General features: G+C 46.6%; 1 protein-coding gene and 1 pseudogene across 3 annotated transcripts; one reads left to right on the plus strand and one right to left on the minus strand.

Annotated features, from left to right (window-relative positions):
- The first annotated feature begins 10,087 nt into the window (after positions 1-10,087).
- Positions 10,088-57,778, plus strand: ERGIC3 (ERGIC and golgi 3). Of its 3 annotated transcripts, XR_007207171.1 has the most exons (14): positions 10,088-10,216; positions 10,335-10,405; positions 10,907-10,994; positions 11,113-11,232; positions 12,471-12,564; positions 13,725-13,890; positions 15,512-15,569; positions 25,997-26,028; positions 26,672-26,768; positions 28,420-28,484; positions 29,249-29,385; positions 30,238-30,293; positions 32,697-32,804; positions 32,883-33,789. XR_007207171.1 is itself a non-coding variant. In XM_048321527.1 (13 exons), the coding sequence occupies exons 1-13, from the start codon at positions 10,129-10,131 to the stop codon at positions 55,981-55,983; spliced, it is 1,179 nt and encodes a 392-aa protein (XP_048177484.1). In that variant the 5' UTR covers positions 10,088-10,128; the 3' UTR covers positions 55,984-57,778. The 3 variants fall into 3 exon arrangements, 2 of the variants coding, with proteins under 2 accessions (XP_048177484.1, XP_048177485.1); XM_048321527.1 differs by lacking the exons at positions 32,697-32,804; positions 32,883-33,789 and adding an exon at positions 55,877-57,778; XM_048321528.1 differs by lacking the exon at positions 32,697-32,804.
- On the minus strand, positions 35,918-38,656 carry LOC125334565 (annotated as a pseudogene).
- Positions 57,779-71,195: the final 13,417 nt, after the last annotated feature.

Raw genomic sequence — 71,195 nt, forward strand, 5'->3', positions numbered from 1 at the left:
AGAATTGCATTGTTGACGCAAGCATTCTGCCACCACAAGGCCCTTTGCTTCTGAGGGCAAAGCAGAGGAATCGACTGCTGCCTGGAGGCGGTCCACAAACTGTGTGAAACTTTTGCTCTCGCTCTGCTTTATTGTGGACCATGGCGATGGTCTGGCAATAACTCTGGAAGCAGAGCGGATAGCTTCTCTAGCGGCGCGGGTAGTTGCCATGACTTCGTGGGTCCGTAGGCCCTCGGCCTGCGCCTGGAGTGTGATCATGGTTGGGTCTGTGCCCATTAGCCGCTGTAGGCTGGAGCCGTGTAGCGGATGGTCTGCCCCAGTTACTAGGGCTAGTTGCTTTGTGCAATTGTCTTCCCACTCTTGTTTGAAAACAATCATCCCCGCCCCATCAAAAATTAATCTGCAGGTTTGTTTAATGTCAAATGGGAGCATGTCATCCCCTCCAAAAAGGCTGTCGATGAGGGTGGAAACCATAGCCGAATTAATCCCTCTGTCTGCAATTGCTTTAACAATTGCTTGTATATCTTTAGGATTTATCGGTGAGTAAGTCCTCTGGTTTCCGCCTTGCCCTCCTACCCGGACTGGGAAAGCTAGCGTGGCTGAAGGGGCCCATTCAGCACAGGCTGTTTTTATCTTTCTCCAGTCTGTAAGTGGAGTACGTTCTTTTTCGAATTTCCCCTTGGCCCAAGTAGGAGCGCGGTGGTTATAGCTTTTATCTATTCTTAAATAATCTTGGTCGGAGTCGGAGTCGGTTACGGACCATTCATCAGGCCACTCGCTCCAGCTACAGTCCGACTCGGAGCCGGAAGCTGACTGACTGGATACTTCCGGGCTCCGGAGCTTTTTCACCGGGCTCCTACCCCGCCCCTTTCTCTTAGGATTGGGCCGTTCCTTCCCCCTGGGCTCGCCCTGCCTCCTGCTGAGGGAGGCTCTTGCTATATATGGGCATGTTTCCGGGCGAGCGCTCTGGTTGGCCCTGGTTCCCCCTCCGGGATTCCCCCCCCTTCTCCATTCACGCGCGTCTGCGTTATCTGGCGGCCCTTCTTTGATCCTGCCGGCTGCGTCTGTGTTACCTGGCGCACCACTCCCACTTCCGCCAGCCGCATCTGTGTTATCTGGCGCACCTCCCCCGCTCCCGCTGGCTGCGTCTGTGTTATCTGGCGCACCTCTCCCGCTCCCGCCAGCCGCATCTGTGTTATCTGGCGCACCTCTCCCGCTCCCGCCAGCCGTGTTTGTGTTATCTGGCGCACCTCTCCCGCTCCCGCCGGCCGTGTTTGTGTTATCTGGCGCGCCTCTCCGGCTCCCGCCAGCCGCGTCTGTGTTATCTGGTGCACCTCCCCCGCTGCCGCCAGCCGCGTGTGTGCCTCCCGGCGCACCGCCCCCGCTTCTGCCGGCCGCGTCTGTGTTATCTGGCGCACCTCCCCCACTTGTGCCAGCCACGTGTGTGCCTCCCAGCGCACCTCCCCCACTTCTGCCAGCCGCGTGTGCGCCCCCCCCATCCCCTCCGGGGTCGGCGCCATTCTGCAGGGCATAGGGCGGGGGTCTCGCCCACACCGCTTCGGACTCCGCTTTAATGGCAGCCCCCCTGGCCTCCTCCACCAGCCCGCCCCAGAATGACTGCGCCCGCTCCTTTCCCTCTGTAGGTAGGGTTGGGCTGGGGGGCCGTGGAGAGGGTGGTTGTTCCTGCGAGTCTGTGAGCTCGGCAGGGCTGCTTTCATCTGTAGTTTGCGTAGTTGCCCCAACTCCCAACCGGGGTGTGGCCAGCAAACAGTTCCATGCGGCTTTCCAGGTCTCCTGCTCTTGCAGGGCCTTACACAAAGCCTGCACGACTTTTCCCCATAATTTAAGGTATTTCCCCGAACCCGAGGACATTGTTTCATCAGCTAGAACCTTGGAACATTTGTCCCATACTTCTGGGTGGAGTATATCCACTGGTCAGTCTATGACCCTAATTTCTAAAAGCCTCGCTACAGCAAGAGTAAAATCTTTTGGCTTGCAATCAATACCCTATTGCTTATGAATCTGAGATACGACCTTCGCGAGAGCTTCCATCCTCCTTGCTGGTCCGGGAGCGTCCCCCCCACCAGGCTGGTCCCGCCGTGCCGGCCACCGTTCACCCGTCCAGGCGAATTCCCAATCCCGATTCCGATTCCGGATCCCAGGTTTCGGCACCACTTGTTGCCTCTCAGAGGCGTAGCGACCTGGTTCAGGAACGGCACGACAACCACCTCAGGTCGTTCGGGCCATCAGCTCACAGACACCAATTTGGTGGACGGCAAATGGCGTTTATTCATGGGTTACATAGGGTTAAATAACCTGGGTTTACCGCATCACTTCCTTCTGGTCACGTATTACCTGTAGAGGGGAGGGGTTCTACCTGTCCCGCACAACGCGATATCTTCCGAACACCTGTCCCTAATCATCTACAAAAGGGGTTTACTAAATTCAAAGGGGAAGGAACTGGTACATGAAGGCCTGATTTCAGAAGTTTTGGAGGCATTAAAACTGCCTGAAGAAATAGCCGTAGTGCATATCAAAGGACACGAAAAAGGGATGACCCCAGAAATAAGAGGGAATAATCTGGCAGATCAAGAAGCCAAAAATGCAGCAGAAAATGGGACTAAATGAATTATGTTAATCTTGGCCCCAGAGAGGGAAGAATTGGAAATCCCTAAATTTAGTGAAGAAGAAGAAAAGGAATTATCTAAGATAGAGGGAGAACAAGATCAATCTGGAAAATGAAAACTCCCTGATGGGAGACAGTTACTTAATAAGCCACTCACTAGGAGAATATTAGAAGATATGCATCAAAAAACTCATTGGGGCACTCAAGCTTTGTGTGATCACTTTTTAAGAAATTATGGGTGTATTGGAATCTTTGGAGTAGCAAAACAAATAACTGAGAACTGTATAACTTGCCAAAAAGTGAATAGGAAAATAATGAGAAAAACAACATTAGGAAGCTGTGAGTTAGCTCTGCGACCATTCCAAAGTATCCAAGCAGATTTTACTGAACTTCCCCAAGTACAGAGATGGAAGTTCCTATTGGTAATAGTGGACCATTTAACTCATTGGGTGGAAGCAGTTCCTGCCACTAGAGCTACAGCTAACGTAGTATGCAAAACCCTTCTGGAACAAATTATTCCCAGATATGGAATGGTTAATAAAATAGACTCAGATAGAGGAACACATTTTACATCCAAAGTCTTACAACAAATAACTCAAGCCTTAGGAATAAAATGGGAATTACATACCCCCTGGCACCCACAAAGTTCAGGCCAAGTAGAAAGAATGAACCAGACTTTGAAAAAAACTTTAACAAAATTAATGATTGAAACTCAAATGTCGTGGGTAAAGTGCTTACCTTTGGCTCTGTTGAGAGTCCGAACACAGCCCAGGTCAGACCTGGGAGTATCACCTTATGAGATGATGTTCGGATTACCCTTCCTTACCACTCAACATGAAACAGCCACTTATGAAGTAGGAGAAGTAAGTGTCAGAAAATATGTCACCACAATTGCCAGAACACTTGAAAATTTGCAGCTGAAAGGAATGATCCCTCAAACCACAACCTTGGAGTTCAAAATTCGTAATATCCACCCAGGGGAATGGGTACTAGTAAAAATATGGAAAGAACAATCTTTGACTCCACAATGGGAGGGTCCTTTTCAGGTACTGCTGACGACTGAGGCCGCAATCCGGACCAAGGAACGAGGGTGGATCCATGCCAGCAGAATCAAAGGACCTGTAAAAGAACCTGAAGAGTGGACTGTAATACCCAAACCAGGTGATACCAAATTGACTCTTAAATGGAGACCAGGTGGCAATGAACTGGAACAATCTAAATAATCCAAGGGATGTGCAAAGAATCACACCTAACTGAGAAGTAAAGCCAAGTGCCCCCTGGACAAATCCTGAGACATCTTGGGGAGGAATATTCCCACTTCAAACGGGAGGGTTGGGACTGTATCAAACAGGGGATTCTCATGTTCTGATTCTAGCCTGTGACTTGTATTAAGAAGGGGGAGAATCACAACTTCCATCAGTGCCACATCATATACCCTGTTTGAATCATTCTAACACGGGGCATGCCAGCTAGGTCAAATGTAAGTGTTTAATCTGTGGGAAAATTGGCATTTCACACCATCGACGCTCTAGTTGTAAGGAGTGACAAGCACAAAATCGACCCTTTATCCAGGCAGAGTTACAAGCAACAGAAATAATAACTTTGCTCTGCAGGTGGGAATTACTAGTGCCTGTTGAATGGGAAATACCTGAGATACAATGGGATACTACAGTTAAAAAGTGCCAAAAGAGATTAATCTAAAAGCTACAAAAAGGGAAGTGACAAGGAAATAGAGGGCAAGACCGGGTTGGCCACTGTACTCGCCACCGAGAAGATCCAATACACCTACTATGGGTTGCAACCCCATAGGCAAGGGAGGTGGGAGTATAAGCCATGCCGGACCTCTGTTATTCCTTCTTTTGTCACTTATCCTGGTCCCTTTTGGGACACCGGCAAGACCATGTTACAAATGCTACCGAAAGCTCTACATGGAAAGACACCGGGGCTTCTTTCTTATTACTCATACCCATGTCAACAGTCACTGTTAAGACTCGTCCAAATTAGGTATTTGTATGCATAAAGGGGAAAAATATTGGATTACAGAAAATTTAGGAACAAGTGGAAACAGACTAGGAAGTAATTGTCCAAAAGAAGAAAAATGGATTTGTTTCACAGCTGCCACCAGGGGAACAGTCCAAGATTTGGTAAAAGAACAAGTGGTAAGTAAAAATACAAAGCCAGCACAGCAACCTCGCCCTATATTCACCTCACGTCAGGACCTGTATGTAAAGTTTAAACAACAGTTAAAAGAGGAAAGAGATACCCCAAGGTTGGGAAAGAACCTGTTTGTGGAATTGGGGGAGAGGATAGGTAAAGAACTTAACATAACCAACTGTTGGGTCTGTGGAGGAGCTTTGATGACAGAAGAATGGCCATGGAAAGGTAGCAGCGTAGGCCCGGTAGAACTCCTTAAATGGAACCGGACAAATATAAGAGGGGGGAACCGACCTTTAGGTGGGTTTTAAGTTCAACAGTGATAGGGGAAGAATGCCTCTGGCGAACTGGGAAAAACTTTCTTAATGGAGTAGGAAACACTCCCTGTAAAAGGCATAAAGTGAGCAACAAAACTTCAACGTGGTGGGTCCCAGAAAAACCAACTGGGTATTGGGCTCAGAAAAAAAGAAAGGACTGTGTATATGATAATGAAATTGGACTCTTTCAACGTAATGACACAGGAAAAAATCCTTATTTTGGGATCCCAGAAATATCCAAATTTTGGGAGAATATAAATCAACAAGAAGACAATTATTGGAAAGCACCAGATGGCTTATTTTGGATATGTGGGAGAAGGGCATACCCGAGACTCCCTTCACATTGGAAAGGGAGTTGTACACTAGGAATCATTCAACCAGGGCTTTTCCTTTTACCAGAACCAGAGGGAGATCAATTAGGAATACCCGTCTATGAGGACTTCAAAAGAAATAAAAGGGATTTGATTGGAGGATTTCAAAAATGGAAAGATGAGGAATGGCCCCCTGAACGAATATTAGAAACATATGGGCCAGCTACCTGGGCACAAGATGGAAGTTGGGATATCGAACCCCAATTTACATGCTGAATCGTATCATCAGACTCCAAGCCCTTGTAGAAATCATAACCAATGAAACAGCTGGGGCTATGGAATTAATAGCAGCCAGCAACGCCAAACCAGAGCTGCAATATATCAAAATAGGCTGGCTTTAGACTATTTACTGGCTGAAGAAGGGGGTGTGTGCGGGAAGTTCAATACATCGGAATGTTGTTTAAAAATTGATGACAATGGGGATGCTGTTCTAGATATCGCCAACAATATCAGAAAAATAGCCCATGTACCGGTCCAAAAATGGGAATCAATGATGACTGCTAACTGGTGGGATGGCATATTGGGGAAAGAATGGTGGAAGAAGCTAGGTTTCTTCCTCTTATGTGCTACAGCTGGTCTAATATTTCTCCCTTGCTTGATCCCCTGTTTTATTTGGCTAATCACCAGCATAGTTCAAGGCATGCAAGTTGTTGGCAATGCCTAATGACCCAAAGTTGACTATGTCTGGAACAGCACAAAAAATTATGGTATTAAAAAGACAAAGTGATATAAAAGACCCTCTCGAAGAAGCCAAATTGATCTGTGAAAAGAGCGAACGGACATTACAAGCCAAGAAAAAAGAAATATTGCTCAAGCCAAATGATTTATAAAATAGAAAAAGGGGGGATTGTTATAAACATATAATATTGGCTTCTTGCAAGTATTAAGGTAGATATTATATAATGTTAGAAATGCTTTTGCTGTGTGGATGTAGTTTTCTTTCTTTTTAGCAAGAATTTAGCAAGTGTGAACGAGTAAGATAACTTCCAAGTGAACAGAGGATGAGGCCCAAGAGCGGCTAATCAACACTGCCCAGAGAACAAAGGGGCCCAAAGCGGCTAATCACCACTCTGCCCCAGGGACAAAGAGGCCCAAAAACTGCTATCAACCCTGACTGTCTGGGGAATTAAGAGGCCCACTCAACTATCAACTCTCACCTAGCGAGCCCAGGCCCAAGAATCAAAAGAAATAAAACCGCAAGGCAGAAGACTACACATGCTCTAAAAAGGCGGAACCAAGGAGTGGCCATGCAGAACAGCTCTGGGAAAAGTTTGAATATGCATAAAGAACAGACAGTAAAAATGGTATAAAAAGGACTATCCTCAAGCATCAGGTGTGCTCTTGGCAGAGCGCCAAGGCACCTGGCCGTTACCTCTTTGCTTTATTTTATGTGTCTTTTATTGTCTTTATATTAAACTTTTTAATTCTCACAGGAGAGTGAACCTCATTTTTCACAAGGTCTATTACAGAATACATCTGGGGATTGCTCCAAGACAAAAGGTGCCAAGACAGAAATGGTTTGGTGGCCTTTACCCTCCCTGGTCAGCCTATCCTCTGCACCAGAAATGTAGTGGCTAGATGATTTATTTCCTATGTAAAACCACTGTAATCCTCTTTCAGGAGCCAACCACCAAAAATGGACCCAACCAGTGATATTTAATATGTCCAAAGATTGCTCCCACACAGTAGGTGTGAGGACAGAAAGATCTTGCTGGCCTTTACCTCCACTTGCCACATGATAATCTGGAGCACCAACAGTAGGAATTGGTGTTTTCCTTCCCGAGAAAAGTTGCTTTGATTCACTTGCTGGGCCCAACTTCTGAAATTTGGTTTCGAGCTCCAAAATTAACTATGTCTGGGGGTCATTCCCACACAAAAGCTACCAGATCAGAAAGATATTGCTGGCCTTTGCCTCCCATGGGCAGCCTAACATCTGCACTTTAAACACTGGAGCTATATGCTTTCCCTCCCATGGAAAGGCAGTTGAAATCTCTTTCAAGAACTCACCACCACAGTTTGGATGCTACCTCCTATAATGACTATGACCAAGAATTGCTGAAAAATTGCTTTGTCTGGTGTGTGGACCCACATTGTCCCAATTCTATTTAACAGCTACCCCAAACCAAGTTCTCTGATAGAAGTGTGTCAGAACTTCGCTCCTCCCCACCTCAACACCTCACTAAGTACTGGCAGGAGCTTTATAAATACATTTAGACAAACATGAGATTTTTTTACAGCAAACCCAAGAATGTAATGAACTTTTATAGTTACTAGGAAAGGACTTATGAAAGTGGCATTAGATGTCCCATAAAAAATCCAAACCAACCCAACCTACAGTTAGTTCTGTGAGAAGGTGACATTAACTGGCTTTTGCCTGGGACTGTAACCCCCAGGGATGCTGTTTCCCAGTCTGCCCTCAGGGGCAGACACATTTGTTCCCCTAATGGGGATTCTTCCATTACCACTCTTTTTGGGAAAGAACAGAACAGCTGCCAACTTCTACCAGTTATAAAAGTTATTTTACTTAAAAGTTACACGAAACTTGAAGGGGTGGATTTTTTCCTTTTCCTGTGAGTTACTGTGGCAGTCAGTGATGTAATGCCAAGGGCAAAGAATGACCTCTTACCCTGCTTTTTTTAAGTGTGTCAAGGCCAAATGAGTAAAGAATTTAAAGAGATTTCAGCTATTCTGGAAGTGAATTGCGCGGGACAGCCCCAGTTTTGTAACTAAAGCAATTAGTTTTAATTAAAGTTATGTTTATCACAAACTTGAACCTAGGTGCTGGTAAACTGCCCCAAAAGTCTGTAAAACAATGTAATCTGAATTAATATATAAATTCTTGTTGACTCCGGCGAGGGAAGACATGCAGACAATCAATGTGACTGATAATGCAAGCTTCAGTTTATTGGAATTAGGATTCTGCTTTTATACACTCAAACATGCATACTTGTCACTTCTCTATTGTCTGTTGATGCTGGGTAAAAAGCTACATTTTACACGTATTGCTAATGTTGCGATTCAGGGTTCCTCCTCATTTTTCATGGTCAGTACATCTTGTCAGCACATCCTGTTGTTTATCTATAACAGGATTGTCAAGAGCACTGCGTTTGTGTCCTTGCCTTCTTTCTTTATTCTCATTATTTCTGTTCTCACGATTTCCTTATTCTGCAGCTAGCAAGAGGCTTACAAAGGCCTGCTGATTTCTGCAGTTAGCAAGAGGCCTACTTATGTCAAGCTAAAAAGGTGTTTGCTTGTACAGCTCTTCCAGGGACCCGTGTCCCTGATCCTCTAACCATTCCTCAACAATAAATCTCTTGACTCTCAGATGCATTATCTTTTTTGAAACCAAGATGATCACAGTTGCTTCCTTGTGAAATTAGACATTGCACAGCTGGAAAAGAGTGATTTGTTTATAAAAGAAACTAAGTTTTATACTTTAAAAATGTTAAAATTCCTAGCTCAGAACTGTTGACATAGGAATTACTTTAACAGTTCCCCATATCTGCTTCTGTTCTACAGGAGCTCAAGTGCCTGAGGCCAGGGCTTGAGCAAATCTGTGTGCTGCAGTGATGTCACACAGCCTTGCTCCTGAACACATTCCAGGGTTCACAAGTCTGTGAGTTTCCATCACTCTGAAAATAAGTGTTTATAGTGTATTTCAGTGTAATTTGAATATTTATGTATCAAGTACTGAGTTGCTTGTCTGAAAGGTCTATAAAACTAAGATTGGAAAACAAATCCATTCACTTACTGATTATATAATTTATTCTAAAAACATCCTTCTATTCTTGCCATTATAAGTGATTTGGGTATGGAAAAAAGCAGTATATTTAAATATATTACATATAAGGTAGTGTTCATAAAATAGGGAAAAAGAATGGTGAAGTCCCTTATGACAGGTGATTTAATGTATTTCTTTTATAGACAAATGGCGTCATATTAGTATGCAGTGCAAACCTGTTTCAGATACAATTATTTTATTGTTTTTATCTTAAACAGAGCACCCTGGTTGTTTGGTCAGAAGAAGAGAACTATGATTTAGCATAGTTCTCTTGAGTTTTCAAGAAAAAGCTGGTTGTGCTGAAATTTGGGGAAAAATTTGCCAGGTACACTTCATCTCATACATTCTGCTTCTTCCAGATGTTTTAGTACTTTCTGTAACTTTGTGCATCCTTCTTAAACCTGCTTGTAAAATAAACAAATATTCACTGTTATTTTCTGTGGCTTTTCTGTGATGAGTTACTGGTGCCGCCAGTGATATTTTTTGGTGTTGGTTATATAAAAAGGCAGACCTGGCTTAGTATCTTCAAAGACACATCTGTCCCTTTGAAGTAAAACTTGACAGATACGCTGCTAAACTGACCTGGAAGCATATGAATGGCAGTCAACTTCTTTACGCCATAAAAGTCCAGCATACTTTCCATACAGTTAGACTCTTTCTTTCCGTCCCTTTCCCTTCCCTTTTTCTCCCAACGCACTGGTACTCTGCCGAGACGCTTTCCTTTCCGCAGAGTTGCCGCCACAGCCGGCCCGACGGACAGCTCGCCCGCTCTCGGAGGCTGTCCCGGGCTGGGAGAGCGGCGCTCCGCCGGGGGCGGGCCCGGCAGCGGGGGCGAGGCCGGCGCCGGAAGGAGGGTTCGGTTCCGGGCCGCTCGGCGTCATGGAGTCTCTGTGGCGGCTGAAGCGGTTCGACGCCTTTCCTAAAACCCTGGAAGATTTTCGGGTGAAGACGTGCGGAGGAGCGCTAGGTGAGCGCGGGGGCTGCGGGTGGCCGGGGGACCCTAGCGGGCCGGCGGTCGTCAGTGGCTCGGGGCGGCGGTAGGCGGGTTGCTGTGGGGCTGATAGTGGTTCTCGTCTCCCCGGCAGTGACGGCTGTCAGCGGGCTCATCATGGTGCTGCTTTTCTTCTCGGAGCTGCAGTACTACCTCACAAAGGAGGTAAGTACCGCCGACGGGGCGGGCCCAGTCCCCGGTGCCACCTCCCGCTCGCGGCGGGCGACCCTTCTGGGCGCCCGGTCGGCCCTCGCCCCTGCCCCCGGCGGGCCGCGCCCCTGGGCTGCCCAGGCAGCAGCTTCGCCCCTCATAGACCCGCGATTCGCGGTATTTTTCTGTGCCCTGGCCGCGGCGGTGGGAGGGAGCTGCCCTCCCCCGCCTGTGGCGTCCCGCCGGCACAGCGCAGCGTCTCGCCGCCTGCGAGCAGCCATGCCATGCCAGCAAGCGCTGAAGCTCTGTCGTCCCCACCCCCACACGTTCCGAGATTCCCCCAGTGATTTAACACCATTGCAAATTGCGTGTGCTGGGCTGGGCATGGCAGCGGCTCAGGTGCCTGGCAGATCTCTTCTGTCTTAAAAATCAGCTCCTGTGCCACAGCACCGAGGGAGAGGGACCTTTTGATTTTCTTCCAAGTTAAATGGAACTCTGTTTTTCCTTTATTCTCAGGTTCATCCAGAATTGTACGTTGACAAATCAAGGGGAGATAAACTGAAGATCAATCTAGATGTTATTTTTCCACATATGCCTTGTGCTTGTGAGTAGGACTTCTGAATGCTGATGATAATTTTTGTCCTTGGCAAGGACTCAAGAGGCTCAGTGTGCCCATAACAAATGAATGTTTATAGATCACTTTCCTTGCACACTGGTTTCAGATTTGAGCATTGATGCAATGGACGTAGCAGGAGAGCAGCAGCTAGATGTAGAACACAATCTGTTTAAACAACGTTTGGATAAAGCTGGCAATCGTGTAACTCCAGAGGCTGAGAGACACGGTAAGATGCTGTTTTGCCTGTCCAGGATGGATGCTCTGGTAGTCTTTCCACTGTATGCCTGTTTTGAGATTCATGGAGACAAGTGACAGCTGTAGAGTGTTTAAATGCCACAAAGTCTTGAAGACCTTGTAGCATGCAGATCTATTAAACTATTCTTACACTCAGTACTTTTGCAAGGAAATCTTTGCCTGGTCCCTCTGAAATTACAACAAAAGAACCATGGATGCATTTGAGGAATAAAGTTGCGCAGTTAGTGGTCCTTTGGGATTAGAAATCAAGCAGCTGTTCTGGCAAAACTTAGCTTTGGTTGTATGTTTAAATACAGTGGGTGAACAAATGGGACTATGTGGTTCAAGGAAAGAGCCTCTCTCCAGGGAAGGCTCCAGTGACTTAACCCTTTAGCCTAAACTTGCACCTTACTCCATTAACTTTGTGTGTGTTAATGCACACCTGATAAATATATATGCAAAAATACTATTTGCAAGTTGTAATAAGTGATCCTTGGCTACATAAACCTCTCCTCTACATTTTTTACGTGTTATGACTCATCCTTTTTCTTTGATACAAACCAGAAATGATTCTGACAAAGCATTTCAATCTCACAGTAATACTGTTCTGACTTTTCCTTTCCAAAACATGAGTTACTTACTCCCTTTTCTGGGAGTCAGTGTAGTTCTGTGTATCAACATGCCAAATGTGTAGCTTTGTATCACTTTAGATTTAACATTTCTGTTGTTGACATTGAAAGGCTAAACTAAGCCAAGAGCTGAACAATTGGCAGGCACAAGGATTTCTCTGGTTGTCGTGGGAATGTGGTGATAGTGTTGTTACTACTGTGTCACTTAGCAGCCACCACAGGTTGTGGATTACAAATTTGTCTGGGGACAAAAACTATTCTACGTGTTGTGAAGCAGGTCTTGTGTCACTCGTAATGTTCTGATTGGGTCTACTTAAGACATGTTTTAGCAAAGCCTTTATGCAAGTAATGTCTGATGTTCCAACAAGGCTTACAGATAGCCAATTCTTTGCATGGAGGCTGTTCTTGAGATGACAAATGCTATGCTCCTTGTTGGTCTTACTTCACATGTCAGCGGGCTACATACATACCATTTCAGGTGGGCATCAGGTGTAGGGTGTGCAGCTGCATGTTGTGTGTGGAACAGTCATTATGCATAGAGCAGAACACAAGACAGAATTTCTAGATGTGTCTCATCACTTTGAATCCTCTTTTGTCTTAGAGCTGGGAAAAGAAGAAGAAAAAGTGTTTGATCCAAATTCTTTGGATGCTGATCGCTGCGAGAGCTGTTACGGGGCAGAGTCAGAGGACATTCGGTAACCTTTACACCTTTTTCCTATCTTCTTAGCACTTGAATCCAGGTATGTTTTATGCATATTTTTTTTCCAAATGTCTGTGAAAGTCTGTGCAATGAAATCCTCCTCTTAGGCATATGTTCAGAGATACAAGTTGTTGTGGTTTGGCTATGCCTTTGGAAGCTGCACTTAAGATTGTTGAGAAGGTACATCTATAGGTTGTTTGGATTGTCTACATGCCTGTTTAAGCAGTACAAAAGTAGTATCTCAGCAGACAAGAGATTTTCTGCATTTGTTTGGTGTCCAGAGAGGAGGTGTTTAAATGATTTCACTGTTACGTGAGCTATCTTGACATAAAACCTGGTTATGTCCTGGCCTTGCCTTCTTGCTTCTGCTGCTGGCATTGCATCCTTACAGGAGCAAAGACCAGACATCTATGGCTCACACAAACAATAGGTGTCTTTTTGTATTTCTCATTCCTCCTAACAGCAAGTTACTGTAAAAATGGATCCATGATAGTCCATATAGGTTCTGGACTAATCTTGGCTATTTTTGGCTCGGTGGTAACTTGATTTGTCCCATATGTCAGGTTGTGCCGTTTCCCAGAGATGTTTTCATCTTGAGGGATTCATAGTTGCTGCCTTCAACAGCAGGAATTCCTTCAACATGTCCAACAAAACATGAAACCAAGGAAGAAACCTGGAGTTTTTTTCTGGTAACCAAGGTGTTATCCACAGGTAGAAAAGTACATAGAAAATTTGTTGTTAAACCCCCCTTTAGCCCAATGTCTTGGCCTAAAAACAAAGGAAAAGAGGAATAGAAACAGGCAGATGCTTTGTTCACATGAGGAAGTTCCAAACTGCTCGTAACTGTGGGACACTGATGTTGTTTTTGTGGCATATTACTTTGCCAAGGGCTGCCTTGGCTGTGTAAGGCCAGGCAGAGCCCTCTTCAGACTCCAGTCCTGCACTCAAATAGTGTGCCTTCAAACCTTCAAATCTCAAAAGGCACATCAAGAAGCTAATGCTCATTCAGGGGCATTAGGCCACTTTTCAAGGTCCAGTCCCCAATGTTTGTGTTGTTGCTTTGTTGAAGAAGAATCCATCAAGGATTCAAGTCCTGCGCTGGAGCATTTGTTCTTAATGGTAAAGATGGTAAGATGGTGCTTGTGCTTTTTGCAGGTGTTGTAATACTTGTGATGATGTCAGAGAAGCATACAGGCGGCGAGGCTGGGCCTTCAAGAACCCAGATAGCATAGAGCAGTGCAAGAGGGAAGGGTTTAGCCAGAAAATGCAAGAGCAGAAGAATGAGGGCTGCCAAGTGTATGGTTTCCTAGAGGTCAACAAGGTGAGAGAGAGCTTTTGCTGTGAACCTGCTGCATGATGGTGAGGACTGTGAAAATGCAGAGTCAAGGCATTCCTCTCCTTTTCCAGTTTTAAGTGCTCACAAGACTTTCATAGAATAACCTCTGGGATCAGCAAGGTCTTTGTACTTGTCATGGGGTCCAAGAGGACAGTCAGGAAGAGCAGTGGGAAGAGGCTAATTCTGGTTTGTATTCTTGTAGGCTGGTAGGAAGTCATGGCAAAAGTTTTGCCTTTTCCTCCCACCTGGGTACTGAGTCTTTTTGCTGAGATTTTTGAAGGAGGAGAGGCAGCTTCTTTGAGCTTGAATTGTTCCACCTGCCCTTCTGGAGGCCACAGGTGGATGCTGGATATAGCAGTAACCAACAACTCACCTGCAGAGGTGTTGGAGAGAGGGAAGTGTTATCTTCTTTAGAAAAAAAGTGGAAGCAAGGCTATTGGTGTTGATTGTCACGGCTGAAAATGCTCAGAGAGGTGGTTTTTGCAAGTGATGTATGAAAATATATAAGGTGCACCAGGTAACTATATAACCTGTCATTTTGCAGGTTACCCCCACAAACACACAGTTTACATACCCAAGTACCTTCTAGAAGTCAGACCCAGGCTTTTTTTTTTTTTTTTTTTTTTACTTCAAACTCTGTTCTTTTCTTTTGGTTTTTTTTTAATCCTTGTGTATTTTTCCTGGAGACCACAATCTTTATTTATAGAAAGTAGATCTTGTACTCACAAATCCAGACATTGTGATTTGAGTATCATAATAGGTAGCGATCTGTTACGGGACCCTCTCTCACAATGTATGATGAGCAGGAAGATTCCAAGGGGAATACTGGATGTAGGAGCGGTCCAAGTGTGAGTGTCACTGGGGAAGTTTCTGGGGCCTGTTTTTAGGCACTTGGAATTTTGCCCATCCTCATTCTCAACAGATTTGCAGTTAACATAAGGCATACGTTTGCCATGGCATTGAAGATGTAATACAGTATGTGAGCTTGGAACATTCACATCTTCCAGGGCAGAGTTTATATGATTGCTAGTAAGTGTCAGAGAGGATTGGCACTTAATATCCATATCCCTTTCAGAGTCCCAGATGAAATTTTACCAGTTTGTCTTTTGCAGATTTTTTGGGGGTTGGGTTGTTTCGGGAGGGGGGTTTGGTAGGTTTAGTGCTTTATTTTTGCATTCTCTTTTTTTTTTCTTGTGTGTATACATTGGATCACTCCTGATTATTGTATTAAGTGTTTTCTTACCTTGTTCACTCTCACTTTCTCCACTCCTTTTCTTTGATACTGTTTTGTATTTTCTGAAGGGCTAGTCAGTTCCCTCCTTGGAGTTAATTCCTGCTTCTCCTCATTTTTATGTTTACTAAATAATCTGCATAGAACAGCTATTATCCACATCAGTATTTAATTATGGCTTTCAGCATCACTGCCTGTAAGAAACATGGGAAATTCATACCTCTCTTAGGCTAATGTCTGCTACTACTATCACCTGTGAAAATGAGTTGGTTGGTATCTGTCTTGTGTAAACAGAATCTTAAAAATCCAAACACCAGTAACTTCTTTACTTACATAGATTCAGTCTGTTTAATAAAAGGTTACTCTCTCCTGCAGGTAGCTGGAAATTTCCACTTTGCACCAGGAAAAAGTTTCCAACAGTCTCATGTACATGGTAAAGTATTTTCTTTTCCTGCTTATTTGACCTTTTCCTTTCAAGTGTGTCTGACCATTTTCTGTTAATATCTTTGCATTACTGTCTATAGTAACAACATCACTGCTTCAGTGGGGAGGACATTGTTGAAGTTATTTTACAATGCTTTAGAGCTATCATGGACAAACAGAAAAGTGGTTTCTAGGGGTGCTGCCACATGGGTGTGGAAGAACTTGGGAGAGAATGTTTCTGGGCAGTCTCTCAGTTCTGCAAAACTTTGCTGCTCTGCAGTCAAACAACCTCAGTTAAGGTGTTTGGTCCAGAACCTGACTACCAGTACCTCTGGAAGGGATATTTTCCTCCATTCATGAGTTTCAGAGTAAAATTTAAGTTGTGAAGGACTTCCTTGAGTATCTATATAAATATAGCGTGGCCAGAAAAATAGTGGTAGTTTACAAAATCATGTAATGGTTTGAGTTGGAAGGGACCTTTAAAGGCCATGTAATCCAACCCCCCTGCAATGAGCAAGGACACCTTCCACTAGAGCAGGTTGCTAAGAGCGCCATCCAGCCTGGCCTTGAATGTTCCCAGGGACTGGGCACCCACCAGCTCTCTGGGCAACCTGTGCCAGGGCCTTATCACCTTCAACATATACAATTTCTTATATCTAGTCTGAATCTGCACTCTTTTAGTTTAAAAGCATTGCCCTTTGTACTATCACAACAGACCTTATTAAAATGTCTGTTTCCATCTTTCTAATAGTTGTCTTTAGGTATTGGAAGGGACTCTCAGGTCTGCCCAGAACCTTCTCTTCTTCAGGCTCTCCCAGCCTCTCTCCATAGCAGAAGTGCTCCAGCCCTTGGAGCGTCTTTGTGGGCTCCTCTGGACTCCTTCCAGCAGGTCCACATTTTTCCTGTGCTGGGGATCCCAGAGCTGGAGGCATCTCTGCAGGTGGGGTCTCACCTGAGTGCAATAGAGGGAAAGAATCCTCACCTGCTACCCATGCTGCTGGGAATGAACCCAAGATGCAAGTGGTTTCTGGACTGCCACTGCACATGGCCAGGTCATGTTGAGCTTCTTGTCCACCAACACCCTCAACTCCATCTCCCCCGGGCTGCTCTTGACTTGCTCATCCCCAGCCTGCATTGGTACTGGGGGTTGCCCTGACCCAGGTGCAGCACCTTGCACTTGGTCGTGTTAAATCTCATGCAGTTCACTGGCCCCACTTCTCAAGCTTGTACAGGTTCCTCTGGATGGCATCCTGTCCCTCAAGCATGTCAACTTCAATACTCGGCTTGCTATTATCTGCAAACAGGCGGAGGAGGCACTCAATCCCACTGTCAGTGTCATTGATGAAGATATTAAGCAGTATTGGTCCCAGTATGGACCCTGCTTGTTACTGGTCTTCATCTGTATATTGAGCCATTGAACACTACCCTTTGGACGTGATCATCCAACCAATTCCTTATCCAGTGAAGAGTGCACACATCAAATCTGTATTTTTTACTTATATCACTCACTCCAATTTAATCTGTACCACTGAGGTAAAGGTCAGGGGAGAATGCGAATGTGCTTGGTGAGAGTAACTGGTGTATTTGGAGAAAAACAAACTCTTGAGCACAGAAGAAGCACTTTTGTACAAACAACAATAATGAGAAAAGCCTGGTTTTCCCCACAATACTGATTGTTCGTAATAAAAAAAAAATCTCACTTTATTGTAGCAAAACCTGCTTTGTGTGCTTAAACTAGCATGACAACAGCAACCTTACTACAGCCAGGATCAACAATGTCACAGCATATATAAGGAGAAGCATCTCTGCATTACATCTCTCTAACAGTCAGGAATGCAGGCTGGCTGCCTCAGAGCAAGTACTTGGTGTATAGAGAGGAGGGGATGGAAGTCAGGATAGCTCTCTAATTGCATGTCCTCCAGAAGTGCTGTACAGCTGAATTAAAAATTCAGTCAGAAAATCCAGATAAAACCCAAAAGGGCTGTGTAGTCACTGCCAACCTCATCCACTCATTTTCTTGTTCCCACTGGCTGTATCTGAGGGCCTCCTCTTTATCTATGGAAAAAGAGTGTGTGGTTGCTTCCCACTCTCTCCCTGTCCCTCATCATGTCATAGGCCTTTCCTGTGTGGGGCTCACGGCATATCTTTCCCTGCTGAAGAGTCACAGCTTATGAAGCTGGTCATTTGTGGAAGCCATTTGACCTCTGAGCTTCCTTGCAGGATTTCTGTGAACCTGTTTCAGTTCAGCTCTGTCTGAAGGTACCAGACTGCATGCAGAATTAAGGTCCAGGCTAAGCATGAGATGCAGTGGCCTAATGATTTTATTCCTTTTGTTCTCTCTTGCTTTCCTAATTATTCGTAACATGTGATTTTCCTTTTTTCCCAGCCTTTTTCTTGCCAGTGTTTTCATGGCACTAGCCAACAAACAAGGAGTTTTTCCTGACCCATAAGGAAAATGGACTGCTCAGAGCATGGTTGTTTTCTTGTACATGCCTCACTGTAACCTTTCTTTGTAATCCTTTGGTTTTTTCTCCCTTTAATCACAGATAAAGAATTTGACTAGCATTAGAGGACAGGGTTCTGTGAGATATTTCCAGAACTCTTACCTCATTTGAGTCATATTTCCAGACAAGAACTTATGTGTTTGTGGTGTTTGATTCCTTCAGTAAGGTCTGCATTAACATGCAGTCCTGTTAATACACTTAACAGAATGTAACACAGGATGAAGTTGAATGTCGAAGAGAAGTCTGAATATTCCAAACGGTTGTTGAAAGTCGTGTTAACAATTCACTAAATAATTTTACTAGACTTATTTGATGCAGAACTGTAATGACTGACAGTATTTTTGCTTTTTCTTCTATTTCCTATTGATATGAAACAGTAGAGAATATGGGAGTGGAGAATATCAGTACTGTGGAAAGTTCAGTCCACTGCACCATTCTTCTTGGCTCCCATTGGAATATGTACCACGTTTGTACGGCTGATGGTTGGAGTTTTATTTTGTGGTGGCACTGAAATACTGAAGCTTGCATATCAGCTTTTCATTTTCTTGCATTGTTCCTCTCTTCTTATGTTGAGGGTTCCTGTTGTTTCATAGATCTCCACTCAGGGAATGGGTATGGGCATCACTGTGACAGTGCCAAGGGTCCTATTAAGCAGCACTTCGTAGATCTGACTGCAAATGTAATCCTGATCTGAGCTTCTGAACTTTTGTCCTGTGCTTGGTGTTAACATCTTAAAACTGTAACTTCTTTTCTGGGGAGAAGCAAGTTGAAATGGCTTTATTTCAGAGAGTAGAGTAAGAGGAGCTGACACTCATGACAGCACTGTATAAGGTGCAATTTTATTTCTGTTTAGTTATTTAACTTCAGTTATATATCACTTTATTTGCATAAGGTCTGTGTTCTCAGCTCTCCATTAGAGGCTGAGCACTTTACTACTAGAGGTAGTATTTTAGCTTAGTTTTCACGATTACTATATGTTTTAGTGTGTATTTCTACTCATTCCTAATCTCAGGTCATCAGAATTGTCCTGTCTAGGATGATTCACACAACTGATCTTATGCCTTCATGCCAAAAAATTATTAATTACCTATTAGCTAGTGCATAAATACAATGCTTGAACTTCTTGGACGGGTACTCCATCTCTGTCCTTCACATCCCGTGTTCCCTGAGAACCCGAGCTGAACCTTAGGAAATGTGTTGCCTTTGAAGCAAGCAGTGATGCTGCTTTTCATTCCAAGTTATTGGAAGCATTTTAAATTGGTCACTTTAGGCTTGCACCATGATGTGGCATCATCAGTATCAGAGAAGACCCCCCAACTCTGGAATGTCATACTGGCTGCAAATGGTTGTTTGTTGTTCAGTTGCACTGAGAAATCCCAGATCATTAGGAGGAGGATTGAAAGAGATTGTAAGGAGGACTTCCATCAGAATTCTTAACACTGAAACTAGTAGTTCTGCCTCTCCTGCATTAAGGGAGGCCAGAGTCAAACATTACCGATACTTAGAGTCTTCTGTTTTAAGCAGCACAGCCTCAAACCCTGCTTATTCATTTGGTTCTTGCTGAGATTGGAGTTCCTTCACTGTCATCTGTTTAGGCTTTGAATTCTAAACTGAGATTTTATGTTTGGGTTATGTGATGTGCTGCAGGTTTTGGTGAAGTTCTCTCTTTCACTTATGCATCTGCAAGTACAGCCTCCAGCATCAGCTGTGCCTGTTTATGACTCTGAATATCCTATCTGTTTTCTTTTGCAGCAGTTCACACCTTCTGTATTTCCGTCCTGTCTCAGAGGAAATAGGAATGATTGGGTGATTTAGCTGTTTAACCTCTGAGGTTTGTGGTTCATGGGCTGCTGCCATGTCTGTCCATGCCTGTACAGTAGCAGCCATCTCCTGCTTCATCTGCAGCAGTTGACAGTGAGTTTCCTGCATGCAGAAACTTCACCTGTGTATTGGTAGGCTCTTCAAGAGAGTGATGTTACCTATATAATTTCCATCTTTCTTGCTCTATTTCTTATAGTCGTGGGGAAGCTGAGGGTTCTCATTCCTCCTTTAGATTGTCTTTGGACCATTCTGTTGCTGAGGTGCCATCATCTTGCCACCATGACTCTTGCCACCATGTCTTTTTAAGAGAAGACATTGAGCATCATGCTTTTTTACAGCCAGAGAGCTTTTTAGGATTATTTAAAAATGTCTCATTGGATTCCTTCAATTCCTTAGAAAAAAAGCTGGTGTTGATGGCATCATTCAGGACATTCTGTCCTGAAGACACGCTCACAATGTCTGTGACAATTTCTGTGGATGGAGCAGTCTGTATGTGGTCCAAATATTGTGGTTTTCTTACACCCTACATGTCAGCTGGAGGAACAAAGTTATCTTTGAAGATGCTGTTTTTGAGAGATTACTATTTGTTTTCATCCTCTTTTGTGGTGATGACTGTGGAAGGGAAAAACACAGGTAAGCTGATCTTTGAGATGATGATAGTCTTGGAAGAGGAGCTGCCTACTTGGAGCCACCAAGCTTTGCCTAAAAAGGCAAAGCTTTGTTAGCTCTCTAGGAGTCAGATCCACTGGTCAGTTGTACATCTTCATTAGTGTTCTGCTTATGTATTTAAGGAAGGGCTTGTTTCTTTCTCTGCTGGAGATTGTTTGACAGCCAGAACTATTCGAACTCCTACTTGGACACTGTGGATGACCCCAAAAAGCCACTCTTATTTTGCATCCTTTTTTGTGTTTTGATTACTGAGTTGTGGAAAGATACCAAGTGTTTGACTGCAGACTGGTTGTCATTTTTCAAGTCCCTTGGCACCTTCTCAGTGTCAGCCAAGAGCAAGTGACACTAACTCCTTTTTCTGCAGAGACTGCAGCCTCATTCTCTGTTCCTTTCCTACAGACCCAGTAGTAGTGGGCCTGTTACTATTGCCCAGGCCTCTACAGATAGCAGTTGCTTATCTGAATTCTTCTCCTGCCCAACAACATACTTGAAAAAAAATGATGTGGGACTCAGTCTCCATCAGGACACCAGCTGAGTGTGAAGGAGATCCAAATTGTCTGATCACCTGTACACTATTCCTTCCATAGAGGAAGTGTGTATGAGCTCATTCTAACTTCTATCCCAAAGTAATGTCTGTTAGGGAACTGCTTTTATCCCCATACTGAATACTGAATGCTGAGAGTCTTACTTCATCCTCAGCATTGCTAAGGACTTTTCTTTTTACGCCAGTGACATCTTATCAGAGTTTGGTTGTCTTGGTGGTGAAAGACGTGAGGTTTCACCCATTTATGGTAGACAAACTGTTTTCAAGTTATATCAAGTCTGTTTTGGAGACAACAAAAATGACGTTTTCATTTACCACTTCACTATCATCCTCAAGTTGTACCAGTTGTTGGGAATGCTTAGCATTTGTCAAGCAGCCCTCTGGAGCGGCCTTACCTTCTCCATACCAAAAATCATGGTATTGTAGAAGCACCACCAGAGGTGGATCAGGGGGGTAGAGGGGATCAGAATTGCTCTGGGAAGGATTCAGAGGCCCATAAGTCTATAAGGCCCTATAAGCTTATGACAGTTACTGACTAGTGTTAAATATATATATTGCACAGTGTTGAATACACATGAACAAGCTTTTGAAACAAACAAAAAATGGAATTTACGTAACCTCCTTTGAGATATGCTGTTCAAACATACATTTCCCCTGTCCCCCATCCTTCCTGTATTCACCTTTGTCTGGATCTTGCAACAGAATTAACAAAACCAGCCTCATGGTTTGTTATTTGCTCTGTGCATCAGGTGAAATGAAAGTAGCACAGAACTGATTAAGAATAAAAACCTCTTACCCAGCTTTGAATGTTAATATGTTGTAGATATAAACCTTGAGTGCATTTCTGAATAGCTTTGCTCCTAAAATGACCTCTCTTACCTCTTATGACTGGAAAAGAATCTAAATATAACCAGCATTGTTGTCTGGCGTGCTGGTTTGGAGTTCACTTAACATATTTGCACATCCCACTGTGTTTTTCCTTTTGGTGATTAATTCCTGCATTTTGGGTTCTCTGTTACACTTTAAATGATTGCTTCACCAAATATCAGTCCTTTAGCTATCTAGGGGGTCATTTTATATGGCCTAGAAAGCACACTAGCACAGATGTTACTCTTCCCCTTTTTGGTATGAACTTTAAATGCTAGTCTACCTGAATCTCTTTATCTTTTCTTTGTAAGGATCTGAACATTTCTCTTTTCTCTCCTACTCTGCTTGTTTTCCCAGTGCACCTCTTGAGATTAAGTGTTGCTGTATCCTTTTTTTTTCCTCAGAACTGCAGAACTAACATAATTTTTGTTACTTGCTGAGCCCATAAATCTCCTTTGGAAGGAGCTGTTGATCTAGGCTGGGATTTGAGAAGACTTCTAGGAAGCTAAAAGGCAAGCTATTCCAAGACGTTCTTCCATGGTAAACAAGGTGGAAAAGGTTAAGAATCTTTGTCCTAAATGATTTTAATATCTCCATGTTGGAGAGAATGTGTTGGCAAATGTTTAGCTGCATTGTGCAGCTAATGTGCTTGACATGTTGGAGTGACTTCTGCCTTTTCAAGTCAGATGAGACAATTATCTCACTTAATCTCATTTGTACAATACATTAGAGAATATCTCCTGAGAATTCATGTACCAAGCCAGCTAATCTGTGAGTAGTTTGTAGGAACTTTTACAAGGGTTAGTAAACCATTGGATTTTTCTAAGGGTAATCTTGGCAGTTGCAGGTTGAAATGCGGTGTTTCGATTCAGTAACATCTGGCAGAGGACTCATTCTCAGCTTTGCTCACTCCTTCTTTTAGCTGCCACATTTTCTGTGTTGCTCCCTGCCTCATTACCCTCTTCACAACACATCCTTATGCCACTTCCATCTTCCTGCCACTGTGCTCCTGTAAGGTATTTTCCTCCATAAAATTCATCCCCAGTTTGAAAAGTGGTGTCCTAGCTCACCTTGGAGTAATGTGTTTGGGTGGCTGTCTTTGGTTTCTTGGAACCTTCACATGTTTATTGACGTAGTCCTGAATGGCTGTAAGTGCTGTTAATCCTCTTTTAGGGGTTAAGGACTGAATTTTGAAGTCTAAGGAGGCCTTGTGATTGTTCAGGTCAGAAATGCAGGATTGGGAGAATTCTTCAGATAGACAGCAATTGTTAAAACTGTGTACTAAAACAGTGAACAAATCTTGGTTCTATAAAGCAGACAGAGCTCTTGAGAAACTTAAGATGTTTCACAGGTATCTTTGACTATTAGCTGTGGTTAAGGAAATGAAGAAATGTATTTGTTTCTTCAGAAATAAGAGCCTTTGGTCCTAGCAGACAGTCTCATAAAGATCTTCTGTTCTCTTTCCTTGTCCTGTTCCTTCTCTTAGCAGGTTAAACAGCCTGCTGATTTCTGTTAAACTAACTATGGTTAGCTAAAAATGTATCTGCAACATAGAGTATGTACACATGTGCTTAGCATAATCATCAGTGATCAAAGAGAAGTAAACCTGTGGTCTATTGGAAGACTGATTTAGGAACCAAACTGCTCTATTGCTGAGTTGTAAATCACTTATTGGAGAGGAGTTTTATAAAAAGTACTTAATTGTGGAAAGCGTAGCAGAGCACTCTGAGGACATTTTGTTTTGGATAGCCGTAACTAATAATAGGGGTCACACACAATGTAAATCTGGTGTAACATGTTAGTTAATGTCTGGTCCTTCTCAAGTGGTGCCCTGGGATTTCTCTGGTACTGTGCTATTCCTGTAAGTTTTGTCACCGTCACTAGTCCTCAGTACAACGTCACATGTGACTACCCAGGTGATAAAGCTGATAAACGCCATAATCCTGCGAAGGGTTCTAGGAGCACCGCTACCTGGAGGATCATCCTTCTGCCTGTCTGTGCATCACTGTGCCAGTGCAAGTTTTGATGCACCTGTGGGATTCACCTTACTTTGGAGCTGTTCTGGCTGGAAAAATAGCGTCACATAAAGCAAGACTTGCATTTCAACCTTTTACAGACTGATGTGGCTCATGACTGAAAGGTGGGTGAGATAGGAATGAGCTGTGGGACCGAAAGCTGGCAGGACAAAGCAAGTTTTATTCCTTTGGTGGTATGAAATCAGAGAATACCCTGAGTTAGAAGAGACCCACAAGGGTCATCATGTATGTGCAGTTTAAGTGCAGACCCACCAGAGCCAGGATCTTTGTGGAACTTTGTAATAATTGAAGGTTAGCCTGCTAGTGTCTGTACAAAAGGCAGCAAAACTTGACACTTCACTGGCAGCCAAGCCATGGAACTCTTGACTTAAGTGCAAATAATAGTGCACCATGAAACAGCCTGGTGTTGCTGGTAACCGTTAAGAAAAACAGTATAGCATAATGCCAAGGCCACTTCTCCTGTCTTTCCTTCCTCTGCCCACCATCACATATACTTCCAAATTTTTACTAGGAATTTCTTTTATAAAGTTCATTGATACAGTTGTCAGCATAGGCACACAAATCTGTGTGCTGTCACTGTGCTAGTGGCAGTGACAGGTCTGTGCTCCAGTCAGAGACAGCAAAAGGATTATCTGAAGCCAGTGCAGCTCTGAGCTCTTTGTAATGCAGAACCATTGCCTTAATTCCAAGTACTGCAGCCTTAGTCTCTGGGCGTTTAGCTGTGAAATGCAAGGACCTCTCCCTACATCTGAGCCTTAGGAGGAGGGTACTTTAAGGTTAACATTTCCTTTTCTTATTGTACATTCTGTGTTTTGCATGCATATCTCTTTGGTTTTAGTAAGGGTTTTATATAAATACAAGTACAGCTTCTGGTGGTTTACTGAAAAATGTTAATAGAAAGAAGTCCAGAGTGCACTCATGCTAAGTAAATGTTTTAAAGGAGAGACTAGTTCAAATCAGATCTTTAGCTTTGCAGCTTGTCTTGTGCTAGACTCTCAAGGGAGCAGCATTCCTAATCTTCCTTAATGTAGCAACACTTGGTAATCTGACTCCATTAGCTCCTAAAGTAATAGCCCACGATTATTGATGTGTGTTTCATTTTGCTAAGGTGAAAGGTGAGGTCTGCCTTCCTGAGCACATGAATTTACCTGTTAAAATGGCCACAGCCTCTGGCTTCTTTGAGATGATTGTGTGACTTTGGATAAACCTGGTAGAAGCGATACTGAAACGGAGTTGCAATTTATATTTTCATCCTGAGACTGATGCTTCTGGTATTGCATAAAGTCATTTAAATAGCAAACTAAAAGATATCCATTGCCTCCCACTGCCTATATCTGTGCCAGATCCCTTCTAGGGGTGTGTGGTGCTGCCAGCATTGTCATATTGCTGTATGTGGGAAGGGCAGAGATCCAGCACTGGTGACAGTCACCTCAACCCTACCAGTGGTTTGCAAATACCCTGCTCAGGCCATCCCTGCAAAGACTTTTCCTTTCCTACTCTGTTCTCTCGGCAGCAGTAGCAAGGCTGATAGGCAGAGTGCTGAGACTTACTAAGACTATGACTATTTTTTTAGGGCACTTGCATGTGATATTAAAGCATGTGCTCTGCTCAGCTGTTAGTTTAGATCTGTTGTGCCTCTGTGTTTTACAGCAGTGAGAGGAGTTATGTGTGGCTAACAGCAAAGCTTTCCTTTCTTGCCTCTGGGATCTTGTTTTTGCCCTAGATGAAGAATACATGCAGGTGAGGACTGAATTACCTAATCTGAAGTAACCCTAAATTAAAGTTACTTTCCTTCTTTCTAGCAGTAGCTCTGTGTCAGGAGGGGCATTAAAGCAGTTTTATCTGTCACACACCCTACTATGCAAGCAAGAGAGAAACCCAGGCAATTTTAGATTGTGATGGAAATGAGAGGAGCTTCTTTATTGCTAGAATATGGTAGACATGTATTATTGTTATGACAATGTGAGCTATATTGTTAACTGTTTTTCTATTACAGTTCACGATCTGCAGAGCTTCGGACTTGATAATGTAAGTGTTCCTAAGGCAGTGGTCTAGTTCTCTTAGTCTGTTTTCCTTCTGGATTTCCCTCCCATTGCCACATTGACATCCTAGATTGCAGCAGATTTGGCTTTATGAGTCTAAGCAGAACCTGGGACCTGCTTTCACAGAGGGTTCTGAAATACATTCTGGGACATTTGCATGCTGCGTGGTGAGCCTGTGCCTCTCTTCCTGAGCCTGCCTTAATCTATGCTTCACAGTTTCTTAAGGTTGATATTGTCACAACTGCTTCTGGATCTGTTGGAGTTTACCTTGTGCTCTGAGGTCAGCAGATGATGCTCATACCTGTGCCTCCAAGGCAGCTGATAGCATGTGCTCCTATGGCAGCGAGAGGAGCGGGTGGGAGAGCCTGCTCTGTAGATGGGAGGAAAGGGCGCCAGGATCTGAGGATTTCCAGCAAGAGAAGGAGAAATTCTGCGTCTTGAAATCTCCTATGAATAAAAAAGAAGAGCAAATGTTTTGGAGTTTACTGTTAGGATGCACAGAGAAAGGGAGCACCTGTTTCCATTCTAGAGCCACACTCAGAAAAATATACAAACAATGAACTTCAGGCCCCTTACCTTCCCCCTTGTGTGCTGTGCAGCTGTTTGAGTTATTAGCATTTCCATTTCAGATCAATATGACGCACTATATCAAACATCTCTCATTTGGAAGGGACTATCCAGGCATTGTGAACCCTCTGGATGGGACAGCCGTCACTGCACAGCAAGGTAAAAGCCAGCTGAGAGAAGTCTCTTTTTAAATGTCTGTATTAATAAGTGTTAGAACAGAACAGGAGCAGAGTTCCCAGTTTTAACAAGAACCCTGACAGAGTTATGTGAAATGTGACTCCTCCACCTTGTGCTCTTTCTGGAGCATCTGTCTCCATTCACCTGGAAGAAATCTGCAACCATGTTTGGATTCTGTGACTTTTCTGAAAGATATCTCTGTTCTGTGTTCGTGGATGCACAACAGCAGGTACAGCACATCATTATTAGAGGCCTTCCTCAGATGTTGTTCAACATCTGTTAGACACCTGAAGTAAGAGAGAACCAGAAGATGCAGGGTAGAGAAAAAAGGCCTTATTGGTAGCTGCTGGAGAGCTGTGGTGTCTGCCTTACCTTGACATACCCAACAGTAAGAGCTTGAAAAGCTGCAGTGAAGTTGAAACATTGCTGATCTTTTCCGGATAGCTCCAGATTTGCTGGCTTGAGAATGAAAGACAGTTTTCTCCTCATGTTGTTGCTGTGCATGTGTTTATTTATACAAGCCTGCTTTTCTGTCAAAGGTCCTTTACATGCCACTGCAGAGTTTTGGTATTTTTAGGTCCACTGAAGTCTGAAAAGTTTGTCTTTGCAGGTACTTGGAGCTGTATGTAGTAAAGCTTGGAGAAGGAAGTGATTTGCTTTGAAGTGGTGATAGGATTGTTAGTCCTATCTGAATTTGTTCTTTTAAGTTTTCTACCACTGATTTTGATCTTTGTACCCAAATCAGAGGACAGCATTAAAAAAAAAAATACAGAAAAATTAAAAGGTGTCATAATGTTCAGTACGATTATGATGCTGTAGTTAGCCTGTGGAGTAACAAACTATCTGAGAGGGAGGGCCTGTAGCTGACTGGTAAAGCCACAGCTAGCCCATAGTATGAGCTCAAGCTTTTTCATCCTGAGCCTTAGGGAACCAGTTGGTAAATTCTTGAAGACATGATCCAGTAAAGAAGTAGGAGAAGTAGATTGCAGGTCAGATTTATGTTTATTGCAGCTAAAGATACCATATGCAAGAATTACTTCTGCTGTAGAAATGGATGAATAATCTTCTCTAGGGAATTTCATAGAAAAAAGTTTTTTTCTTGCATTCTGTTATCCTTAAGAGAATTGAAGGAACAGACTGGTCTGAGGCAAGAGTAGGGGTTCTTCTATTTTTTTCTTCACTGGTCCAGATCTTCCTTTTCATCTTCTGATACAATAAATGCCATGCTTCTACAGGAATAAACTGCAATGTTAATTGTAGTTGATATAAGATACCCATGTAGACCTGAGTATGTTTTCTTAAGGCTATGTTGTTAAAAATAATAAATTTTCCTGGGCTAGAATTGAATTTTCAAGAAGTTTTATTGGTAAAGCTATAGCAAGTTTGTAGGTTTTCCATTTAGTCAAGGCCAAAATGCCATTAGTTTTGGTTTTGGTTGGAGCAGAAACAAGATTCACTTTGGTGAAAGGAAGACTCATTTCAGACTTTAACTTTTCTGTCCTTGAAAACCTCCAGTAGCTGTTGTGCAAAAAGATGTTCCCTGACAAGTTGAACAAAACTAGTCTGTGTCTACACAAAAGCTTCCAGCTTATTGCCAGATATTAATTGTGTCTCTCCCTGTCTTTGCTTATAGCTTCCATGATGTTTCAATATTTTGTCAAAGTGGTCCCCACTGTGTATAGGAAAGTAGATGGTGAAGTAAGTACCTTTTTCCCTGTTACTTTGACAAGTGAAAGCCTTCACTTTCTCCTCATATTCTTGATGCTGACAGTAACTGGGGATCCAGGTGTGTTGCCAGGTGTATACCAGGGGCTGTGTTGTACATTCAGTACTTGGAACCCCCAAGTATGGAATTTGGTAAAGAAACCGGGATAGTATCTTTCTCAGCTTGGATTGTAATTTGTGTCAGATAACTTAGTAAGGAGGACAGAACATAATTTCATTTTACAGAAAGCCAGTTTAATTGCTCTAAGAATAGGACTAGTATGAACAACATGTAGAAGAATGGCAGGGCACACAAGAATGCTGGAGAGTGATCTTCATTTATGTGAAGATAGGCTATCTCTGTCTTTCTCCACTCTCCTGCTTTTATGTATTGTTTCCTTTATGCTCACTCTTGATTATTTATCAGTGCTGTCTCCTGAAGCATTCTTAGCAGGACTGCATGTTGGTAGAGGATGACATAGGGTTGAGAGGGACAGCTTAAGCCATTAAGTCCAGCCTGGGTGTGATGCATCTCTCATACTATGGGCTAGCTGCGGCTTTAACTGGTAGCCTATAGTAAAAATAGACCTCATGGCAAATACCTGATCCTGATAGAGCTCTTCATGACTCTTTCTAACCAATGTCAGGCTGCCCACATGGGCAGGGCTACACTGATGTGGTTCACTGAACTCGTGTTTTAGTAGCCTTTCCTATTCCCTGTTAGCAAAACAGCATTTGCTTTGTTTGTTTCCTGGTAGGTGGTAAGGACTAACCAGTTCTCAGTTACACGACATGAGAAAATAGCAAACGGGCTACTGGGAGACCAGGGTCTGCCTGGTGTCTTTGTGCTGTATGAACTTTCGCCCATGATGGTGAAGCTGACAGAGAAACACAGGTAAGAGACATTTCATTTTATTTCATTCATCCTTCATTGATTTTGTCATTTTGTGTAGCTTGAAACTTCATCCTCACTTAGACATGACAGTGCAAATGCCTGAAATTCATCCAAGCCCCTTCCCAGCCGATGGAGAGGAAGAGATGCTCACTGATGTCCTTCCTCTCCATGTGAACCCTGGTTAGGGACTTGGTTTTTTCTGTTATTATGTGAAGCATTGTAATCCAGTATCAAGATGAAAAAGGAAAGTGGTGCGAGGAGCAGACGTGTGATATAATGGTTCTTGGTTCGGACTTCTAATGGGAAGACTAGATTTACAGAGCATACCCATCTTACCAGCAGTACCCACACAGTCCAACTGGTTCCTTACTCTGCATTTTCCATAGCTTTTCTACATCTTGTAGCCAGTGTGGAACCTCTTCTCTCTGGATTAATGGCCGGCATGTAACTGCAGGGGAGGGGAAGCTGTCCAGTCTTTGAGGTTCACAATGGGGGATAGACAATGTATCTTAAAATGTATTAACATGTGCTTAGTGATTTAGTTACTGTGTTACACGAGCCTGATATGCCTTCTGACTGAGTAGGAATGAATAATGTCTTAGGGATTAAAAGTCCATATTTTAGGTTTATAAATTCAGTTCTTCCTCTTAGTGCTGCTGACTAAAAGTAGCAGTGACAAACTCCATTCTGTAGCCAATAGGGGTTAATTAATTCTTTAATCTGAGAATTGTCAGCTATGAATATTTAGGTAATGCATACTTATATGGTGTGATGAACATTATTATAATTATTAGTTAATTGTTACGTACCTGACATTGGTATCTGAGCTCATGCTGGTTGTTCAAATTCTAGGTCCTTTACTCACTTTCTCACTGGAGTTTGTGCCATTGTTGGAGGCATATTTACAGGTATTGCACCTTTCAATCATTTTGCTTTCTAAAGTGTAAGCATTTACTGTCTTGCTCTTTCTAAAGTTTGCATGTCTGATAATAAATCCCCATTTGACGAAGAGAGATGATTTCAGCCTTTGGGAGGCAGTACAGCATGTTCTGCAGAGCCACAGGAATGGCATCAGACTGTAGTTAGCACTGGAGACTTACAAGATGCTGTAGATGATGTAGATCTATTACAGCATTTCATTTCATTAGATCTGTAGACCTGTCATAGTATTTCATTCTGATGCTCTACAGGATATTTTGTTTTGAAAGGAAGCTGTTCTTCACTGACTAGATGAAAGCGTCTTTACTTGCGTTCTTGGTCAGCTTGGGTCAGATAGTTGCTTTCATGTGGAACCAAAGCTGGTAAAATCTGTGAATCCAGGTTGCCATGAGCATAATATATATCTCAGAGATATCAAACTGTGTTCCCAGACATAGGAGCTCTGGCTACTGTTCTGCAGGGACTGGATGGGGTCTTGTGAGGAGAGGCTGTTCCTGCAGATCTGTCTGAGTATCTGCACTTCACTCTTGGTGCTGGCTTCTGGAGTAGCTAATCAGTATCTGCTCAGGTCTGTGCATGGGAACAGCCTTGGTCTAGCCTTGCTCTCCAGGTAGTAATCCAGGGTGCTCATAGTGAGAGATGTGGGTGTTAAGGGCCAGCCCAAAGATGTGGTCAGGGACCTGAGAAGCCAGTTACTGTGTCACATAACATCTGTATCACATACCTATAACATCATACCTTTATCTGCAAGGTTTTCCCATCATCTGAGGTGTCACAGTGCTCAATTAACCTGATAATGTTAAACAGAATTTCTGTCTGCAATGAATTTTATCCTGTTCATCTCTGTGGTTTGAAAAGGCTTTCAAAAATTACTTTCATGACAAATTCAAGTGCCCTTTAGCACTGACTGAGTTTCACAGCCAATTCATGTTTGCTGCCATACACTGCGCTCAGACTCTGTATTCTAGAGATAAAATCAGCTGGTGGCCAGTTATGCCAATTACTTGTACCAGCAATAGTGTAGCCAGCAGGACCAGGGTGGTGACTGTCCCTGGCTGCACACTGGTGATGCACCTTGAATCCTGGGTTCAGTTCTGGACCCTTCATGACAAGAAAGACATTGAGGTGCTGCAGTGAGTCCAGAGAAGGGATTGGAGCTGGGGAAGGGGCTGGAGCATAGGTCTGATGAGGAGCAGGTGGGGTTACTCAGCCTGCAGAAAAAGAAGCTCAAGGGAGACCTTTTCACTCTCTACAATTACGTAAAAGGAGGTTGGAGCCAGGTGAGGGTCAGTCTCGTCTTCTAAAAGGGACAGGATGAAAGCAAATGGCCTCAAGTTGCACCAGGAGAGGTTTAGATTGGGTACTAGGGAAAATTTCGTCATGGAAAAGGTTGTCCAGCTGTGGCACAGGCCGCCCAGGGCAGTGGTAGAGTCACCCTCCGTGGAGGTATTTAAAAGACATGTAGGGACATGTAGACACTTAGGGACATGGTTTAGCAGTGGGCTTGGCAGTGCCGGGGACAATTGGATGCAATGACCTTAGAGGTCTTTTCCAACCTAGATGATTCTATGCTCTTCTAAAGTCATCTCTGTAACAGTGTTCGAGTAATAATGTCAAATTGATTCCACAAGTAGAGATAATTTCAGTGCAAAACAACCACACAAGTGTCATCTGAAGCATTACTCAAAGACCAAGTATTAAGTCCAATAATTCCATATTATATAGTAATAAACAGAAGATTCAATTCCCATTTTAGCTGCAACTCTTTGTATAATATTGAAATGTACGTCTTTGTGTACGGCCAAGTAATCATTTACTTATTGCTTAGATTAGATTGAGGTTTTGAATAGAAGAAGACTACGAAGCTTTATAAAATCCTGTCATTGAAAAAAGGCTCCCTAGCAGCCTTTGTGTTCCCTCCCTGGCAGGAGCTCAAGGTTCCTGTCCTGTGAAAACCTTGATTGTCTGGGGTTTGTGGTACGTTAGACCCATTCTGAGTTTTTCTGTGGTCACAAACAAGCGCTGAATTAATACGCTGCTTCAGGGCCAGAGAGGTTTGGGGAAAATACTGCAGAAAGAATTAAAGGCAGTGGTTTGTATTGCTTTGTGTCTGGTGGGTGTACATTGCAGTCTCCAATAAAGGGCATCCATCAAGGGCAGCATATGGTACTTGGAAGGTAAAAATGAGCAAGAAATGGGAAACATGCCCTTGGCAAGCTGAGTCAAGGCAACAGTGTGGCATAAAGCTCTCCACTTCAGCTTCCTCTCCAAATTCTTCTCAATCATCAGTAAACACATATGACTCAGCCTGTCTCTTTTACTTCTGAAAAAGAGATCTTTTCTAGAGAAGCATGATCACCTCTGCCCTGCAGGCTGGGTCTTTTCTGTCCTGAGGAGATGAGGACTTTACTCTTCTGAGCAGCAGCAGCAGAACCTTTTTCTGTCTGGTGGACCTGGGATTCCTTTCCTCTGACAGCAGGGTTTGTGCTTTCTTTCCTTGAGAGTTGTTCTCTCTTTGAGGCATGTCTGACTTCATCCATTTGGTTTTCTCCTTTTAGTTGCAGGTTTCATTGACTCCTTGATCTATCACTCAGCACGTGCCATCCAGAAGAAAATTGAACTTGGGAAGACAACATAAAAAATAAGCAATGACCTCGCTCCATTTACAAACAAACAAACAAAAACCCCCAAAAAACCTCCAAGCCTCCAAGGAGAACTGAACGGTCTCTTTGAAACGCAAGTGATCTTCTGAGTGCACAGGAGAAGAGGTTTGGAATTTCCAGACGGCCCTAACCACTCACGTGTTACTGTGCCCTCATTCTTTGGCCTTAGTTTGTGGATGGAACGACTTGAACCTTACTGCTGTAAAGATTAGCTGTCATATCTGGCTGTGCAGACCCTGCTGTCAAACTCCTTTTGTGTCAGTCCATGTTCCTCCAGTTCTGTTCCCCTTCCCAACAGAGATGCTGGAGATACTGCATCCTGTTTGCCTCAGAAATAACGTACTTTATTATCAAGAGACCTGTAATGGATTGAAGTTGCCATCAAATAAGCTTTCTAGCAACACCATCAGGGATTTTCAATTTTTCTTTAAAATATTTCTGGGTGTGCTGATGCTGTATGTCAGACTTCTGTGAAAATGTGCTGAATCCCATCTGTTGCCTTCCAGCCATCCTGGGCTGCATGGGGAGCCTAAGCATTTGGGATGTGCTTTCTGTGCTGGGGGAGCTCCCAATTGTTCTTCTTATGAAAGATGCAAGTTGATATTTCAGAAAAAAAAAGTCTCTGGAATTTTAATTGATTTTTAAATTTTTTTTTTCATTTCCCCTTGGTGTATATTTTGAAATAATGTCCATCCTCTGTTTGTTCTGGTAAGGCATATGGAGGAATAATTAAATTATTTGAACTAATCCTGGTACTGAATTGGAAATTAGAATTAAAAGACACCTGCATTGTGGCAAAGTACGTAGCGATTGTGATGATGATGGTGCTTTTTTTCTGTTAAATCATCTCCACAAGTGAGTAAAGTGCTTGGTATGTGGAACTATATTGGTAGAAATTTCAAAATAATGAAGAAAAAAAAAAGTGAATTCTTGCCTTATTTGAGGTAAAACAGAGTGATTACTCTTAAATTTCATATCTGGATTTGCTTTGGTATGACTCTAATCTTGGTCCAAGCAATTGGACAGGCACAGGATCAAATACTGCAGAGAGAAAGCTGTTTCGTAATTCATTTTAAAGCAGGTTTTGCTAGGCAGTTGGTTCTTTTAGTTAGTTGAACTTACCTATTGTTGCACCGGGGATTCTTGCAACACGTGTATCAGACAACAAGGCCCGGGAGGAAAAGAATATATGGACCAATTCTTGGTAGATATTTTCAGAGATGTTTATTTTTCCAGCCACCTGGTCAGCGACTTGGCCAAGAACTGAGCAATCAAGGGACCAGAGGGTCCTTCCCAGGCAGGGGAACACAACCAACCAAGGGGGAATGAGGTTGACCAGGGAGCAGGGAAACCCCGTAGGCCCTGCCTCTACCCCGGGGCCCCTCTCCCAGGACCACATGGCAGGGGGGAGGAACCCCAACAACCTATAAACTAGGGAATCTGAAAAACTGCTGTTTTTTCAACTGGGGAGAGGAGCAATTTGTGGTGTGGGTAAGGAGAATGATTATCTTCAAGCAAGAATATTGAAAAACAGGTTTGTTTTAAATGTATTTTTTACAAGAATATTTAATAAATCCAGTGGGTCAGGATCACACAGTACTACTACAGCATGAGGAGGGGAACACAGTATCTGTATGTTTCATCAGGAGCAAAAAGTGACCTGAACAGCTTCAATTGGTCATCAGAGCACCCAGCTTTGTAACTAAATTTGTAAGAATAGTCAGGAGAGAGAAGATGAATGGAAGTAATGCAGCAAGAGTTTAACCCACAGTGAAACAGTTATCACTGTTTCCTCTCAAGGACTGGCTTGTCCTTGATAGGAAAGCCAATTGCCTGTAAACTTTAGAAAAGCATTGGACATCATTGCTCAGAGCACTCCTGAGCACCTAAAGAAAGGTGAAGGGAAGGTGAAAGTGCAATACTTGTACTCATCATGAGAAACAGAAATAGTGGAGAGAAGAAATCGAAGACACAGAAATGGAGATTCTACCTGGAGAGGCAGAAAATAATGAAGCTAATAGTTAAGTAATACAGGCTTCTGCTATCAATAGGAAGGATATGAGTATGAGATTTCTGGTGATTTTAATAGACTGAAAGCCCATGTGACTAAGAACCATGATAAAGCTGAGTCTGGATCAAGGATGTTAGTGATTGAAAGTGATAAAAGACATCCTGCTAACCCTGCTCTGGAGGAGAAAAATCTTCTTTGGGGAGCTCAGTCCCCAGGGTCTGCAGTCTTGTTCTGCAGGCGTGCCCTTTTCAAAGTTGTAAGGGGTCAAAAAGCAAAGGAAGTGGTGGGTCACATGTGTTTTCAAAGTTTATTCGACATAAGATCATTTCAAATTTGATTCTGTTGTCTTCTGTCGGCCTGTTTGATTTTTCCCTTCTTACTCTTCCTTGATACAATTTAAAAAATAGTTTCTTAGCTAAAGACTATAAGAATAAAAGTTGTAGTAAAAGACTGCGCAGGGTGAGGGGGGCATCTTCGTTTCCTGAGAACAACTCTAAGCCTCCCCCAAAAGCCATCTGTGGGTGGAAATGTCAGCTCTGTCATGCAGCCAGCCATGTCTGAGCAACTGCTCTCCACTACTGGCACCCAGTGGCTTCACAGCCCTGCAGGGCCACACACAGCAGCTCAGACTCCATGCCCACCTACAGCCCCACCATCTCCCATTCCTCCCTCCCAACCAGCATGGGCAGAATCATGCCCACCCTATGTCCAGCTAAATGCAAAATGCCTGGTGCCGTGGGAGAATGGCACCCACAGTACCCAGCTGGTAGGACCAGCATAAGCAGTACTGAAACCTTGTGAATTGCAGGGTCTGTGAGCCCAGGTGATGGGGAGGAGCAGCAGGCTAAAGAGCTAGGAGAGTCACTGGCAGTGCACTTTGGCCCATTCCTGGCCAAACCACCTGGCTCTTGGAAATGCATCACTTGTAGAATACAATCCTGCCTTTATGTGCCAGTCTCTTGGTGAGGCTGAATTCAACATCAGCATCATGGACTCTCGTCCTGCAAAAGGCTCCGGACCAGCAGTTTTTTTCTCGGTAGTGGTGCCAGTTCCCTTCACTGTCTGCTCCAAAGCCGAACATGGAGACCTGTACGTACGCCAGCAAGAGCCGTTGCTGTGTGGATGCTGGGGTGTCCTGCAAGCATATGGACAAGCAGTGCAGGGGAGATACAGTGGCAGTGCCTGGTCTCACTGGCTGTGGTCACCTGCTGGCAGGTGTGCAAGGCAAAGAGCAGGGCTGTGAAGCCAGTGGAGGGGTACCTACGCCCATGATGCTGTGTCCAGTTGTCATGGATGTACTTGAGGAAAGCTGGGCTCAGGATCAACACCTGAGTGAAGTGATTGGGTGTTCCCCATGCTGCAACAGGACAGCCAGCCCAGCACAGTGCAGCCATTGTCCTTCTGCCCGGCAGAGTTCTGCCTGCTCCTGAGGAGCTGGAGCCCACAGAGCCATTACCTTGTTTCTGTCAGCTTTGATGAACTGTTTAACTCTTACATACGTGCTGCAAAAGCAGAGGCAAGCAGTGATCATGTAGTACACCCGCTGCTGAGGAGGCCTCTTTCTTTGCAGAGGATGTCCACTGTCTGCCAGCACCCAGCCCAGTGGCATCCCCCGCCCCTTGGGCTGGCCCAGCAGCATGCCCTGGCCTGGCTGTAGGAAGGGACATATCAAGCCCATGGCCCTGCTATGGGGACAGCTGCCATCCCAATCATAGGGGCATGGTACTGTGGTTGCCTGAGCCCTGTGGGGACAGGCCAATGCCCAACTACCCCAAAGTGCAGAGCAGAGGTGATGCCTTTTCCTGGTCTTAAAATCAAGAGGCATACACGGTTAGAAGAGGAAAAGGGATTTTACCTTGGTATTTATTCTTAAGGATCCTTAGGTGTACACGTCCAGGTCATATGCATCGAGATGTACCCCACCGAGTCTTTCCCTGTGTCTCTGTGTCTCTCTTCTTCCGTGTGTCCCCCCCAACATTGGCTTTACTAATTACCTAATTACCTAATTACTAATTACCTTTACAGCATAGGCTTTGCTAATTAGCACATCTATCAAAGATTCCCCAATGAGAGGTTCAAGTGAGCCCCCCCTCCCCAGGGAACCTTCCCCTGGATGGTTCTATCTTGGTTTACAGAATATGTTCTGGAGAGGACCTTGGGGTCTGGGGCACACTGATCCCTGGCTACAAAGCTTCTAAGATGTTTAGTCTCTTAGCTTAACAAACAAGTCCAAGAATGTAGGCAAAAAGCACTAGGAATACAGAAGCTGTAAAAAGGTATAACAGGGGTATAAAAGAAAAGGCAAAAATCTTCATGGCATCAGAGGGATGCCCAGTACTCTTTGTGCCATCAGGACTAGTGCCAGGGCTCCAGTGAGGCACCAGAACTCCTAGACCACACTGTGCCATCCGCAGGGTTTCCAGCACAAGAGATGCCATCCCCCAAAGTTGACACACTGTGTGAGTTCTCTGGTGGAGAAGGAGGTGGTCACCCACTGCAGGTCCAGAGAGGTTTGAAGGGGATGAGGACAAGGTGGACATTGGGCCTAAGGTTCACTGCACTCTCTGGGTACATCAAGTGATAGGTTGTTCTCATGCCAACATCCAGCTCAAAGCCAGTGATCTTTGCTCTGTTCATCCTAAAGGACAGCAGGATGGTGTGTCCCAAAACAAAGGTGCATGGCTGGCTGGTCGCAGGCTCTTGGTCCCACCAGCCAGGGACAGCAGGTCACCCTAGCCAGCAGCAAAGAGAGGACATGGGTGACACAAGGCCTATGTGTGTCCCAGGATGGAGGGCTCCAGAGAGCAGGGTCAGCCAGCCACCTCCATCACAGGGTTTGTGTTGGCAGATTTCAACAGCATGGCCAGGAGCTGGGGCACGTCAGGGTACTGGGAAGACCAGAAGAGACCAAATCCTTTTAGGTCACCCACCTCAGCATCCAGTCATGAATCTCAATTAGCAGCCCGTGGCTGGACCCTTTGAGCTGCCCTGAGTTTCCCACCACCACACAAGTCCTGCAGTGAGATGGGTCCCACACATCAGCAGTCAGGGTCCAGAGGACAGTGAAGAGCTGCTGAATTATGGCCTGAAGGTGGACACCACTTGGAGCACCCTGCAGGGTCTAGAGGAGCAAGCACAGTGACATTAGCCCCTCCACCAGTAACCCAAAGGAAGACAGAACCCCATTTCTCCTAGCAGAGACCTGGGAAAGGACAGAAAAAACAGATGGGATATTAGTTAAAGGGCGTAGAACAGCCCAGGGGGCAGGGTAAGAGGTGGAGGAAGAGCTGAGCTGGGATCTCTGCATCCCTTTATCCCCATCACATCTGTTCTTGGCCCTGCCCCATTGCAAACAGATTCAGGGAGCCTGGGAAGAGCCACAAGCTCCTGCCCATTGCCTCACTTACCAGTCACCACTGAACCATATCCGAGGAGAGCTCGTGGTCTGCGCCCATCAGCAGAGGCCCTATGGCTGCCTTGTGGTGGGCATTAAACTATGCGGAGCTGTTGGTACGGGTGGTGGTGCAGCAGGCAGTAGGGGTATGGAGGAGGGAGTGAACCTAATGGAAAGGCTATCTGTGAGAGCTCAGAAACATTGCCACAGGACCAGCAGCAGGCACAGGGCCAGCACCACCTTTGTGTACGTCTGGAACAGCATCCCACATGCCACCTGCAGTGACATGTCACAAAGACCAGTGTCAGCGACACCACAGGATGCCTTTTCACCCACCCTCTCTGCCCAGCCTCCTGGGACACCCCTTGAATGCTCACCTACCCTGAGGGAACTGAAATAGCCTAATATTCATTTACTTTTCTAACTGTTCAATGATGTTATTGCTGTGTTCTGAGGCTGCCGCTGCCACCAGCTACTTCAGGCCAGACAGGGCTGGCTGGCAGCATGTGCTCTACAAGGAACTGCTCTCTGCCTGCAACACTTTTAGGATCTGCAAACTGACCTCTGAACAAGCAGCAAAGCATCATCGCCCTGGGCACGAGTCAAACACCAGCTTCCCATTCAGAGTGGTGTACATCCACCTACCAAGTGCACAATGTTAGCAGTGAGGCTTTCTCCCCATGCATGAAGAGGAGCTGGGGCAAGGAGCCCCACAGCCTCTCTGCCCTGGCTGACCCCATACCAGCGCCATGCAGCTCCAACCCTAGTGGTCCTGGGGTTCTGCAGCTTCAAGGACACTGAATCATTGCCAAGAAGAACACTTCTGTTCTCTACCAAAAAAGCACTCATGTAGCCTAAGGTCAGAGCGAAAAGGGTTTTCCATTCCTCAGGGAATTCATGAAGTGCTCAGTGACTTAGGACTTGGCTTCTGTGAGCCAAGGCAAGAATGAAGAGCAGAGCTTCATGGGCAGCCTTCATCCCAGGGTCAGAAGACAACGCAGGTGGTTTGTGGAGGTGTCCCCTCTGTACTAGAAAACCCCTCATGTTCTCACAGTAGCACCCTGTGCCTCCCTCAGTTGCTATGTGTCAGCACCAGTTCCATTTCTCCACAGGAACCATTTTCTGCAGCTCCTGGAGAATGGAGTCCTGATGGACATCCGACCTGCTGCACTCACATCTGATCCCCAGAACATGCCCCAGGACAGCAAAACTGCTACCCCAGGAGGTCCAGGCAACCAGCAGAGATGGGAGATGGAACAGGATGGAATCTGCATGATCCCAGGTGGTTGCAGCAGGTTGTACTCCCTGTGCAGCCTGTCCTTACTAAAAGCTAATGAACCTCATATTAAGGGGGGAAGCACAAACAAGCCATCACCAGTGCACTGGAAACCCAGATGTGGGTTCTTCCAAGCAGGAAGCTGCCATGAAATGCTGGCTCTTCTCCCCCACAGGGTCAGGGCAACTACCACAGCCCCCACACTCTCCCTGCTGGCAGTCACAAGTCCCTGTGACTTACTCTTTTGTCCTCCTGCGAGCACAAGCACTTGCCAGGATGGAGGCAAAGAGCATCTGTCTGATGTGCTGGTCAGGCCAGGTGCCAGCAGTCCCTTGGGCTGGTTTGGGCACTCATGGAGCCTCAGGGGTTTTTAAGCCACAGCTCATGGAGAGGTGGGAGCAGGCTGAGGGCTGTATGGTCAGCACCAGCTGCTTTGGTAAGCCCAGAGAGAGGGTACTCAGCACAGGGAATGTTTCGTGTGGCTTGTTGCAATTTCCTGTGGCTGGAGCAGGCAGGGCTCTGGACAGGCAGATTTGAGTGGCCCCATATCCCTCTCTGTGCCACATGCAGCCCCTGCTCTGTGGGTGGTACCTTTCCACATGCACCTGCACAACCCATGGCAGCTCAAGGAATCCCACTGTCCCTGTGTCCAGAGGTGCCCCAGTCCAGAAATACTGGCCACAAACCACCATGCCACAGCCATTCAGCCCCTGCATTGGTCTGCATTCGGTGCCATAGACCTGTCTGTCCCCACTCAGCCCTAAGGAAAACTGTCAGGAGACCCACAGCCTCACAACTGGGAAAGCTTCTCCTGGTGTCATGACCCTCTGGTCCACAGCCAGTTCTCCAGGTCCCCTCACCTCCCTGGAGGAAGCTCCACTGAGCATGAACAGGCGAAGGTGATGCTTCTGGGCTTGGTAGTCTCTCCAGTGCTTGTTGCAAGTGCAGCAACTGCCATGGGTTGTACCATGCCATGGGGGAGAACTGTGAGTGGTACAGTGAGGTCAGAGCTGCTGTCCCTTCTTCAGCAGTACCTGCCACTCTGGCATTCCGGCACAGCTCCTCCATGCAGCCCAGAAGCTGAATGCCGTAGTCAGGTTCCCAAGGCCAAAGCAGGAAATTAATGATTAAGAAGTTCCTCTGGATGGGAGAAGCTGCCTGGAGTGGAACTGCCCTCTTGCCCCTGTGTGTCCTGCTGGGATGGCTCACTGACACCAACAATGCAGAGCTCTCAACAGCTTCGTACATCCAGCATGTCACCAGGACTCTTGCACACCTGGATGTAATTTTGGCTCAGAGAGGACAGAGGAACGTGAAATGTGCTCAGCAATTAGAAAAGCACAGCCAGTGGAAAAGCAGTGCAAGCTGAACTGTGAGTAATTTTATCCAAGGGGAGGTAAACACTTTGCTTTGCAAGGAGGTTTGGTGGAAAGAGGAAGTATCTAGAAACTCAAACTAGAACAGCACTGCAAAATGCAGAGTCTATATTTTTTGGTGACAGGCTCAAAGGGCCTCTGCACCACTACTGGGGAGCCAGGCAGGGCTGAGCTGTTATGAAACACATTTTCTGGATCACACACACACACACACACACACACACACACACACACACACACACACATATACAGAATGAAACATGTGAGAGGAATTAGGGACAGCACAGGCTCTGTGGTGCTGGCTCCACTTCTTTGCATTCTCAAGCTCCAGTGTGCTCAATCCTCACCACAGTCATAAAGACCATGAACCCTGCAGAGCAGCAGTTGATTCTGCAATAAGGAGAGAACAGTTTCATCGGACACAAACCAAACTAGTTCCACTGTCCTGATCCCAAAGCCCCTGGCAACGGTGTGAAGAGCAAGAATGAGGGACTGGGAGGTTTCATGTGCAGAGGAAATGCAGAAGTAGCAGGTCATCTCCTGGGAGTTTGGGAGAGGGATCCAGAAGATCCTCCCTCTGCTGGAGCATCCTTTCAGAGGCAGCTGATTCTTTGCACCAGGCCCCAGGCATGTGCAGGTGCACTGTATGGGATCCCAGTTTCTCAGGGCAGGTCTGCACAGGGAGTCAGCAGTGCTGCTCAGCACAACCTCAAGATCAAGCAACCCAAGCAAGGTGTCCCTAAGGAAAGGGCTCTGCCTTTGCAGTGTCCTCAGGGAGAAAGGTGTCCTCTGCAGCCCAGAGAAGCAGGGCCAGTGTGGACACTGCACTCTTCTCCATGTCCGGACTTCACTCTGTGATCTGCCAAAAACCTGAAATCATAAACAACGCAGGGATAGCATTCCCAGCACTTAGCAGGGAGATGTCAATGCCAAGGAATCACAGCACTGCTGAAAAGGGAAACTGCTAGGGCCAACACCAACTCAGGTCAAAAGCAAACAGGACAAAGTACTGGCAGATGTGGGAGCTGAGCTGATCCTGGCCTCTGGATCAAACTATTCTTCTGAGGAAGAAGGGGTGATACATCCCAAGAACATGGATCTGGCTCCTGGAGGGGTCAGTGTGGGCCAGACTGTTCTGCTGTGCTTGGTCAGATGTGCAGAGGGGGTCCATGGCTTTCAAGCACAACAACAATCAGGCTGGTCATCTCCTCACACCTTTCATCACAGGTGGACAACAGCAACATGTGTTCCGGTTTGGCCAAATTTAGAAATATATCCTCTGAGAGAAGGCACAACCACCTCTCCCCCACCAGGTTCGGGAAAAAATAAATTTTCCTCGAAGGAAAGTGAAGGAGATAAAACTATTTATTTAACAAACACACGGGAAAAGGAAAATAATGCTAAATAATAAAATCTCTCGCTGTGGAGAAAAACCTGGGAAAGTGTTAGAGTCCTCCCGTTGGTCTCCTCGGAGCTGGGGCTTGGCCCAGGGCCAGGCCCTCTGTGCTCGGTGGAAAGTCCTCCTGATGTGTTCTAATATTGTAGCAGTCCAGTGAAAAAGGGAGAAAGTCCGAAATTCCAGGGAAGGGGAAAAAAAAAAAATCAACTCTCAGTCTCTCTCTGGAGAAAAAGAAGCTAAACCACTGGCCAAAAGCTGACTGGAAAAAACAGCAAGCCGGGTGCCTCCTCCCTCCCCTGCCGCAGCTGGAAAAAAACATTCTCTCTGTGTGACCTTGAACAAGCTGCAAACTGCTTTGAAAAAGTTTTGCTCAGTTTTTTCCTTCCCCCCTCTCAAGCTCAGTTTAGAGGCATAGAAAGGCACAAAAATTAATTTCTGGGCATAGGCAGCGATATGGGATACACATCATAAGGTCACCCCAAGACAGTTGTCAGGCAATGCAATGCAACAAGCACACCATCAGTCTGGGAGCTGGAAAGGGAAGGGACTGTAGACAGGGTGGAGAGCAGCAGCAGGGGAAGAGGACATGGCCAGGAAGCAGAAGGACATAGCGTGGAGGTTGGGATGAGAAGCATGTTACCAGGAGGTGAGAGATGTGCAGCTCCAAGGTGCTCCAAGAGCTGCCAGCATTAGGGTGCAGCTGCTATGCATCATGCTTGGCACCCTTCATCTCTGCCATGCTCCCCATACCACTGAGCTCTGCTGGAATGAGGCTGGTTTCTCAATGCACCTGGAGGCTCCAGCTGACCAGATCTCCATCCTGGAGACCCTGGGGCTGCTCCTGGCAGCATTTACTTACACCTTTGTCAAAAATCTGTGGTGTGGAAGACCCTGCCTCAGCCCTCAGTCTGCTACCCTGCCTGGGTGTGTGAGAGCAGGGAGCATCCTTCTGCCAGAGGGCATCCATGGAAACAAACCCACAGCCTGAAAGTTAGGGACAGGGCTATTCTTTTCTCCAAATTCAGCATCTCCAACAGCCCAGCAAACCCGAGAATAACCCTGGCCTGGTGGCATTGGGATCTCACAGCCAGGGTGTGGGTAGCCCTTTGATGCTTGTCTGTGAGCACTGTTGCAGCTCTCACAGGTCTCATAGCTCTCACAGCCCCATGTCTAAGTGAGAGGCTCTGCTGGCCTGACCCATGAATGAGACTCAGCCAGACAAAGCCACCAACAACCTGATCTAGTGCAGGCAGCTGCAGATCTCCAGCAGGTCCCTTCACACCACCATGGTCTGGCTCCTTGTCCCTCTTGAGCCTGTTCTGTCCTTACCTGCAGCTGGACTGGTGAGGCTGGGCTGCTTGGAGCAGAGCAGTACCAAGGTGCTGGCTCTGAGGATGTGTGCTTGTGCTTGATGCTCGGAGGCAGAGGTTGCCTCCTCCTGCTCCTTGTGTCCTCAACAAAGAAAAAAAAAGCTGAGCCAAGCCAGTAAGGAAGGTTGGATATGACCCCAGGGGAGCCAAACACAGAGCAAGACCAGATCAGGGGACAGCAGCAAGATGATTCTAAGCAGGGCTTCTGGGAAAAGCTCCAGGCAAGAATGGACATAGATGTCTGGGCAGGGATTTAGGGATTTTCTTTTCTCTGCTTACAGGTCTGACTTGAGAAATTACTCTAGTTAGAGGTGGAACTGTCAGAAAGGAGGTCAAACAAGACTTGGTGAGTGTCCCAGAAAGCAGAGTGGACTCTTGGAAGTGGGAAATGTCATGGGAAAGCTGAGTGGGCAAAGGACAGTGGGAGCCTGTCTGGCTAAGGAACAGAACTGCGATGATGTTGCTGTTTCTGCCTGCAGCTTTGGCTTTCCAGCCCTGTCTCTAAATATGTGCTCTTCTGCCTCTCCCAACAGCAGCGGCACTGGGGAGGGGACAGCACATCCCCACGGCACCAGTGGAGAAGCCACAAGGGCATATATTACCGCAGGCCTAGGCCCTAGGGTATATCACCGTGTCCTGCAGCCATAGGGAGGAGGAGGAGAGAAGATCCAGCAGGCAGGAATTGTGCAGCAAGATTGATTTTTTAAATTATTTTACAAACTCTTTTATAGACTTTTTTCTTCATAGTCTAATTGGACAAAGGATCAGCCCCCCCTTGGGGTGACTGGCTAAAATCCTAAAACATCCATTGTCAAAATATTTTTCTACTATACCATAAACAAGACTTTTCAAGGTTGCAGGTGGCTTGGTTGTTTACATACCCTGCTACCTCTTCTGTGAGAGAGAAAAGTCTCTCACAGACTTAGAAAATAGCAAGAAAATCCTTGCTAGCAGCATTTTTGTATCTATAATTCCCCCTTTTTGTTTGATAACAACTCTACTATTAATCCTAAATAGAAATTTACATCAGTTGTTAATTCTAAATATGTCCTTAAGGCTTTAACTATCTGACTCCATAACAAGAAATTTAAAGTTCAGTCTCTGCTGGTGGAAGGGCCATCCCAGTCTCTGCTTGTAGAAGGACCATCTGCCCGATGGTTGACATCTTGGTCATCATCAGAAGAGTCATTAGGCTGATGATCTACATTCTGGTCACCATTTGGATGGCTGGCGTTCTGGCCATCATTTGGAGGTTGCCTGTTCTGCCTCTGGTGCTGTAGGTCAGGGCAAACGCATTTTGAAGGTAGCCACCGTACCCCAGTATCTGTGGAAACACAAGCATACCCACGACCTCAAATGATAAGCTCATGAGGGCCTTCCCACTGGTTTAGTGAGTAAATTCTGTACCCAGACTTTTGCCCGGGGAAGTTGTGTCTCACCTGAAGACTGCAATGAGAGAAAATGATTCAGAGTAACAGGATTATTTGAATTTTGTGGTACTGTAAGGTGATTAATTGTATACAAAGCTTTTGCTAGTCGGCTTCAGTAACCAAATTCAAAGGTTCCTGTGAGAATCATTGAATAGCCATGATAACAGCCCTTAATTCAACTAACTGAGCAGAGTCTGACTTAGATTGGTGTGTTAGGCAACCACCGCAAAGGCAGTGTAGGATACTGTGCACCCTTACACACAGTGACCCTGTGAAGGATTGGTTACGTGAGAAGGGACATACAGATTCTTCGCAGCTTACTGATTTGAGAAGCTGGCTACGTGAGAACAGGCACATAGACCCTTGCAGTTAGCTGAGCAAGGTCTCACAGAACACTGCACCACACATCTTGTGTAACAACTAAAGTTGCAGAATATCACATGTATCTTGCTCAATAACTGAACCACCATTGAGTCTTATTGCTGAGCTATGGGTTTATCTGCAGAGTTAGCAAGGATAGGTTTTGGCAGCAAAACAATAGACATCTGTGGTTAGAAGGCCAGTGAAAAAAGGAGAACTGCTGACCACAAAAGAGGAACCAAAGGAGGGGTTAGAGATCAGCTTAGACGACGTGAACCACTTAGAATGCGCCGTTACGAATATGCATGAAGCCTATTATTGATAGTATATAAGGAGCTTTGGTACAATCAATATACCGGATTCCTGTTGATCACTCATATTGAGCGTCCGGGTTTTCCCTCTGTCGCGACATGAGCCCTGCTAAAAACTTGTCCCAATCAGTACCCTCCAGGCTGCCAACACATCCCGTCCCCAAAGGTTAAGGGAAGTGGTAGTAACATAAGGCATAATTGTAGCTGTGTGCCCCTCTGAGTCCTTCACCATCACAGGCCGTTCACTTCAATAGCTCTGTGTGGTTCCTCCTAATCCTGCGATGGCCGATCCCACTGGGGGTAAAGGCCATGAGGGAGGCCATGCAGAGAAGGAGATGATACTTACATCAGCACCAGTATCAATCAAACCTCGAAGCTGAGTCTGGGGCGGACGGGCGTTCGGCAGGATCAGGGTACATGTCATCTGTGGCCTTTGGTCAGAGATGTCTGCAGTCCAGAAGGCCTGCGGAAGTCCCGTAGATCCACTGCCGTTATCTTCGTGAGTTTGTTGCTCTATCCTGGGGACACAAGACTTAAAAGGCACTAATTTAGCGAGGCAGGTCTTTTCAGGAATAGTTACAGGGGCGTTTTGCGTGGAGACCATAACGCAAATCTGACCTTTAAAGTCAGCATCAATAACTCCTGAGTGCACTAAGATTCCTTGATGGGCAACGTCAGGTTTTCCCACCAGCATTGCACTGGATCCCTGGGCTAAGGGTCCATATGCATCCAAGGGAACCTTATAAATACCGCTAGAGTCTAAGACGACTGCGGCTGCGGTGTGGACGTCAAACCCGTCTGATCCGTGGGTGCTGTCTCTAGGGTGGCTGGGTAGGCCTGTGCCTGTACCTGTGCCACTCTCTGGGGGAGAGACTGCATCGGAGAGCAATTCCCCCTCTTGCACCCTGGCGGAAGTTTCCTGACAAAGGCCGACCATCGGCATGAGTCCAGGATCTACAATAATCTGAGCAATGCCCTGGCCTGCCACACCTCTTGCACTGGGGGATCGGTGTGTTCTCTTTTTGGCTCGGCTTAGGCCGCTTCCGTTTTTTCGCCTGTTTTGGTTGCTTTGGTTCACTATCAGAAGATGTGTAAACAGGCTGCAGGAACGTAGCCAAAGCAGACCTTCTCTGGTTCCCAGATCCCACCTTAGCTCAGGCTTCAACCATGTCTGTTACCTCAGGATCCTCTGGCAAAGCATCTATGATTTTTCTGCACTCCTCGTTTGCGTTATCTCTCACTAACTGCCTTAACAACAACTGTCTTAACCCGTCATCCTCAACCTGCTTCTCGAGAGAAGCAGCGACTTTCTCTACAAAAGAGAGGAATGACTCTGATTTCCCTTGAACTATTTCAGTATATCGCTTTCTAGGCACAGACAACTCCATGGTTTTCAACAGGGCAGCCATGCTGACCTGTTGAGCTTGCTGCAGGACACTAGAGGACAAAGTACCCTGTAGGCTGGGATCAGAGAAGGGACCAGTCCCCATCAAAGCATCCATTCCTGCTGTCTGTCTAGGATCAGCAGCAGGGAGCTGCATATTCCCTAATGCAGCCTTGTCTGCCAGCTTTCTCCAGGTTTTCTCAAAAGCTGCACATTGTACAGGTTGAAATAGAATTTGACCTAAGTGTCTGATATCAAATGGAGCAAGTAAATCTGTATTTATCACCCTTATTATCTGCATAACCTCAGCAGAACCTAGCCATGTTGTGCCACCTTGGATTGCAGGTCCTGGGCAACCTGCCAAGCAATCACCTCATGCTTATCACGCTCACCTGAATTTGAGAGAGCCTTATACACTGGGAAAGCTTGGATCTCCCCTTTTGGGGAGTCAGTACCATCCTGAACTTCTGGCACAGCCTGTGAATGGAGTGTAACAGCTTCCCAATTACCCCCAGAATCCTCAAATCTATTTGGCATTCCAGGTGTATAGGAGAAAGTTTCACGAAGGATGTCTGGACTCCAGGCGGCTCTCTTGAAAGCTGTTTATTGCATAGGTGAAGTTACAGCATTTCAGGGAGTGGGTATCCAGAGCCAGCCCTACAGCTGTCAGCTCCAGCTTGTAGGCATACCTGAAACTGCTTTCTCTTCAAGTTACAAAGCATTTTATGCTTTTCTTTACAGAAATAATACATAACAATGTTAATTATTAACATTATTATGTTAATACATAACAACCAATAAGCACCATACCCAATACCTTTACACTTGCCTATAGCCTATCATAGCTACTACCATCACCATATTATAGTCATTATTATCCAATCACAAGAGTAAGTTACAATTTAAGCTTACAGTGGAAAATTCTTAGACCTTTCTTCTTCTTGCTACATTGACATTTCTTGTTTGCCTGCAATATCTCTCTTTTTGGTAAACACATGTTTTCTATTTACTTATGCTCTTCTTGAGACTTATTTACTTGGTGAAAAACATGTCTTTCTTTGTAGTCACATACCTTTGTCCTAATCATAAAAATCTCCTTCCAACTCATCTCCAACCTTTGCCTTCTCAGTTACTCAGCGATCAGTGTTTCAGCAAAACATCTTTTACTCTATATCAAAACTTGTTTTCATTTCTATCTCATCCTCAGTTTCTACATTCAGAGATCTTTCTGCCAAGCCTACATATCTGTGAAACTTTCTTACCAAACTTTCATCCTCTCCAACACAAGTGTTTCCGATAACCTCCAGTCACCCTCCTCCAATGCTCGCATTTTAACTGACTCTAAGAAGCAGCTGTAGTGGGTCGGACACACTGTTACCGTGCAGTCCTGAAAGGTCCAGGGGCGAGACCGGCGCAGCCTTTTCCTTCGCCGCCCGGCTACAGCCGCCTTACGACCTGGGGCCAGAACCTCATCTGCCTCACTGCCTGACGATGAGGAATCATCAGGCAAAGGCAACTCTGAGATGCTAGGAGTGAACAGAGGTTAGCACTTTGGCTAGGTTTGCTAGAGCCAGAACAGACAGCACAGACTACAGTTGGCTGCACTGCAGTTTGAACAGCAGCCTCTTTTCGGGCAGCCATCTCAGTCGGTCCCGACCGAACTAGTACTGAAGCTGCTGCAGCCATATCTGGGGCTACAGCCACACCCAGCGCCGCGCTCATCTCTTGCTCCATGGCAGCGTTCGGCACCGCTGCCGAAACCACTGCTGTTTCTCGCTCCCCGGCCGCGTTCAGCGCCGCTGCCCCAGCTGCTGCTCTGCAGCCACGGCTGCGTTCAGGTTTTCCCACGGCAGCGCCACTTCCGGGTTTGCCGCCGGCCATGCCGCTTCCTGGTTTGGAGCCGCGGGCAGTGCTGGCGGCGCGGGCCCGGCGCACCCTGCACAGCGGGGTGCCTCTGTTATCTGCAGCAGCTGCTTTTGCAGGCTGAGCAATTCTCCCAGCTGCCGGGATATATTTGGTAACTCTGTCAGCAAAGGCAGATGCTGTATTAAAAGGTCAATGGCTCGGTTCTGCAGCAGTGCAGGACAGTCCAGCGCCAAGGAGGGCAGCGGACCACACCCAGGCAGTCTCAGTGCAGTCACGCCCAGCACTATACCGGCTAAGAAGGGACATCCGGGCGGCTTTTGCTCCGCTGGTGCATACAGAAACGGGCTAGGAGCCGCCACGGGGGTCCAATTCGCTAAGCCGCTAATTCGCGGCCCTGGATAAGCCGTGGCGAGGCATACTGCCCTCCCTCCCACTGCCCCGACATCCCCGCCTCTGCCGGCACGGGGTCCCTGGGGGCCGCGGAGTCCTGCGATTGTGCAGGGTGAGGCGGCGCAGGCTCTGCCTGTGGAGCTGGGGGTTTTTTCTGGATCCATCATCATTTGCCCCCGGAGCCTGGTCAGCAGGGTCCCCCTTGGACATTCCTCTGTCACTCATCACCAAAATAGGCGAGCCAGCCCTACTGCCACAGTCGAGGTCGGTCAGCAGAATAAATAACGAACGCCAGGTCTGGTATAATTCTAACGCTGCTGGGTCCCCAGACGGGAGTTCGTGCCGGACAGCACAGCCAAGTTCCTGCCATAAGGCAAAGTCCAGGGCAGTATCTCTTGGTATCTCCGTCCGTGGAAATCCCTTTTAAGGTAGCCCAATCTAATAATTCCCGAACTGAGTTTTCAGAAATGGAGGTTTGCAATATACTAAACACACCTTTCCAGACCATTACCACAGTGTCAGTTTGTGAGCCACTGTTTGCCATTTCTCAGTCACGTTGGACCTCCCAGTCCCGGGGGGGAAAGGGAACAGCGTACCTCTAGAAAAATTTGGCTTGACTCGCAGCAGCAGGACATGTCAGAGAGTGCAGATCACGTCGGGCAGCACCAAATATTATCGCAGGCCTAGGCCCTAGGGTATATCACCGTGTCCTGCAGCCATAGGGAGGAGGAGGAGAGAAGATCCAGCAGGCAGGAATTGTGCAGCAAGATTGATTTTTTAAATTATTTTACAAACTCTTTTATAGACTTTTTTCTTCATAGTCTAATTGGACAAAGGATCAGCCCCCCCTTGGGGTGATTGGCTAAAATCCTAGAACATCCATTATCAAAATATTTTTCTACTATACCATAAACAAGACTTTTCAAGGTTGCAGGTGGCTTGGTTGTTTACATACCCTGCTACCTCTTCTGTGAGAGAGAAAAGTCTCTCACGGACTTAGAAAATAGCAAGAAAATCCTCGCTAGCAGCATTTTTGTATCTACAGGCATACATACATTGTGCTGCTCTTCAAAGCAGGGATCAGTGCTAGGTCAAAGAAGCCAGCACAAGACAGCATTGGTCCATCAGGAACCTCCTAGGGCACCAGACAACCCATCACATCCTGTTGGGGCTCAGCTCCCTCTCAGGCCCCACCCTACTGACGGTGCCAGGCTGCAGCAGCAGCAGCTCATCCTGCTAGCCCCCACAGGCCGCTGCCACAGACTCCCACCTTGCTTTGCCTGCTGGGGCAAGAATGCAGGGGGATAGGAGAGCAGCAGCACATCCAGTCTGTGGAGGTGGACCATTGGCAGGATACAGGTGGCACTGCCTCTGCTAACTCTGGCCTGGGGACTGGTGGTAGCAGCTCTAGACCCAGCTGGGAAAAGGGATTTGCGGGTTAGATGGAGTGGGTACAGCAGGGCAGGTACAGGAGCACCCACTTCAGCACAGTGGGAGTGAGGCAGCAAGAGCACGCATGGCCACAAGCCAGCACCTCTCAGGACCTCACCTTCTCATCCAGATCTTTGTCACTATCAAACATACCATCTTGTCCCAACCACCACTCGTATTCCACATGGATGTGGGGGTTGAACTGATTGTTCTGGGTCTGCAGCAGCTGGGGCACAGAGGAACTTCTTGAGGACCTACCAGACCCATTCCACCCCACCAGCCCCACAGGCCCCATATCCGACCATCCACCCAGCAGGGCAACGTCTGCAGCTGCAAGCAGTGCTCCCCAGCAGCGAGAAGCTATTGCCAAGGCCTCCAAATGCACAATTCAGGATGTGGCAGAAGGAAAACTTGGACTTGCTAAGGAGATGCACAGCCCCAGTACAGATTCAGGTTCCATTGCCCAGGCATGACACAAACCCTGCCCTGGTCTGTCCTAAACTGCCTTGCCAGTAGAGCCAACACCCACTGGATCTGCCCTGTGCCTTCCTCTCCATCCCACATTGGCACTGGAGATGCTGAGAGGCACATATGGTCATGTGGACACATTCAAAACGTGCAGGCCCCTGTCCCAATCTGCATGTGTGGAGAGGGGAAAAGTTCAAAATATACCCAAAATGAGATTAAGACACAAAAAAGGTCAAATGTTAGTAACCAAAAAAAACCCCTCACTTTTCTTTACTATCAAGGAAGAGAGCAAGAAAGATAGGAAAGTAGGACGAAGCAAAGAATTACAGAAAACAAGGGATAGTCACCACCATGGAGGAGCGGAGTTGTGTTGATCCTTTCTTCTTCCACCTGTCAGTGGGGAGAGCTCTGCTGCGATGTGCCGGCATTCGCTCATGCACTGGCTGAGCGGTGCTTAAGAGCGGTTCTGTTCCAGCATGGGGACTATGGCACCTTCTGCACGTCAGCATCCATGTTCACAGGACGTTGGTGTGATACACCCAGTTCTGCGTGTGCAGGTCATTCACTTGTATTGGCGGGGGCTACCAGTGACGGTCATGGCCCATTATTGCATCAGGTCTAACTGCAGTGTCGGGGTCCCTCCCCCCCACCATGTAGTCCTGGGAGAGGGGCCCTGGGGGGGAGGCACAGGGTTTCCCTGGCCCCTGGTCAGCTTCATTCCCCATTGGTTGGTTTGTGTTCCCTGCGCAGGCAAGGACCCTCGGGTCCCGTGACTGCCTCAGTTCCTCTGCAGAGCCCCAGCCATGCAGCTGGGAAAATAAACATCGCTGAAACATCTATCAAGAATCGGTCCATATATATTTCTTTTCCACGGGCCTCCTTGTTTGGTACACGTGTTACAGTAATCCCTGCTGTAACGCTGCAGGTCTTATCAAGAGAGCCAGGCAATGGCAAAAGAATTTGTCCTTTCTACAGTTCTCTACAGTCCCCCCCTGCTCTCTGTTTTTGGGACATGTCCTAAAACTGGAGGGGTGGTGAAATAGTGCTTTACCAACTTTTCATGTAGGGAATGTTTCATCCTCTTGGCAACATCCAGGACTGTTTCTCCTGCTTTATTAGCTGAGAGAGGAAGCAGCAGCCTTGATGCCCATGAGCCCATTCTGTGCTCAGTGAAATGAAGAGCAGTGTTGCATTTGGAGTGTCTGGTATCAAATAAGCCTTAAAGAAGGGACAGCCCATACCCAGATCAGAACAAAGGCTCAGGTCATTAAAGGATTGTGGTGGGAAGATGAAGAGCACAGGAGCTGAGACAAAAGGAGGAGGACAGAAAGGAGGAGAAGTAAATCCAGATGACTCACAGAGATGGGTCAGGATAGAGAGGGGAACAGAAGAGCGCTGTCATTGCCAGAGCATCAAGGATAAAAAACCGGAGAAGGAGGTGACATCCTCTGTGTCACCACAGAGAGGTTTGGGCAGACCTGGTATGTGTGTCCTGATGCCTGATGGACACCCAGACCACCTGGACACCCAGGTCCCCGTGCTTGCAAGCAGGGGTGTGAGTGCAAGTGCAAGCAAGTGACAACCATTTTCTTTCCGTTAGACCTCCAAGGAGTGGAAAGAGCTGTAGTTTAAAGTCAGAGGGTGGGACCTGTGATGGTGTTGCTGTAATGCAAAACCCTTCCTTGAAGAGCTGCACCATGAGTCTGGTTGGGGTCGCATGAGCTGGAAGGGAGAAGGGAACAGCAAGAGGTCTGCACCTGAAGGGACTGCAGAGTATCCCCAGACCACTCAGTGGTGGGGCCTTCACTGTGGACTCAAGATCCTTGAAGTACCTTAAGGTATTCTTGAGGTATTCTAGGTAGTCAGTAAAGGCAGGTCAGGCACAGTTGTGCCCAGTGTGGCCAAGGCAGTGAGAAATTTGGCTGCCAAATCACTCTGTGATGGGGGGACACACACCCAGCTCCTGCCACCCCAGTGCAGTCTCCCGATCCTCCAAGGGGCTGCCACTGCGCTGCCTCGAATGGAAAGGGGAGTATCACAGGAAGAGGCAAGATAGAGACACTTACCGCGTTGGAAATTCTATAACCCTTAAAATTCTAAGTAACTTTAGTCATAGGTTTGTTCACCTCTGCCAAAGATGTGGGGATAATTGAAGATTATCTTCAAAATACACTGTTTACCGAGGGTTTGAGTTTTGCTGAGTGAGGCTTGATGAGCCTCAATGAACAAAGAGAAGATTCCCAGACTCTGGGAGTTTAACATCTACAAATTGGGAGTAGCCAGAAGATACAGAGGGCATAAATGGACACGAACAATCATCCCCTGGTGTGGTTGGAGACACATGGTCTGGGAAAAGATTGATAAGAGAACCAAAGAATGAGGATCAAATTAGCATTGAAGGTAAAGGGATCGATAATGAATAGAAGATCAAGTACGAAAAATTGTGTAATTTAAGACCAATGAATGAGAATTTCTTTGGATTTTTTATGTATAAATATGTGAGAAGTCTGGTAAAGAACCATGTGTGGACAGAATGCTTTCCATTGCACATCCTGGCCAGAATAAAGTAATGCCTACTTCTCTAACGCGAAAAAAAATGGTGCTGGAGGGTTTTTCTTCTTCCTGAGTTTCAGTGACAATCTGATGGTGGAAATACTTGTCCCTTCCCATTTCACCCAGAATCCTGGTTTTAAAGCTCACTTCTGTGTTGTGAAGAGGAGATTCATGAGCAGTATAAATTGTTAGACCTATGATATGGGCACCAGAGCACCAGCACACATCATCTCAGAACCAGCGCTTTGGCAGTCTTCCTACCTGCACTCCAGCACTGGAGCATTATCTTTGAAAATGAGTTCAATGCCTGTTTTGGCTTCTGCTGTGCTTATGCTCTGTGCGGCAGAGCAGCTGGGGCAGTGTTTACCTTGTTGGACTCTGCCAGCTTGGTGACTCCACCCACGCTGCAGTCCCACCAGGCCTGTGGCTGCCCACCAGAGAGGGAGACAGTGAGGTGGGGCAGAGGCATGAGCTCCTGGGTCAGGAGTACCGCAGAGCAAGCTGGTTACTCCCAGAAGAGGGGAGAAGAGCATCTCCTGCTCTGAGCCAGAGAGCAAAGCTACCACTTCTGTCCCAGGCTGTCAACAGCAGGAACTTGTGATATGTGGTACTCCACTCACAGAGGGTCACATGTACCCCAAACTGGCTTCTGAGCACTGCTGAGCCTGGAGAGACAGCCAAGAGCAGTGTCAGAGCAGGGCACCTTGCTGGATGTGAGAAGAGGCTGAACCTGAGGCTGTCACCCTGCAGGCAGGGTTCCTCACCAATGCCATCTTCAACCTGCCTCTCCCCAGCCACAGCCAAATGTTCTGAGCACTTTAGCAAGACCAAATAGGTATTTCCAGAGAAGAGCTGAGCAGATACTCTGTGTGTGCACAGGATGCAAAGTCCCATGGCTATTCACTGATGGTGATGTTTGCTTTGGCCACCAGCAGCAGTTTGTTATGAGAGCAGCAGTGCTGTAGTGGTGTGTTCTCCTCCACTGTTCACTTTGCTGGGCTTCTGCTGCAGCAGAGGGGTCGGGGACCTCCAGGAAGAGCCACCAGCTCCTGCCCCAGCAAACACTGCCTGGTGCTAGCACACCTGTCCTGCTTCCCACGTCACTCACCATTGTGACACCTCAACCCAGAGGGAACAAGGGAAACCCTCTGATCTAGGGGTAGTTACCCCAAGCTCAGCCTGAGCCATGTTTGCTAGCAGGTTTTCCATGATGTTTCTTCTCTTTTTTGGGGAGCACTTTGGAGAAGATCATCAGCCTTGAACCTCTCATTAGCCAAGCTTAATCATGACAAGCTGGCTGGGTGTCATGAACTGGACAAGAAAATCAAAAATATGCAAAAGGGTTAGATCAGATAAAAGCACTGTCAGGTGGAAAATCATCTCCCCAGGTTCCTGTAACCAAGAACACAGCAAAGATGAGACTGTGTCTGCCTGTGGTGCCACTAGAGACAGAAGCGCTGTCCTTTCAAGGTGTCCTGCCACATTTAAAATCTCCAAGAGATTAATAGATGTTACTGTCTCTTCAGAGCCCAACAAATCTGGTGAGAATCTAGTTAACATGGTGGCTTCTGTGAAAAAGAATCGATCATCCCCTTTTCACATTTAGAAACCAAGGCAACCAAAGGTAAATTTTGTCCCCAGGCCAGCAGCTGAACTTTGCCAAGCCCAGGATCTCAGCAGAGCCCTGGGGTGTGCAACAGCTGCTCCCCACAGAGCTGCTTCTTGCTCACCAATTTGTTCCAACACATCTCAGTGCTTCTTGCTCACTGTATCATTTTGCTTCTTTGCTTTAGGGACACACACCAGCAGCATGCCTGCAGCTCTAGAGTTTCCTCAAGTTACTAACTCCACTCTCTTCTTCCACTTACAGCAAGGACCCATGCTGTGGTTTTGCAGGAAAAAAATGCTGCCCCGATTTTTCAGCCTACAGTAAGTTTGGGATGTCCCAAGGAAATCCCCTCAGAAGTTCGCAAGTAAACCTCAATTGCAAATTGGCCTTGGAAATCTTGGGCTCATGGTTTTGATTTCTGTCCCCTTCACACACAGCATGAGGAGGGCCGTGGGGTCACAGCCAGAAAACCTCCCTCTGCTGTGGCATTCCTCACACTGCTCAAGTCTGCCTGTTGCTCCCAGCTCATAGAAAGCACCACTTTCATCAGAAAACTGTTCCCTCCCAGGCATGGGAACCCATAAGGACAGGCTGGAGAACAAAGCTGTTTGCCATAAGGGTCTGTGGGATGGGTAGTCATACCTGCAGAAGTGCCAGCATAGGCTCGCTCAAATCCACGATCTCTGCATATGCCTGAAGCAAAGAAAAATATGTCTGTTGCCTGAGATCAGAAGAAAAACTTTCCAAACAATATTAACAGTGGCAATATAAAGAGCAGTTCTTTAATGAAGCTTTCAGGTGCACAAAATATACCTGTGCTCACACATGGCATCAGATTTTCACAATTTTTATAAGTTTAGCTAATTTGTGTATCTAGCAAGTACATCCAATAGAAGACCAGTTGTCCTGGTAACCCACCCTTGGACCTGCCCCACTGGAGTCCCTCCAGGGGTTCCTAGCCCTGTATTTTATGTCTCCCAGGTGCTGGTGTAAAACAAGATATCCTTGTTAGAAGTTCTTTTCTTGAAAATAAGACTAAACAGAATTTCAAGAAGGTGGCATAACGTGTAAGAAAGGGTAACTGCTGTTCTAAAGTGTAAGAAAGTGCTAGAAACTATAGATCTATATATTAAAAATTCAAAAAGCTAAAAATATACAGAAAAAGCTAAAAATCTTTAGGCATCATGCCCTTGTCCTTCATGGCTCCTGGGAGGACAGAGTGCTGAGCAGCATGGCTCCTCTTGGCATATTTTTTCTCAACATGTTTGGAAATGACATTTTTCTGAAAGGCCCTTACAGAGACCAGCCAAGTATGAGTTGGGGGCCACAGAGCAACCCAGGTGAGCATGCCAGGCCCGCCTCCCTTCTCTGTCTTCCTCAACCACCTTCATTCTCTCTCACTCAGCCCTGACAGTCAGTTTAACACTTCCCCTCTCTCAGCATTCCTAACAACTCTCACAAAACACTATGGTTTTCTCAAAGCTTCCTCTACTGCAGCTATGTAATTAAATAAGGCCTTGACTTTCATGCATTTAAAGTGCCACAGCCAGGGCAAGGACCCCTGCATGCACTGTGGGAAGCCAGAACCAACTCCCTGTCTTTCTTCCCAGCAGGGATCCTACTGCCTTCATCCAACACCCTGCTGTTTTGTGCTGGCAGGGACAAGAAAGGGCTGATGCCTCTCCCAGGCACTCATTGCTTTCTAGAACCCCCTCCATTGCCTCTGGTCCAGGATAAGAAGGCCTGGGTGGGAGATGCTCAGGGTGCTGTGGAAATTTGTATTCAGTGATGTCTATCAGCCCTGGTGATGTTTTCCACTCTCCTCTCCTTTCCCATCCTCCCCAGCCCTGACCCATCCTTAGCCTTTCAGACACTGCTACCCTCCCAGTTCAGCACTGGGCTCAGCTCCCTAATGGTGAGAATCAGGGGAAAGGAGCAGAAATCTCAATGATTGGGAAATGCCAAATGGTATGAACTGGCCACGAGTATCCATTGGTCAGGAACAGCTTCCACACTAGGACTGGCCAAGTAATCTGGGACTCTTCCCCAGGAGAGTTTAAGAACAGCAAAAGCAGTTGCTGGCTAGAGGATTGTAGTGGTTTGGTCCAAAATACTCATTACTGTTTACCTTCTGTGAGATAAGAATTAGGAGAAACGCAAAGCAGGCACCAACCTTGAAAGAATATAAAGAAGTTTATTAACAGACCTAAAAGAACAAAAAAAAATCATACCACACCTTCAGAACTCTTCTCCTCCCCCCACCTTCCTCCCTTCTCCCACTGACAATGTAAAAAAACAACCCTTAAGATGTTCAGTCTGTTTATCACTTCCATAATAACCTTGTTCAGTCCATTTAGGAAGAGGAGTCTCTCTGCTCGCATGTGAGTCCCTTCCCCCAACTTGCAGCTTTTCCTGCAACTGCTCTTAAGGGTCCACTCTTGAAGTTTTTTGGGGTACAATTTTAAGGTTGAACCGTTCAGAAACAAAAGTTCTCTTCACCCATCTCTGGGAGCATTTCATCTCTAAGAACAGAGGCCCTTCTCCTTCCCTGGGAGCAAAGGGTCTTCCTCATCTTCATCTTTAGGACTATCTCTGGGAGCATCTCTAAGAACTGAGGCTTTTTCCTTTCCCATTTGGAGCAAAAGTCCTCATCTGGTCCATCTCTCCCTGTTCAAACTTCTCATGAAATTACAGCTGTGTCAGCATCTGCCTATCTCAGCGCAGGTGCTTTTGCTAACGAGTTGAATGCTCCACCCCCCATGCCTTCATGAAATTACAACAGGTACTCTGATATATCATAGCTTTACAACAGAATTTCAGCTTTAAGCATCTCCTCTTTCTTCTCCCTCAGGTTTTCAGCTCTTCACAGCACTAAAAGGGTTAATCTCACCCAGGCCTTGCAGCTGGAATCTCGCTTATTGCTGTTGCTCACATGATCTTTTGCCGGACAGCAGGGCAGCTTCAGCTGAATCTTGGCCACAGTGGAGAGGAGAGGGGGAGCCGGGCCGCTCCATCTGCACAGAGCAGGGCTGTGGGGGGGTTCCGTGGGTGGAACAGGGCCCATGGGCTCCAGGATGGCTGTGGCCCAGCCTGGCCCAAGCAGGGCCTAGGCCAGGCTTGCCAGCCCCTGCACAGGGCCCGGAGCCACCTGTCCCAGCACCGGAAACGAGAGAGAGCTCTGCCCGGGATTTGTCTATTCTTAAGTGTGGATCACAGAGGCAGTCACAATTTTAAGTGGCTTAAAAAATTGTCCATATTCAAACTGGCCGGCTGATAGGTTCTGTCAGGTCATAGAGGAGCTGTAAGAACCCCTTTGCAAGAACATCACTTCCAAGACTATGCTTTGCTAACCCATGACATCTAACTTTTGTCTTTTTACTGAAAAATGGTGTGGCTGAGGTCTTATGGATGTATAATTTGTCTCAACCAATTTTATCCTGAGAGTTGGTGTAAGAATTTATACATATTTGAAATCATACAAATACGTTCTAACCTTCCCAGTTCTGCCTCATAAGGCTTCAAAATTATTATAATTTGATTAAATTTTTTGGATTTACTAATTAGTGAATTAAAGAATCTTAACAAAACACAAGTAAATGCTACATAAGAAATTATTGAAAACCAGGAGGCATTACCATGGACTGCAAATAAGACATGAATAAAATACAGAAAAGCCTTTTACCACCTTTCAAACTAAAGTGCTGTTGAATCTCATGCCATATGTCTTAAGAGGGTATTTTAACTTTGCCTCACTCTTCCTATTGATGCCAATCAGTATAGTGCCTATAGCACATTCTGCAATATATGTTTCTCAGTTGTGGGTGCAGAATGTGATGACAGCAATTTATTCACAAAAATTTAAAAGAAAAAGCTACTTGGGATAATAAAACAAAGTTTGAAATGGAATTAATTTCATTTCTAATACCACCAATAACAAAGCCCCAGTTTCTGGTTCGTGTCAATATTAAATTGCAACAGTGCTATAATCTGTCTCCTGGAAAACAGAGCATAGGCCTGATGTAAGGATATGCTTGCATGAGAACATTTTGTATGAAAATGTTTTGTGTGTTAATTTTGTATCATAAAAACTGTAAAAAGAAGCTACAACAAAAGAAGGCTCCCTGAAGATACCTGACATAGACTTTGGACTGTAAGTTAAACCACTAATATTAGATAAAGGGAAAACCCATTCTTTAATCATCTCAGGCCTAGGAAAAAAACAAACAAGGCTGAAAGAGAGGAATGTATCCACAAGAGAGCCAAGTGCAGCAGAGATTCTTCCCTGGCCGAGTTTGGGGTGGAGGAGACCACAGTCCACAGAAGCCAGATTTACAAAGCCTTCCACCGAAACAAAAGGGGGATGGAGATAAGTAACATATATTTAAAACAGTATGTGGCCAAGATACTGTCTCTTGTGAAACCCCTTGTTGGGGTTTTAGTTCTCCTCCTGTTTTTTCTCTTAAAGGAATTTTCCCCATACATGTTGCCAGGGGGACAAATTACTGGGTTCTAAAGAAAAACAAAAGACCTGGCCACAGAGGGAGGGGTGCATCTGGCTACTCTCTTTCACCTGGTTTTGTGGGCAGCCAGTTCCCGGAATTTGGACAGAGAGAGAGGCTGCTTCTTTAGCTGCCTTCCTTCTACCGGAGAAACCCCAGAATCCCAAACCCGCCTTCCCCTGTGCCGCTGGGAGATGGGCTGCGGCTGCCCTGCCCCTGCTGTTGCTTCGAGCCTTCGCTATTCTGTAGCTTCACATGCCCTGCCTGCCGAGACCTCCGGGGGTTCCCACTGCAGCTCCGGAGTTCGATACATCTCGTCTGCCACCCGGGATTTGTGCTCGTCCCTGCTGTTCCAGCCTGCTGTTCCTGAGGGTCCGGCCGGACACCGGGATCGGCTGCCCAGCAGTTTGTGAAGCCTTTGTTCCATCCCTTCCCGGGATCCCGGGGCACCGGTGCCGCGTGCTCCCCGAGCTCGCTCCGGAGCGCCCCCTTCAGCCGCGGGGGAGCCATCGCACCTGCCCTGCTCACCGGGAGCCGCCAGCGCCCCTGCCGGCTGCGAGCGGAACTGCACCCGAGGGGAAAGGGCCCGACAGCCGAGAAGGCTGGGACTGGGTTTGTGATTGTTTGCTGTTACTGCCATAGGTATTGCTGTTTGTTTGCCTTGTTATACACATATAGATATATAATAGTAAAGAACTGTTATTCCTGTTCCTCATATCTTTGCCTGAAAGCCCCTTAATTTCAAAATTATAATAATTCGGAGGGAAGGGGGTTGCAAAATTTTTTTTCCCCTTCCATTTCAAGGGAGACTCCTGCCTTCCTTGGCAGACACCTGTCTTTCAAACCAAGACACGCCTTCAACAGGAAGCTCAGCTGGCACGGACCTTGCCGTTGGACTTTGCTGCTTCTAACATCCAACCAGGAGATTGAGTCCTAGTTAAGGAGTAGGAAGAAGCGTCAGTGGCGGTGAAATGGCGTGGCCCATTCCAAGTGTCACTGACCACAAAAACAGCCATCAAGACAGCTGAACACAGGTGGACCCATCACACTCAGGTCAAGGTCTCTGAAGCCCCAGAGATCTGGACTTCTCAGCTGGAGGAGAAGGCCGGGAGGCTGTGACTGCAGGAATGGGCCAGAGCAGCAGCCAGTGCTTCGACATCAGTGGAAGCCCCGCATGCCTACCCACAGACCATCTGCTGAAATAGTCTGTACAGGCATCCTTCCTTTCGGATCTCCAGGCACTGGGAGGCTAATCCTCTCCTTCCCTCCATTGCAGCATTGTCAGGTAGTGGGAGTACATCTCTGGTCCAAGACGTGCGTACCTCAACCACATCTGTGACGTGCACTGGACACCATCTGGGCTCTTAGGAAAACTCTCGTCTTCTGAGAAAATGATCTCCAGGACAGCCAACTCTCTCAGGCATCGGATACCTTGTTCCATTGTGCTCCATTTTCCTTGGTGCACCTGGAGGTCTTCTTTACAAAGGTACCTGTCCCTTACATTTGTCAGCAGTCGCCACCAGAGGCTGAGAGTTTCTTGGGTTCTCCCGATCCCCTGGTCAGTGACCACATCCTGGGACGGAGATCCCAGATGCCTGGCCTCACTTCCATCCAGAATGGTGTCATTGGCTGCAGCGTCCCAGATGCAGAGCAGCCAGGTCAGGATGGACTCGTTCGTTTGGCAGGTGAATTCCCTCTGCAGGTCATGCAGCTCACCCAGGGATAACGACTGAGTGATGATCTCCGCCTCTGTCTCTTCTGCTGGGTGCGAAGGTCCTGCTGCATCCTCGTCAGTCACTATGCCGACTGATTTGCTTTATGATTTCTTCTTCAGAGCAGGGGCAACTGCTACCGGCTTAGGCTGTTCTGGTTCAGTGACGGTTTGTGTGGAAGCGTTGCTCTTTTGGTTCCTTTTCTTTTTTTGACATTTTGTGTGGAGATGGTGCCTGTTGTTTTGCTGCTTTTCTCCCTCTCATCCTGAGGATGCTGTGCTATAGCTCTGATTCTAAGCATGGTGTACATGGTGCAGGTCATAGAGAAAAAAAGAAAAGAGACGTGACAAGAAGATTATGCCATGCTTAACATCCAGAGGAAACTCAGTATTTTCAAAAACTGCTGTGCCTAGCCTGAAAGGCTGGAAGAAACAACTCTCCACTCTTCCTCCCAGGGGCTGGGTGTGACTGTTGAGGAGATCCCAGATGTAGCAGCCCAGACTAGGACAGCCAAACAAAATTGAGTATATATTCCGAATGGCATTCATTGCCTCGCAGGTTATCCTGCAATAGACATAATAAACCAATAAAGTGATTCTCATACCATTCCCTGGTCTCAACAGGATCAATAGTTCCCCATGTGAGGAAAAATACAGAGAGCAAGGTACTGTACCCATATAAACAAGCTGAGCACCATGGTGAATAGGTTTCTGTTAATACAAAATTGTAATTCTGACTTTCTCTCAGGTTGAGCCCCACATTGGGCACCAAAATATGTACTAGATTGAAAACAAACCAGTAGGAGATCGCAAGTCAGAATTGTAATTTAATAGGAAAATTAAAATAAATGCAATAGTACAAGAACACTGACAGAGTCAGGATACAACCTGACACCCTGTTAGTCAGGGTGGTGGTAGCAGTCCAGATGAAGTGGTCCTGTTGAAGCGCTAATCCTGTAGAAGGGTCTGGTCTTCACCTGAAGGTCCAGTGGTAGCTCTTGTCCTCTGGGAATCCAGTAGGTGAGGGCTGGCTGTGGTGTTCCAAACCTCAGATATATCCATGTAGGAATGCTTGGTTCCTCTCCCTGGGCGGAGCATCTCACACTGGGATGATGTAATTCTATGAGTCACATGGTGAGGCTGGATGGCCCAGTAACAGAAGATTTGTCTCTGGAGGGAGTTATCAGGGATGTGTCATGGAAGAGATGAAGAACACTGCCCCACCTGGTTTCAACAGATTGTGACAGAATACATGCAAAATACTTTTGGTTACATCTTACATTGTAACCTAACACATCTCCCCATCACTCACCTCGCTCTACACCATGCTGTGCTGCTTTGCCAGCTCACACTTCTCCTTCTGGATTTTGGTGCTCAAGAGAAGAGGAGAGATGCATGAAAGGCTCCGTCTGACTGCAGGCTGATGAAGGCAGACAAAAACCAGCCTCAAAGCACAAATTGCAGGATGAAGGAGCCTGGAAGCAAAACAGTTTTCGCAGCCTTTGCAGGCCATCTCAAAGGGCTTCTTGAACATCTAGAGAGAGCCAAAGGCAGTATTTAATACCTGTGACCAGGGCAGAGTCTTCCTCATCCTCGGTATACTGTTTTCCCTCTGGGTCACAGTTGCAGACCCAGGACATTGGCTATCCACAGGAGTATCCCTCCCACAGAAAGTCCTTAACCCTCCTGAGTGCAGAGCAGACAAGTGCACTCACCATTGCAGGTCCCCTCACAGGTACATGCTTGCCACACACAAATACGCAATCTCCAAAACAGACATCACACATATGTGCAGCTTACAGATATGTATACAGTACCCAACCTTGTCACAGTTGATACCTGCTCTGTCTCCAGCCACTCCCTTACCATCCCTACCTAAGTGCAGCCCTTTCAACCCCTGCTTACCCCTTAAAACTCTTTCATGTCCCTCTTTATTAATGACTCCAAGGAAAAGTTAGTGCTGTAGTGCAAACTCTGCCAGTGGAAAAGAAAGAGAGCAATCACACTGCTAGCACTGCACCCCTGCATCACTCCTTTAGAGGTAGAAGCAGAGCTGTTTATGAGTCTCAGAGGAACACCTCTGGAGAACAGTCAGCAGACAGCCCAAGATGGAAAAAGCCATATCCAGCCTGACTCGATGTGTTGCCAGATGTTCTGCTCCCCAAGGAAGAGTTGCCACCCACGACTCTTAGTGCCTGCACCTTTTTGTCCAGTCCAGTTTGACACTGAGGTTTTCCATCCAAGACATTAAACAGATTCCTGTGGCCAGGAGGACTATACTCACACCATGCATTGCAAATCCAGGGAATCTGGTAGTATGATTGTCCTGGGGTGTTATTGTATTCCATATGTCTCTGTGCTCAAAATAATGTTACTTTCACTTATAAGACACTATGTTGGGATCACTGAGCCAGCAGCTGTGATAGCTCATGGGCTGGAGAGACCCAAAATAGCAAAGGCCTGCTGGTGGAAAAACTCAGGTATTTGAGATATCATTATTACCTCTGTAAAGGAAAGGAAAAGCCTCTCTCACAATTTCTTGCAAATTGTACCCTTAGCCCCAGACTCTGTTAAAAGGAAACTACCTCTCCCTGCAGCCTGTGCGGCCACACACCTGAGGTGGTCCTCGCTCCACTCCTTCCCTCTCCGCACTGGTTCCCTTCCCTGGTCCTGCCTTTGTTCCGCCCCCATGCCCTCAGATCACTGGCTCTGTAACACTATGTAAGGCTGATCATGAGCATGCTGCTCCCTCTTCGCATCTGGCCTCCTCTGCAGAGGATGAAATGAACCTCGACCGTGGTTCCTCCGTGCCAAGTGGAGGGCCCTCCTTGGCTCCTTATCTCTTATCTAATATTGAGCTGTCTGGCTTGAGAGTGTCTGTGTGTCATCAGCGCTCAAATAGCTGCACGGGGAAGAAAGGAGAAGCGAGCTAGCGGTTATACTGCCGCACCCAAGTGGTCTCTTGCCAGACACGCTTTTGGGGAAAACAGCAGCAAACTCCCTATCACCCTAACACCCTGACTCTTACATGTGGCTGCCCGAACCCAGACTTCTGCAAAAAGAGTTCCTGCAAATGTCCCTTAGGCCTCTGGCTGATAGTCGTTTTCATTGCTGCTACTCCCAAAGAAAGTTTTATTAGACCTGCTTCCAAGGGTGGCTGGCACACTTCCAGAACAGGAGGACCAGCTAAACACCAGAGGACCACTCTGTGAGTTTCCTTTGACCCTCGGAGTGCCAGGTGTGTAAGTGGTAATTTGTTTGGGTCCCTTTTTTGAACCCTTTTGTTTTACTTTTTCCTCTCAGAGCTGGGAAGAGTTTCTGGGGAAGGATAGGTGGGAAGTTAACCCTTCCCCAAAAGGAGGTATATACACACAAGTTAAGATTTGTCTTAAGGTGGGAAAATTCCCTTTTTCTAAGAGAAACCTGAAAACTTTTGTCCAGTGGCTGTTTGAATTTTTCCCAGGTGTGTCTAAGGCTTCTGTTCAGTCTCTGAAGTTCTGGGATAAGGCTGGGGAAAAGCTCACCCTTCTCAGAAAAACCAGAGATACCTCAGTTGTCCGTTTTTTCCCTTTGTTAGTTGCTATTTATCAATCATTTTAAAATTCAGAGACTGAATCAGCAGTGCCGGGGAATCCGGGTCCTTTTGGTGATGGTGCTTCTTTGTTCCCTGTGTTGCCCTCCCCCCTGACCCTCGGGGAACCCCAGAAAAGTACAAACCACCCCACAGGGCAGGGGGGCCACCAGTCCCCTCATCTTTCTTGGTCTCCCCTAGCTCTCCTCAGGTCGGGACTGATCACCTCGCCTCGGAGAAATCCCTAAACCCTCCTTCCGACCCCCCAAATTCCCGTAGTGTCTATCTTAGTTAGCAGCCAAGATGACGGAGGCCATGCGTTAGGCTCCGACCGGTCGCCTTCTTCGAATTTGCCCCGGCTAGCCGGGACCCCTGGCCCCTCCCTAACCCCACCCACTGTGTCTCTGCGTCCCCCTGCGTCAGATCCCCCCTGGGATGGGGTGTGCCTTTGCGGCGGGCCCCTCCCCCATGGCGGTGTGTGTGCCCCCGGCGGCCCCTCCCCTGGTCACCGGCTTTCCCCTCCCGGCCGCGGGTCCTGCCCAGATCCACGCCCCCTCCACCGGCAGTCCCGCCCCTGGCCAGCCGGTTCCTGCCGCTGCCCCTGCCCGCTCCCACCACGCCGGCTGCCTCGCTCCCGAGCTCAGAAGTGGCAGCGCCGCTGGCGCTGCGGGAGACGGCCGAGCCCCTGCCAGGCTGCACCGGCAGAGCCGCGTGGCCGCCGCGCCCCTCACCGGGATAACCCCCCTCCTTTTCCTCAGAGGGAGACAGCGACCTCTCAGACTCTGAAGATTATTGGGCAGAAATAAGGAAAAAAGTGGCGGGGGGGGGGGGGGGGGGGGGGGGGAGGTGATTGGGAACTCGCAAACAGGATTGAGGTTAGAGCAGCTCGGGTTCGCTACGATAGCGGGGGGGAACCCGAGGTGGGAAGCAATTTCATACGAATGGTTAAAAGAGCTGTGCAAAGCAGGAAAAGATTTTGGGCAGAATTCTCCTTATTTTAAAAACCTAATCCAAGCTACCTTTACTGCAAAGACTTTGATTCCGCATGATACAAAAAACATTATGTCATGCCTGCTCTCCCCTTCAGGGGACATGCTACGAGAAAGGACTTGGAAAAGGTTGTTGCAGAACCTTCTCCAAAGTTATCAAAAAGACCCAAATAGATCAAATCTGACATTGGACCAGCTTTGTGGCCAGGGTAATTTGGTGAAGCCTCAGGATCAAGCCAGAACACTTTCTGAATTGATCCTCGACGATATTAAAAGACTAGCTGAAAGAGCATTGTTGCTAATGCCTTGTGGCTCTACTCCCTCTCATAGTTTTCCCACCATAAAGCAGGCAATAGATGAACCCTTCATGAACTTCATAGAAAGACTTAAAGAGTCAATTGAAAAGCAGGTTGAAAATTTAGAAGCCCAGAAAGAGCTGTTATGTGTATTGGCTATGCCAAATGCCAATGAGAATTGTAAAAAAATTCCTCTGGGCCCTGCCACTCAACCCAGCTCCTACAATTGAGCAAATGGTTGAAGCGTGCACCAAACTAACATCTCCTGAGGTGACAATAGCTCCGGCCATGTCAAAAGAGGTGGTGGAAGCACTGGCAGTCTCCCATAACATGCAAAGAGAGAAGCCAAGATGTTATAATTGTGGGAGTTTTAAGTACCTGATTAAAAATTGTCCTGAACCTAAAGAGAATAACAAGGATTCCAAGCCTGTCCCCCCAGACTGTCCCAAATGCAAGCACCACCAGAAACTGTCGGGAAACAGATGAAGCGTGGGATGGCCCTGCACAATGACAGCAAGCATCGATCTGTTTCCCCCCACCACGCTTCCAGCCTGAAGGACAGACCTCAGAACTGTAAGCAAACAGAGACTCATCAGGTCTTGGTGAGTGGGATTTCTTTTCTCTTTGAGGACAATGCAACACACACAATAACTGTGGGACAAATTGGATTTCTAGACAGGACTACAGACATTCTGATCAGGGGAGACCCTGTGCATGGACCACCTGAACTTTTAATCTGTCCCGAGGTACAGACTGTGGACTCAAACAGTGAAATTACTGTTATGTTTCCTGTAACAACCCTCCATGGTTCATCAGCAAAGGGACAACTACTTCACAGGCCATCCTACTCCCCCAAGAATTCCCACGGTGCCACAGAACACCATCCATATGGTGGGCAGAGGCTGTGGGCAGGGACAAACCCATGGTGCATTGCACAACAGGAAAGCCACTGTTTACTTGATGGGTATGGTAGACACAGGAGCTGATGTAACTATCATTTCTCAGGCTGAGTGGCCCAGAGAATGGAAAGTCAAACTGATGAATGGGAGGATCATGGGGATAGGGGGATCTATGAGGATAGATACTTCTATGAGGAGTGCTAACAACATTGTGGTAGAAGGACCTGATGGTCACGTGGCCACAGTCCGGCCCTTTGTAATTGACTCAGGATTTACACTCTGGGGCAGAGATCTTCTCTGCCAGTGGGGAACTCGACTGGAAATCCCAAAGCCACAGGATTTCTAGCACGGGCCACTGTAGACAGCGCTGTTCCACGTCTTACCTGGAGGACAGGTAAGGCGATCTGGATGGAACAGTGGCCCCAATCAGCAGAAAAATTATGCACACTCGAGTCCTTCGTGGAAGAGCAGCTTTCCAAAGGCCACCTAGTTTGCACCAATAGCCCTTGGAACTCCCCTGCCTTTGTAATAAAAAAGCCAGGCGAAGACAAGTGGAGACTCCTCCACAATCTTAGAAAAATTAACGAGGTAATCGAGGACATGAGCCCCCTGCAACCAGGGTTACCCTAGCCCTCTATGCTTCCCCGAGAGTGGAAACTTGCTGTATTAGACATCAAAGATTGCTTTTTCGATATACCTCTGCACCTCCATGATGCTCCCAGGTTTGCTTTCTCTGTTCCATCTCCCAACCAGCAAGCCCCATTGTGCAGGTACCACTGGCGAGTTCTTCCCCAGGGACCCTAAAAATGCAAGCATTTTTAAAATAGGCCCTCCCAGTGGCTCACACCATGCACTGCAAATGCAGGGAATCTGGTATTATGATTCGAAGACATATCCTTAAGCCAAGGTTAGAAAGACAGCTGTGGAATAGAACACCTGAAGCATCTGACCATTGTCCTTTGGCAAAGCTGCTGAACACTCATACCCTTGTGTTCAAAAAATTACTTTAGGTTAATTCAGGACTTTCAGGACTAACACATCCTCCTCACAACCATATGGCTAATTGTGAATGCTGCCATGAGGCAGGCACAGTCCCCTCCTAGGCCACAGATCCTGCAGATATCTAAGCCATTGCACTAAGCTAAGACATCCCTTCACCCTGGATTTTTAGTCACACAGTTTGACTCGACTGTTGCAGTGGGGATTTCTGCAACATATAGACAGTGAGGCCCGTGGAAAGAAATAGGGACCGATTCTTGATGGATGTTTCGGAGATCTTTATTTTCCAGCCACATGGATGGGGGACTGCTGAAGAACTGAGCAATCACGGGACAACCAGGATCCTTCCCGGGCAGGGGAACACAAAATAACCAATGGGGAACAGGATTAGCGTACATGTGACCAGGGAGCAGGGAGACCCCGTGCCTCTACCCCAGGGTCCCCTCTCCTAAGACCCCATGGCAGGGGGGAGGAACCCCAACACTCGACCTCTTCCATTCACGACCTGCCCTTGTGCATGGCACTGGAAGGGAGAATTTTGGAGCCTGCTGCCACTGAAATCCTGACCTATCCCAGGCTCTCCCTGTGAGAGTGAACCTAGGTGCCAGAGGCAGCACTCCCACCCAGTATTGTGATGTGTGAGAGTGCAGTCACTGACCACAAGGCAGGAAATTATATATCTGGTGCTTAATGCAAAAAACCCAAAGCTCCCTTACCTGCCTGCATTGTGACCTGCATTCATTTGCCTTGTGGGCACAGATCTGGTTCTGCACTCAGACAAAATACATGTCTTCTACTTCAGGAACCTGTCTCCCACAGTGGAAAAATGGCTGATGTCCTCCTCCTCACCCACAGCTCAGCACTCCTTCCATCAGCTGCCCACACCACACCGCTGCCAGGCTTAGCGCACACTGTGCCAGGGGGTCTCCTGGCTCATGGGCAGATTCCTGCTGTATTTTCTGCTCTATCCCACACCAGAGCTCTACCTGTCACAAGCATGCACCTGCAGATGGCTGTTTGCATGCACTGAGACTCTGCTGTACACAGTTGCCTACACCATCTGCTGCTGAAGGCAGAAGGCAACGACATTTCCAGCTTTCACAGCACAAATGTGTTTGGAGCTTGTCCTGGGTTGCAGTGTATTCTATTACCATCCTCATGAGCTGTTGAAACCAGGTGGGGCAGTGTTTCCTTGCCTCCTCCCCCCAGACTATCTTTCTGTTCATGGCCCATCATTGTCCTGCTGCCTGACTCAGAGATAACTCCCTCTGGACTATCTTCTGTTAATGAGCCTAATCAACACTTGGCCTCATGACTCATTACCCCATTGTGAGATGCTCCACCCAGAGGGAGGAACCAAGCATCCCATCGTGGATATAATCTGGGACTCTGACCACCAGAGACAACCCTTCCCACTGGATTTCCAGAGGACAGGAGCTACACAGCCACCACTGGACTTTCTGAGGAAGGGCAGACTGTTTCACTACAGGATCACTGCTTCAGAGGACTGCAGCCACCATTCTATCAGACTGCTACCACCACTGTGCCTAACAGGGTGTCAGGTTGTACCTTGACTCTGTCAGTTTGACAGTGTTTTCTTTTACTTTTTTCCCCCCTTTTCTTTAATTTCCATTAAATTGTTATTCTGACTTGGTGCCTCCCACTGGTTTGTTTTCAAACTAGTACAGAGCTATATGTCCACTCCAACATGCAAGTCCCAAGCCAGGAGCTCTGCAGACATGAACAAGTCCAGCAGTGTTTCTTTCTAAACACAGCTTCCTCACATGGAAGTTTGGTTTTAAAGGGCTGAAGTTTTAGCTTTTTGGGGAGTCTAGAGGATAGACTAACAATTGAAAATTAAGTAACACAAGGAAATTGTCCATGCTCAGAGGCTCCTGAGTGAGTCCTAGCCTCCAGAGGCCTGAGATGTTAAAAGCCTCAGTGGCCATTTCTGACAAAATGATCTACAGGAGCACAGCTTCCCATCTGCAGGTGCTGCAGTGCCCCCAGGCAATGCAGTAGTCACAGCTTACAGCTCAGCACTGGCAAAACCCTCATCTGCTGAAAGTGCAAAATGAGAGAGGTGATGTAGTGGCGGTGCAGTTTGGTTGCTTACAGCACATTTACTAGACCTACCAGGAGGAGGCACCAAGAGGCTCTGAGCCTTCTGAACCACCATAGAGAGAGCCCTGCCACAGTGGCAACATCTCATACTTTCCACTGGTGATCAGGACCTTGATTTGCCCACAACAGGTCAGTGTGATGGTTACACCAGCCTGGACACGGTTTTCAGCTAAGGCCCAAGGCAGGTCTAAGTCATCTAGCAACCAACAGCAAACCCTTCCCCTTCCACACCATGCTTGATGATGCCTGTTGGAGTCCTCTGGTCTTTGCAATTAGCCACAAAACAAAGGCATTTAACCCAAATTATTTTTGCATCAGATACTGTGTTCAGCAGCCAGCTCTCCCCCAGCTATGTGAACCACTCTGAACATCCCATGTCAAATGTGTGGCACAGCTTAACTCTGGACAAGCAAGGAAACCCTTCTGTCACCCCCAAAAACTTTCTTCAATGTTTTGTTCTGCTTTTTATTTGATGCTTCTCTGGCCAAAGTG

This window comes from Corvus hawaiiensis, chromosome 17, assembly GCF_020740725.1.
Source record: "Corvus hawaiiensis isolate bCorHaw1 chromosome 17, bCorHaw1.pri.cur, whole genome shotgun sequence".
NCBI classification, from domain to species: Eukaryota; Metazoa; Chordata; class Aves; order Passeriformes; family Corvidae; genus Corvus; species Corvus hawaiiensis.

What these genes read in the sequence shown, in the direction of transcription:
- ERGIC3 (XM_048321527.1), top strand. Translation starts at nt 10,129, where the DNA reads ATGGAGTCTCTGTGGCGGCTGAAGCGGTTCGACGCCTTTCCTAAAACC. An exon ending in TCCAGAGGCTGAGAGACACG is followed by an intron (nt 11,233 to 12,470) that starts GTAAGATGCTGT and finishes CTTTTGTCTTAG; the next exon opens with AGCTGGGAAAAGAAGAAGAA. An exon ending in GCAGAGTCAGAGGACATTCG is followed by an intron (nt 12,565 to 13,724) that starts GTAACCTTTACA and finishes TGCTTTTTGCAG; the next exon opens with GTGTTGTAATACTTGTGATG.